At 40.3% G+C, this 72089-nt stretch overlaps 2 protein-coding genes across 2 annotated transcripts; both read left to right on the top strand.

Moving 5' to 3' along the window:
* The first annotated feature begins 9271 nt into the window (after window positions 1-9271).
* LOC134368589 (phosphatidylinositol-binding clathrin assembly protein-like) lies at window positions 9272-23509 on the top strand. The gene is made up of 11 exons (XM_063085015.1): window positions 9272-9464; window positions 10795-10937; window positions 13009-13084; window positions 14163-14265; window positions 14425-14518; window positions 14642-14753; window positions 15656-15762; window positions 16618-16659; window positions 22016-22092; window positions 23086-23198; window positions 23310-23509. The coding sequence occupies exons 1-11, from the start codon at window positions 9272-9274 to the stop codon at window positions 23507-23509; spliced, it is 1260 nt and encodes a 419-aa protein (XP_062941085.1).
* Window positions 23510-56390: 32881 nt separating this feature from the next.
* LOC134368590 (phosphatidylinositol-binding clathrin assembly protein-like) lies at window positions 56391-70932 on the top strand. The gene is made up of 10 exons (XM_063085017.1): window positions 56391-56583; window positions 57914-58056; window positions 60128-60203; window positions 61282-61384; window positions 61544-61637; window positions 61761-61872; window positions 62774-62880; window positions 63737-63778; window positions 69138-69214; window positions 70635-70932. Exons 1-10 carry the CDS (start codon window positions 56391-56393, stop codon window positions 70930-70932), a joined length of 1245 nt encoding a protein of 414 aa, XP_062941087.1.
* Window positions 70933-72089: the final 1157 nt, after the last annotated feature.

Below are 72089 nucleotides of genomic sequence, written 5' to 3' on the forward strand. Positions count from 1 at the left end.
ACTAGCAAACACAATTCAATAGCACATCAAAAAGATTATACACCATGATCAAGTAGAGATGCCGGGATGCTTCAACATGCACAAATCAATAAATGTGATAAACCACATCAACAAAATGAAGGACAAAAAGCATACAATCGGCTCAATAGACACAGAAAAAGCACTTGACAAGATTCAATATCCCTTCATGATAAAGACTCTCAATAAATTAGGTATAGAAGGAAACTATCTTAACACAATAAAAGCAATATATGACACACCCACAGCTAACATCATCCTGAAATTTCAGCCACAGCAATTAGGCAAGAGAAAGAACTAAATAAAAAGCTTCACAATTGAAAAAGAAGTCAAATGGTCCCTGTTTGCAGATGACAGGATCTTATATGTAGAAAAACCAAAAGACACCACAAAAAACTCTTAGAACTGATTCAGCACAGTTGCAGGAGACAAAATCAATATGCAAAAATCAGTAGTGTTTCTATACTCCAATAATGAACTAGCAGAAAAAGAAATCAAGAAAGCAGGTCCATTTACAATAACTACCAAAAGAATAAAATGCCTAGGAATAAATTTAACCAGAGAGGTCAAAGATCTCTACAATGAAGAACACATGACAATGATGAAAGAAATTAAAGAGGACACAAAAAAATGGAAAGACATTCCATGTTCATGGATTGTAAGAGTTAATGTTGTGAAAATGTCCATACTACCTTAAACAATTTACAGGTTCAATGCAGCCTCCATCAAAATACCAATGACTTTCTTCACATAAGTAGAAAAAACAATCCCAACATTCATATGGAACAACAAAAGACCCCGAATAGCCAAAGTAATCTTGAGCAAAAAGAAAAAGCTGGAGGCACTATACTACCTGACTTCAAAATATACTACGAAGCTATAGTAACCAAAACAGCATTGTACTGGCAGTAAAAACAGACACTGAGACCAATGGAACAGGATAGAGATCCTAGAAATCAACTAAAATACTTACAGCCAACTGATCTTTGATAAAGATAACAAGAACATACACTGGGGGAAAGAATGCCTCTTCAATAAATGGTTCTGGGAACACTAGAAATCCATATGTAGAAAAATGAAACTCTCCCCATACCTCATGCTATATACCAAAAGTCAACTCCAAATAGATTAAATATTTAAATATAAGACCTGAAATTATCAAACTCTTAAAAGAAAACATAATGGAAATACTTCAGGATATATGACTGAGCAAAGACTTTATGAATAAGACCCCAAAAGCACAGGCAACAAAAGAAAACATATACAAATAGGATTATATCAAATTAAAAAGCTTCTGCAGGGCCGACCCCGTGGTGTACTCGGGAGAATGCAGTGCTGGTAGTTCAGCGGCGCTGGGAGCTCAGCGGCACTCCCGCCGCGGGTTCTGATCCTATATGGGGATGGCCGGTGCGCTCACTGGCTGAGCGCAGTGCGGACAGTCATGGAAAAAAAAAAAGAAGACAAAAAAAAAAAACTTCTGCACAGCAAAAGAAAGAATTAACAGAGTAAAAAGAAAACCTACAGAATGGGAGAAAATATTTGATACTATGCATCTGAGAAGGGATTAATATCCAGAATATACAAAGAAGTCAAACAACTCAACAGTAAGAAAACAAGTAACCCAATTAAAAAATTGTCAAAGGAGATGCATAGACATTTCTCATATGAGGAGATACAAATGGTCAACAGACACATGAAAAAATGTTCAACACCACTCAGCATCAGGAAAATGCAAATCAAAACCACACTGACATATCATCTCACCCCAGATAGACTAGCTATTATCAAAAAGACAGAGAATAACAAATGCTAGCAAGGATGCAGAGGAAGGGGATCCCTCCTACACTGTTGGTGGAACTTTAAGAAATACCTGCACTCCCATGTTTATTGCAGCTCTATTTACAATAACCAAGATATGGAATCAATCTAAATGTCCATTGATAGATGGCTGGATAAGGAAAATGTGGTATATACATTCAAAGGAATACTACTAATGCATAAAATAGAATGAAATTCTGCCATTTGCAGCAACATGGCTGAACTTAGAGAAAATTATGTTAAGTGAAATAAGCCAGGCACAGAACACAGAAAGAGAAATACCACATGTCCTACTCATAAGTTGGAGTTAATATAATGAAAGAAAAGAAAGTAAGAAAGAAACAATCACAATAATACACTGAAATAAAAAGAGAGAACAGAACAGTGGTTATTAGAGTTGGGAAAGGGGGAGGGGTGGTGGGTTAGTAAGAAATTAGTTAAGAATCACAAAGATTAATTATGTTTGGTAAATATGAGTATACTAATTATTTGTTTTGATCACCACTTTTTGTACACATGGACTGATATTTAATTCTGTATCCCACATACATATATAAGTAATTATCTTTCAATTAAAAATAAATTAGTAAATAAATGTATAATTTAAAAAATGTAACTTGAAAACAACAAAATGTGAAAAAGTTGGAGGGAACAATGTCAAAGTGTAGAGTTTTTTTTTTTTTTCTTTTTTTCTTAAGTATTAAGGATTTTATTAGTTTAAAATAATCTTATAACAACGGCTTGTTTTTTGTAAGCTTTATGGTATCCATACACAGAAACCTATAATAGACATACTAAAAATAGTGAGAAATCAAAATATATCACTAGAGAAAAACACTTAAGTACAAGTAAAACAGTAAGACTGGAAAAAGTGAAAAAAGAATCTATAAAACAACGAGAAAAAAATATATAACCAAATGGCAGTAACAAGTCTCTATATATCAATAATAACTAAATGCAAGTGGGTTAAATTCCCCAATTAAAAGACACAGAGTGGCTGAACGAATTATAAAATAAAAGTCAACATATCCTGCCTCCAAAATCTCACCTTACCTATGAAGACACAGATCAACTGAAAGTGAATGGATGCAAAAGGTATTTCATGAGAATGAGATTTTAAAAAGAGGAGTAGCTAGCACAAACAAAATAAAATGAATATATCAATAAATAACTTGCATTCCTGTGTTCATTACAACACAATTCACAATAGCCAAGACGTGGAATCAACCTAAAAGTCCATCAGCTGATGAATGGGTTTATTTATTTATTCATTCATTCATTTTATTGACAGAGAGACAATGCCTTTATTTTCAAACAGAAAGTTTACAGAATACTAAGTGAGCCTGCAAGATGGATATGCATTCTCCAAAGGCTTGTCTGGCCAGATGGGAAGGAAAACCAGAGCAACATCAGGAACACAAAGGAGGCTGAAAGAGAGAGACAAACATATCGGATCACAACAGGTCTCACAGTCAAGATCCTGCAAACACAGATGGGAGATTTCCTGACTCAGAGCTATGTTCTTGGGCCTCAAAGGTGAGAAAAAAAAATCAAAGATGCTGTGTTTATTTATATACCTCGTTGGCATTATAAACTGTGACATGTACATTTCTCAGAGCATAAAGAACAGCCTATGTCAGCACAGGAGCACACACCTATGGGTTACTCTCAGACTTTTGTGATAGGAGACCACATAAGCTCCTGTGTCCTTTTCAATCTGTAGGTTTATTTGGAGGTAAACATGCCTGAGTTTGAGCCAGAGCTCCCTCCAACATGAGTAACCTTTCAACCTCAGTTTTTCTTGTCTATACAACGTGAGGAATATTAGTAAGTACTTCATAGGATTATTGTGGGGTAAGATAGGAGATGCCTGTTCAGTGATGAACTGAGTGCCCAGCCTGTAGTAGATGCTTAAGAAGTGGGAGCAATGATAATGTATTCCATAAACTGTAAGTGAAAAACAGAGCACAAATGCTATAGAAAGCTCTTCTCTCAAAGGGTTTATTAGGTGTATTTATGGATGTCTAGACCCAGAAGAAAGTCCAGCTGGGATTAAAGGTCCAGAATAAGTGAACTTCTCATGCCCATCAGGAACTTGTCCAATCTAACCCATCTTTCATGAGACTTGCCTCACTTTGAATTAACCAAGGCAGTGCTGTTCTGTTCAATTCCAGAAACAATCCTTAGCCCTTTGCCTTCCTCTCAAACCTCACCACTCTCTTCAATATGGAATACTGAAAAGGCCAGGCTGGGTCAGGTCCCTGCTAGTCAATATCTTGTCCTTTCTCCCAGCTCTGCAGCCAAAGCCCAGCCTCTGTGCTCAGGAGGATGCAGGGGGTGGGGAGAAGAAAAGAGGACTAATGTCTGTGGACCCTTTGAGGCTCAGAGAGAGAGAAGTGACATACTCAAGAGCACCGTGGATATCCTTTACACCAGGCTGTTCCCCAGAAAGAAGTGGCACCAGTAGAAACAGAGGCCAAGGAATTTCCTCTGAGAGATCTAGGCACAGACTTGAGTTCAAGAACTCAAGGGACAGTGAGGAAATTGGAAAGCCCAGAGTTTCCATTAGCTCCTGTGTAACTTCTATAAGTCCCTTACCCTCTCTGATCTTTAAATCGCACATATGAAAAGGTAGAATAACTAGGAAAAACGATCTCCCAGTCCTGAAATTCAATGATTCTATGGCATCAGCTTCCACATCCAAGAAAGGATGGGTTCCACTACAGGTGAGAATAAAAGCTAACATTGTTAAGCAGCTGCTCAGAGTTTCCCATTTGGTATTTCATTTAGTTCTCACAACTGCCCCAGGAGGTTAGCATTCTTTTGCCCCAAACTCCTACCCCAGCCTATGGGACCCTCCTGATCTGGCTCCACCTTCCCATTTGTCCTAATCTTGTCCCTTCCTTTACAAAGCTCCAGCTGCGTAGAATTCAGTCTCAGATCTGCCTGGGCCTTTCCTCGTGCCGTTCCCCTTCCTGGAAGGCATTTCCTCCTGATGTATAAACAGCTGGCTCTTTCTAATCCTTCCATGGTCAGACAGAATGGCACCTCCCTCGAGAGAATTTTCTTGGTTTTAAATCTTTCTTAGCACATATCTCTATCCAAAATTATCTTTCTTATTTATTTTTGTGTTTACAGGTATATTATTTGAATGGATTTTAAACACATGGAATATATATACACAATGGAATACTATTCAGCCTTTTAAAAAATGAAATCCTGTCATTTGAAGCAACATGAATGGAACAGGAGACCATCTTATTTAGTGAAGTAAGCCAGGCACACAGAAAGACAAATACCACATGATCTCACTCATATGAGAATTTATTTTTTAAAGTGGTTCTCATAGAACTAGAGTTGAATAATGGTTACCAGAGGCTGGGGAGAGCAGGGGAGGTTGGGGGGTCGGGGGAGAGGAAGTGGTGGGTTAACTGGTAAAAGCTACAGTTATATACAATAAGTTCTGGTGTTCTAGGCTGACTAGAGGTAATACTACTATACTGTGTATTTTTAAATAGCTAGAAAAGAGGATCTTGACCATAATCACCACAAAGAGAAGATAAATGTTCAGGGGATGGATATGTTATCTACCCTAAATGAATCATGGTACAATATATGTATGTACTGAAACAACACACTGTATCCCACAAATACGTACAATTAAATTTGAAAATAAAATATAAAAAGAGAAAAAAACCACAGGGGCCAGAAGGCAATGGAATCCCATATTCAAAGTGCTGAACAAAAAAGTGTCAATGAAGAATTCTATATCCAGGAAAATTATCCTTCCAAAATGAAGGTAAAATAAAGACTTTCCAAGAAAAAAAAAAAACAAAAAACAGAGAATTCACGATTGCAGACCTATCTTGCAAGAAATATTAAAGAGAGTTCTTCAGGCTGAAATTAAAGGACACTAGACAGTCACTCAAATCACATAAAGAAATAAAGATCAGTGTTAGAAATAACTACCTAGATAAATATAAAATGTAGTACTTTTGTTTGTGACAGACATTTTGCTCCTACCTAATTTAGAAGAAAGCTGAAAAAAGAAATAATTATAGAACATGTCGATGGGCTCAGAATGTAAAAATACATAATTCACATGACATTATTAGCCCCAAAGAGGGGGGAAGGGAATACAGCTATATTTGAACAACATTTTTGTATATGATTGAAATTAAGCGGGTATTAAAAGTAGATGATTTTAAGTTAAGATGTTAATTGTAATTTCCAGGGTAACCACTAAAGAAATAATTCAAATTATAGTAAAGAAAAAAAGAATTAAAATGGTACACTAGAAAATCTGTGACACAAAAGAATGCAGTGATGAAGGAATAGAAGATCAGAAAACACATAGCACATATAGAAAACAAAAAGCAAAATGGCAGACATAAATCCTAACTTATCAGTAATTATGTTAAATGCAAATGAATTGATCCAATGAGAAAGGGTTGTTAGAATGGATTTTAAAAAGTTCCAATAATATGCTGTTCATAGGATACATACTTCAGACTCCAAGATACAAATAAACTGAAAGTAAAAGAAGGATGGGAAAAGATATATCATGTAAACAGCAACCGTAAGAGCTGGAATGGCTAAACTAATATCAGACAAAATCTGTTTTTTAAAAATTGTTTGCAGAGATAATGATAAACATATATGCACCTAACTACAGAGCCCAAAATATATGAAGCAAAAACAGAATCAACGGAGAAATAGACAATTTGACAATAACTATTGGAGACATTAACAGTCACTTTCGATAGTGGATAGAATAACTAGGTAGAAGATTAACAAGCAAATAGAAGAATTAAGCAACACTAATAAACAACTAGACCTAATACACAACTTATGAGACACACATTCTTTTCAAATGCACATAAACATTACATAGGTTAAACCATATGTTAGGCCATAAAACAAGCCTCAATAAACTTAAAGGATTGAAATCATACAATGTGTGTTCTCTGACCAGAATAGAATAAAATGAGAAATCAGTGACAGAAGGAAATTTTGGAAATTCAAAAATTTGTGGAAATTAGACAACAAACTCCTAAAACCCCATGGGATCAAAGAAGAAATCACAAGGGAAAATAAAAAATGCTATGAGAAAACATAACACACGAAATCTTATGAGATGCAGTAAAAGAGGTGCTCAGAGGGACATTTATAGTTGTAAATGCCTAGATTAAACAAGAGAAAAGCTTTCAAATTAATAGCCCAACTTTCCACCTTAAGGAACTAGAAAAAGAAGAGCAAATTGAACCCAAAGCTAGCAGAGTGAAAGATATAATAAAGACTAGAGTGGCAATAAATAACATAAAGAACAGAAAAACAATAGAGAAAAATCAATAAAACCAAAGTTGATTCTCTGACAGGATCAACCAAATTGACAATCCTTTAGCTAGACTATGAAAAAAATTTTTAATTTTTAAAATTGGGAATGAAAAAGAAGAGAAAACTACCAACCTGACAAATAGAAAAAGGATTGTTAGGGAGAACTATTCCCATAAATTTAGATAAAATAGAAAAATTTTGGGCCGAGCCTGTGGCGCACTCGGGAGAGTGTGGCGCTGGGAGCACAGCGACGCTCCTGCCACGGGCTCGGATCCTATATAGGAATGGCCGGTGCACTCACTGGCTGAGTGCCGGTCACGAAAAAGACAAAAAAAAAAAAAAAAAAGAAAAAGAAAAAGAAAAAAAGAAATAATTTTATAAACACACAAATCACTGAAGCTGACCCATCAAGAAATAAAAAAATCTGAATAGACCTATGAGAAATAAAGAGACTAAGTTAGTAATTTTAAAATTTCCCACCAAGGAAAGCTCAGAACCAGATAGCTTCACTGGTGAATTCCACCAAATGATTAAATTAATATCAATTTAGAACTAACACCAATTCTTCACAGACTCTTCAGAAACAGAAGAGGAAACACTTCCCAGCTTATTCTATGAGGCCAATACCACCCTGATGCCAAAACCAGATGAAGACATCATAAGAAAAGTAGACACCCCAATATTATTTACGAATATAGATACAAAATTCCTAAACAAAATATTATCAAACGTAATCCAGCAGCATTTGAAAAGAATTATATCCATGACCAAGTGGGAATTATCCCGAGTGCAAGGTTAGTTCAACACACAAGAATCAATCGATGTAATACATTGTATTAAAAGAATAAAGGACAAAAACCACATGATCAACTCAACAGATGTAAATTGATCATGCTGATAGTTGTACAACTCTATGAATGTACTAAAAACTATTAAATTGTACATTAAATGGGGAGATGGTATGATATCTGAATTAGATATCAATAAAGCTATTTAAGAAAACGTGCCTTGGATGGATAAAACTGATTTGAAAGTCATGTATTTGTATGTCTAAACAAACTTCAGCATTCTTTAAAGGAATACATCAAAATACAAACCTCAGCCAAGCAAAATTAACACTATCTGGCATCCAATTAGAAATTACTTAGCACAGGAAGAAGCAGAAAAACGTGACCCACACAGAAGGCAAAAATAAGTCAATAGAAACAAACCTCAAAATGTCAAAGGTGGTGGAATTAGCAGAAAAGCCTTTTAAAATAACGATTATATCTATTATGAATAAACCCAAGGTTTAAAGGAAAACGTGAACATAATGAGGCGAGTAACAAAAGGTTACGAAAAGAACTAAATGGAACTTCTAGAGATGAAAAATACAATATTAGAAATGCAGCGTGTTCTGGGTGGGATTAACAACACATTAAACTCTGCGGAAGAAAAGATCAGTAAACTTGGAGACATAGCAAAAGAAACTCTCCAAACTTAAATATGGGGGGGGGGGGGGGGTTCTAAAAAATAAAAACCGTGTTAGTTATCTGTGACACAATATCAGGAAGTGTAATACCGATTTAATTAGAACACTCCACCCAGTAATAGTGAGATAGGAGGTGCTCAGTTTCCCTGGGCTCTAGTTACAGGACCCACCTCTAGGTCACAAGCCATTCCCCAGGGTTTCAGGCTTTCCTCTAGGCCCACCCCTAGAGAAAAGTTACCCTTGCTAGGTAGACCTAGACCTATTTTCAGCACGAACACCGGGAAAACGAGACCACAAGCGGCTGGTTTATGCAAATCCAGTGCTCGGGCATGCGCAGCAGAGAGGGGCTCTATAACCCTGGTAGCTGACTGACCTTCCACTGGGGGTGCTAAAGAGCACAGAACGTTCTTCAATATGTCTGGTGCGTGCCACTGGCCGTGGATTATGGAAATCGCCTCCTCTGGAGGTGCCCCGTCCCCAGCCCGAACCTTGCCCTCCGAATCTGAGCGTGTGCCTGGCACCACCCTCCTTTGCCCCTGCGCCACCTTTCCCATCATTCCGGCAGAATCCTGGCGCCTCGTGAGTTCTGGTCCCACCTCATAATGCCAGGGGTCTACGTCAGGCTGCATGAAGGAACCGTCGTGTGGTGAGCGCCACCTGCAGGACCAGGCCTTCACCTCGGCGTCCTCATCTAGGGGTGCCAGTCACGCTTACGTGGTAGAGGAGGGCAGCCCGCGCCACACTCATGGGGTCTTCTGCATCCAAGGCTGCCCTCCAGGCGACCCCCAAAGAGCCCAGGGAGCCCAAGCCGAAACACTTGGCCTGTGAGTAGCGTCCGGGCTGGGCAGCTCGCGCGGCTCCTGCCGTCCAGGGCTGGGGGACCCTCTAACGCAGGTGCCCGGCGTGCTCCCGCCAGCCTCCCCCTGGCGACACCCGCACGCGAGGCGTCGTGTGGATTCTCACTTCCAATCGTCTCGAAGCACGTGAAAGAACCACTGGCGGTTTTTATGTCCAATTCCGAAATATTTAGAAATTATTCAGGGAACTTAGGTAGGAGACAAGGGGGCAGCACCCACGCTTCTGCAAAGGTTCTCGCTTGCCAAGGCCACCCCGGCCCGTTTGTGTAGAAACCGTGACATCTGCGGAGTCAGTTCTCCCACGGGCACTGCTCAGCCAGGACCTGTGAGTTGAGTACACAGGCCTTAGAGTGTCCCCAGCAGCACCTTTGGGCTCCTGTGTGTGATGCGAAGGGGAGGGGTCTTCATTCTTGAGGGGACCTGTTAAAGATTCCCAGGCCAGGCCCACAGTCCATTGCTTGAGCTTGTAGTGAGCCCTGATTTCATAAGCAACACGTGCTGCTGGCAACGCGCATGAATCCTCCTGCTCTGAAGCCTTCGCAGCTGACTAACACTTTGATCACCACTTCACTTTGGTATTTTGCTTAAAAACTATCCATTGACTTAATCTGTACTTACCTGCTGACGTTTTACCTTCTCATCATCATCATAATGTGCATGTGTTATAGCAGCTCACTGTTTACTAAGTTAAACAGATTAAGTTCCATTATACATATGTTTTTGAAGTTTGCTAAGCACTATTCTGGGCAGCCTGTGTGCTAGATTCTGGGGAAATATCTATGACAAACCCTGGATGATGACGTCATGTTCCAGAAATGGCTTCTTGGGACCTAAGGGATGAGCAGTAGTTACACACTTCCCTTGAGAGAGTCGGTAATGACACTGGTAGAAGCTGACTCTCTGGACTCAAACAAATCTAATTACAAATCCCAGCTCTGCAATTTTACGTGTATGACCTTGGGTATGTTACTTCCCTTCTTGAGTACTATTCATTCATTTCACAAGTATTTACCATAACCTTTATGGGCCATCTACTGTGCTAGGTCTTGGTGACTGAAATGGACACAGTCCCTGCTCTCATCGAGTGTAGAGGATAAGAGGGTAAACAGGTGTTCATATCAGGTAACACATATCAGTACAGATGGTAATATATGTAATGAAGAAAATGTTTTTGATTATTCCTTTGTCATTTCTCTGAGATTTGACTGCATCTGTCTTTAAGTTAAAATGACCAATTTTCTTTTCAAAAACTTTCTGTCTGTATTTTAATGCTTGTCACTGTCTCTAATTTAGATCTAATACAGTACATCAATGAAACAAATATGAGCGTTCAACATCTGGCTGATGTTCTTCATAGGAAAACGAGGAGCAGTAACTGGGTGGTGGTGTTCAAAGCTCTGGTTACTGCGCATCATCTCATGGTCCACGGAAATGAGGTGAGTGTGCTGTGCGCTCCAGCGGGAGGCCTTCCCTTCCTTCTGGTACAATAGACTGCGTGCACGCAAGTGCGAAATGTTCCTGCTTTGTCAAGGGCGTATTACCTTTTGCTTTTGTTAGTGACAAGTGGGGGAAGTGAATAGCAGTATTAAAAATGTTTTTTTCTGTTTTTATTAATGAATGCATCTTTGTCATTAGTATTACTTGAGGTATGCCATTTTAGCCACTGGTAAAGTAGCCATTGGGTAATAAAGTGGATAATAGAGTGGGTATTTCTCTTAATCCTTTAGATGATTTAAACCCTCCCCCCCAAAAAAACTTTAAAATGTATTACTGCATAACTGCTTTACTTTGCCAAGGGAAACTGTACACCTGAGTGTGTGATATCATCACCTGTCCTCCTCTCCCCATAGGCACATACTTTTAGTGTTCCATAGAACACCTGAAATGCTCTATAGCATTAAATTACTTATCATTTTCTATTTTAAATTTACAATTTGTCTCAGTAAAATCGCATTAAAAATTAGGGTTTAGAAATTGGCTTTATTTTGAAATTTATAAAGCGATAGTAATTACACAGTAGGGTATTGGGAAAAACAGAACGTATATATAAATGGAACTTAATAGAGAGCTCAGAAATGAAACCCTACTTATATATGAGCTAGGTGGCACTAAAAACATGCAGGAGAAAGTAAGGGGGAAATAATTACAAGAAAGTCTGTTGGCACAAATGGCATCCCTACGGAAGAAATAGAATGAGATCCTTATCTTACTTTATATACAAAAATAAACTCCACATGGAGGAAATATCGAAAGGCAAAAAACTAAATTTTGAAACTGAAAAAAATGTAGAATGTGCTTATGACATTCAAGTCGGGAAGACACCATAAAGTTGAAAGAAGGTATTTGCGACATGTATATTACAGACCAAAGATTAATATTCAGAATACATCATTGTAAGAAAAAGGCAATACAACAGACTAATGAGCGAAAGAACCCAACAGTTCACAGAAAAGGAAACCAGAATGTCTGACAGCTAATTCATGTCCGATAGCATGTCTGAGAACATGTTCAGATTAGCACAATTTAAGATTTCTGACAGAATAAAGAGTTGGGAAGACACTGAGGAAATGGGAAATACCCTGCAGATGATGTGTAAATTACTAGCTGGTGTAGTTTATCAGTGTGGAGAGGAGAACACTGGGACGCATTCAACAAAATCACCCAGCTGGTGACCCAGCAAATCTATTTCTCACAGCATATTTATAATAACGAAAAACTGGAAATCACCTACATTTTCATCAGTAGGGAACAGGTAAAATGAGGTGTGGTTATACAGTGAAATACTATATGACACTAAATGGGATGTATACCAGCAAGGCTAGATCTCAAAACCAATGCTAATCGAGGAAGCAAGTTATAGAATGACATTTGGAGTACAATAACATTTATGTAAATTTTAAAACATACACACAATATTTGTCCATGGAACAAATACATATGAAACTATAAAGAAAATAGACTTTAAAGATAGCATGTTAAAAATTATGACATCAGTTACTTCTAGTAGTAGGAGAAAAAGGAAATTGGCCTTGGGAACAGGGCAAAGGGTACGTGAGCTTTTTCTGTAATACTTTATTCCTTTTATTTTAAAAATAGACTGGAAGCAGTTATGTCAAAAACTGAGCAGTTCTCATTTCTAGATAGTGGGGTACACAGATGTATCCTATTATTCTTTGTACTTCTCTGTAACTTACAATTATTCAAAATCAAAAGGGGGAAATGGCTAGAAAGAAAGTCTTGGAGGAAAGGTGTGTATTCACATGAACTTTCATGTTTAACCCCTTGTTAATTTGGGGACTAGGTAAACAGAGGGTAACTGACAGCACAGCGAATGCTTGTACTGGCCAGCCCAGAATGTGATCGTGACTAACTTAATCAGTACTCCTGAAATAGATAGAACCTGCATGGCAGAACTCTGTCAAATATACATTCATAAGGGCAAACTCATTCATAAACTAGCTTTGTGTCCAGAAACTAATTTTAGGATTCGGCCCATTTGTCTCACAGCGTTTCATCCAACATCTTGCATCTCGACCCTCTTTCTTCACGTTACACAGCTTCCTGGATATAAGCGTCATAGAAGGTAAGATGGGTCCTTGATGGAAATGTTTCCATGTGTCAAGGAGGGGAAAGTTCTGAAAACCATGGCTAGTTAAGAAAATTGGTCTCAATTATTTTAAGCCAACTTGGGTTGGGTTTCTGTCACTTGCAATCAAAAAAAGTCTCTATTTGTGTATGAAAGTACCTGTTCCATAAGTAAATAAATAAATCAACAAACAACCTAACTAGTGTGTGGTGCGGTGCACTTTTTATAAAGGTGAATAATCCCTAAGTTCATTGGTATAATGCATTTTTGACTGCGTACTAAGAATATGCTATGTGCTAGAGGAAAAAAGGTTAATGAAACCTCCAGGTCTTTATTCAGTGAGGCCTTGTCCAGCCTGCCTAAAACTGCAGCACACCTTTATGCCACCTCTCGGCCTGAGTTTTATTCTTGCCACTTCTTACCAACTAATTGCCTGTGTTCTGTGTTTTCCTTTTTATTTTATTTTATGTTATTTTTGCGTAATTGTCTGACAATCTCCATTGGAATGTAAGCGCTATGAGAGCAGGGATTTTTGTCTATTTAATTCACTGCTGAACTTCCAGCACCTAGCAGAGCCTCACCCATAGTGAGCACTCAACAATGGTGAAGGAATGAATAAACTGAGTAAATGAATCAAGGTAACCAGAAATTGGGTTTCTCCCATGGCCTTTCTTTCTCCATTTTCTCTATGAAGTTGGGGTCAGGGTCATTTGCTAATTGGAGGAAGGGTGGAGAAGGGGAGGTGGCGATGGGAAAGTGCCGAGAATTTACAGCCGTTTCTGTGGAAATGTGAGAGGAGCTGGGAAAGTTCAACTGTTCCCTCTGTTCAGGAATATCACTATCAACACCACATCATGGGGTGATATGAAGTCTTTCAGTAACTAAAAAATAATCTTTAACAGAAAATTTGAGGCAGGTGGGACTAGATGATGAATAAAGGCCGTTCTACCTTTTGTGCTTACAGAGACATTGCTGAGGCGTACGGGTAAATGTGGAATGATAAGTCTTTGCATATTGGTGTATTATAAATAGTTGTATTGGTTGAATTGGAAATAATCAAATATTTTATTTTTAGGTTATACGATGTCAGCCTTCATCAGACGGTACAGCAGGTATTTGAATGAAAAGTCACTCGCATACAGACTGATGGCATCTGACGTTACAAAAAGCAAGAGAGGGTCAGTAATTATCCTTAGTTTGTAAGCAAGAAATACTGACACATATGTGGTCTGCTTTGTAGTTTGTCAAAAACACAGCTCTGTGTTAAGATGCTGATGTCACAGTGCTTTTCAAATTCTTAATTTTTGATGTTTATAAATTTCTTTTATCTTTTATAGGAGAGACGGTGTGATAAGAGCTATGAGTACTGAACAGCTGCTAAAGACGCTTCCAGTTATTCAAACCCAGCTGGATGCTCTTCTTAATTTTAATGTAAGAACTTTAGAAATCCTTTTTTTTCCCCTTTAATATCAGTCAATATCATTGTTTAACTGTAGATGGGAGAAGGATTTTTTTAACTCTGGTGGTAATTGATGACTCTTATTTAATTTTCAGGCAAATCCTGATGAACTAACTAATGGTATAATACGTGCTGCTTTTATGCTTCTCTTTAGAGATGCTCTTCGTCTCTTTGCAGCCTATAATGAAGGGATCCTTAATCTGCTAGGTAGGATAAAGAATAAACAATATTTTTAAAAGATAAGATGGTAAAAATACTTTATTTGTGAAAATCTTTTACCTCTACATTCAGACTCATATTTGCTTTAGATTTAAAATAGAGAGTCCTTACAGGCTCATGTGTATTTTTAAACAATGAGATATTACATTGTTTTTTTGGTTAAAAATTATTTGTCGAATTAGCCACAAGGCTTTTCCATTTTTATACACATGTTAACTGATATTTCTGGGAAATTTACCAGGGAATCAACTAGGTTGCCATGTTTATGCAGTACACATTAAGGCCCATTTCCACCAAAGTCAAATAAGACAGCTCTGACTTTTATAAGAAGGTAAAGTCAATTACATAAGTTACTGTTATAGATTATATACAAGCATATTTTGTAGGCTTCTCAGGAAATTTCTGTCATCATTTAGACCTAATGAATGGTTCATTTCATTGCAAGCATTTTCCCAACTTTATTGATGGGAATTTAAGCTCTTTTCTTAAACTGAAGAAATGCCTAGTACATTTATAGGGTTATAAAAGAGTAGAAAACACAGCACCTTCCTCAGAGAGTTTCAGAGCTTGCTGTTAATCACAAAGACTATAGACCAGAAGTTGGAGACATTTAAATCTAAACTATCCGTGTATGCTGTTAAATTCCATGCATATTCCCAGCACTAGTGTTTGTTATACAGGACTTAATCTGTAAAAATCTGTTGATTCCAGGGATTGAACAGTGCTATTTGTGCTTGTTCAAGCAGAAAATAAGTGGATCAAAACTATGATTGTTTTGAACAGGTTAAAATCATATACAGAATCAGCTTAAAATAGAGTAGAATGGAGTGAAACTTGAAAATCGCTACAACATTGGCTGCTTCCTGCTAATTTTTTTTTTCTATTTTTAGACAAGTTTTTTGACATGAGGAAGAACCAGTACAAGGAGAGTTTGGGGATTTACATCAACTTCCTCGAAAAAACCACCAAATTGACACAGTTCCTGGAGGTTGCAGAGGTACAGAAATCCGTTTCTATCCAAGGCCTTTCTGCTGTTTTCTGCATTAGTTTAGTGTCAGGTGTAGCTATACCTCCTCCCCCAACCACATCACTACACAGAGACACAGAAATTGGTAGTAGTTTTAACTACTTTGTAAATAGTAAAACTAAAAGCTAAAATTAGGTCCTTCGCTTTTTTTTTTTTTTTTTTGAGCACGTTTACAATGCACTTGTGCTAAAAAGCAATCTTACAAGGACTTCTGTTTGTAGCCGTGAGGATAGGCAGTACCAAGTTTCCCCTCTCATCAGAAACTCTAGAACTGGACGAAAATATATATGATGGAAGTCTTTTTAGACAGTGGACAAGAGGTAGAACAGGACTGTGATCAGAGAGAGAAAGAAACATATAAGGTGATGACACTCTGGAGACCCCAAGCAGGATAAATACAAAGAGAACCACACATAGGCAAGTGACAGTCAAACTTCTGGAAACCAAGAGAACAAAGACATATTATCCACAGGAGAACAACAGCATGAATAGTGGCTGACTCCTGACTACTTGGAAAATTAGAACACATTTGCACCATATCCAAAATACAGCTTAGCTCTTCTCCAAACAGCAAAGACTCAGTATCTGGCAAGACTTTTCTTTCAGAGTCTACTGTTAGGACAAGTAGAAGTTTGTGCTTAAGTGTCCAATGCATCCTTCAGCCTGACATGTTTTTCTTGCACTAGATGGGCATCACCCGAGGAAGGCATCGTGCCCTGGGGGGTGTTTTCTCTTTTGTGTGCACAATAGTCTCTCAGTTAATTTTTTTGGTGCCATTCCCTGCTGTAATATATACTTTTCGCCCCCTTTTTTTTGTGAATTCAGCAAGTTGGAATTGACCAGAGCAACATTCCAAATCTTATTCAGGTATGTGTATCTGTCCTGTGCATTTAAGTGGACCTTTTTTCTCTATGTTCATTTGTTATTTATATTAATCATCATCTGAGACTCCATTCTTTGCCATATACTTATATGTGTGTGTATTTTAATTTCCCCGTCAATAACAAACATATACAAGGGAACTTCAAAAAGATTATGGAAAAATAGAATTAAAAGATAATACAAATCTTTCCATGCACGTCATATATATGGCAACGCTTGGTATAACGAATAGACCATGCTTTTAAAATGGACAGCACCGGTCAGTGGAAACAGTCAGGTATTTGGGATAATGAACTTAGGTTTGAGGGCTGTCTTGTCAACCTTTCAGTGTGTGAACTCAAGCAACTCATTTCCTTCGTCTATTCCTTGTTTCTGCAACTGCGAAATAGGTGTCATGCTCTCGCCTATCTCATAGCAATATTGTAAAATTCAAATGAACTCAAGCTTTTTCCTCCCCCAGCAACTGGTCATCAGGGGTCCCCCACATGGCCATGGGTGTGACCTGAGGTAGAGGTGGCAGTGCAGCAGGTGTGGATGGGGTTGTGCAGCCTGCTTACCCCTCTGGACCTGTCTGTGCTCCATCCCAGACGTACCCTGGGGCTTAAGCAGCAGGGCTTCTGGCCCATCCTCGACCTGCTACAGAGCCCTTGCCTACGTTGGGTCCCAAATTAAAGTGGTAGGCTTTTAGGTCACCTGGGATTTGGGCTAAAGCAATGTTTCCTGGTGTGGAGATATGCTGTCTCCAGAACCCAAAGATGCCTACTAGGTGTCACATTTTCTTTTTCACGGTGCGAGGTGCAAACTGAAATACTTCATCTTCTGTTTTGGATGGGACGTCCTGGTAGGCCTCTGACCACTGGAACCCTACAAATTTTACCACTGTGAAAGAAATGTGTATCTTTCCCAAGTCCACTCTGCTACCCACCTCCTGCTCATCTGATCCTGTTCTAATGACATCATGGATAGAGTGGATCAATTTGAGGTTCTGAGGGGTGACCAGAAGGTCTAGACTTCTTCCGACCATATTATGACAGCAGGTGGGAGAGTTCACCTAGCCCTGGGTCCGAACTATAAATGTAACCATTGTCCGTTCCATTCGCCTGTGACCTCTTTCTGATTCACACTGGAACGCAGCACATTCACCAAACCAATAACCACATAGCATGTACCGGAGGCTGTGTTAAGTCACCTCTACCAAAGAAACTATAGTGGCTGGCACAGTGGCTGCAATTGGGTTCCTACTTGATTTTGCTGTCGTTTGTCATTCTCCAGGGCCTGACTGGTTTTGATGGGGACGGGGACTATCACATCTGCATCATTTATGTCTGTAAGATTGGCACTAATTTCTGCCATCCTTGTGGGAGGCAACCTTGATTTTATTTACTATTCTGCTTGAAGGGTGGGTGGGGGCTGTTTCAGAGGCATGTCTCCAGCGTAGCTTTGCAGTGGTTTAACTCTAGTTCTAGGCCTAGAGTCCAGGAGGGGAGGTGGGGCAAATCTTGATGGGGCGTGTAACTTGTTGGATAGAAGCCTCCTTACCTCCCACAAAGGAGGCTGCAAGGTTTCTGAGGAACCTGGAGATTCAGGACTTTCACAGCCATCCCCTCAGCTGTCCCCATCTCATATATGAGGCCCTGGCATGACAGACCTGCCTTGGATGGGACTGGGATAACGAAGGACTCTCTGAGATAACACATGAGGAGTGCTCACACAGTGCCTGGTTCACATGGCAGTGATGTGTACGAGAAGGAGCCTGTGAAGAGAGAGGGTGGAGAAGTGGAAGGAGAGAGGGGCAGTAGATTGAACGTGATCTCTCAGGGAATGAGAGGGTATTGGATCCAGAGCACAAATGGAAGCAATGATCTCAAATAAGAAGAGAGAGGAGGCAAGGAAGGAAGGATAATTGCAGACGCAGACAAAGTGTTCGATTTGGTGGCAGAGAAGGGGCAGTTTCTGTTGGATGCTTCACAGTACAAACATTCCTTCATGTACAGATAAATCAAAAGGGACTTGTGCACAGACATCAAATCACACAGATCAGTCTATAATGAAAAGCACTTTTGGGTGAAATAACGCCCAGCTTCTCGAATGGGAAGTCAGATGAGCAGTGGTGGGGAGACACAGCGACAATGACAATGCCTGGGTTAGTAGTAGGGGAGAAGACGGAGTTTCATGGCCCCATGGCACCGTAACCAGCGGGTTTCACTCAGCATCGATTCACAAACAATAGGGCTTGACCCCTCCTCAGCTATAATGAATGAGACACAATCCCAGCCCCTGGGTTCCTGAAAAAGATGAAGCAGAGACTGCAGAAGCATGGCTAGATGTCCACAGAATGTAGTCCTCTGAGTTTTCTCTGCATCGAGCTTGCTTCCCTGAGGGATGTGCTGGAGGTAGGAAGAGGAACTTTACCGAGAACCACGGCCTCAGCCATTGCTGGGCACAGACGAGCATGAACTGACCAGCACCTGTGGCCTGAGCTCCAAGGGGACCTCTGCCAGGAGGAGTAACCTGAGTTGGAGGGTGACATTTTCCACTGGGCCACCCTCTCTCCTCCTTACCTCAGCTCCACTCCTCAGGATCCCTGAATCAAAAACAAACTAGATGGCTGCGGGAGAGTCTGCAAAAGGCAGCCAGGGGCCTTGTTAGCAAACTTCCATCCAGATCCCAATTCACTGCTCCGTAAATCAACTCTTTGTACTGGAAGGGCTTCCTTATCAGTACGCTGGCCCCTGGCCCTCAGCCAGTGCAGAAAGTCATTTGTCGTGGCCTTCAGCAGTCGGCAGAACTGCTCCTGTGAAGACGTGCTTCCCGGGCTGTCCTGGAAGCCCTGGAATGGAGTGACATGCAGGGCTACGTGGGACAGCAGGGAGGCAGGAACTGAGGCAGCCCCACTTTGCCCCCCTCAGTCAGTCTCCTCGAGAGAGGTCTGCTCAAAACCGTGCACAGTTTCAAGGGGCTTTCTCAGCCAACCTGCTGCTGGATCCCACGGAGGAGCGTGAAGGTCTTGCTCTGTGACTGCGGATTGGCCAGTTTCTCCTTGTGCTTCTGACACTTGTTACTTAACGTGAATCGAAGCTAACCTGCTAGGTTTAAACTGCTCACCAGTTTAGAGATCCCTTCTGCATCTGGTCTTTCTTAAGAGGAAATCTCCCTCATCTTCTTGATCCGTCAGTCCTTTCTGCTTTGACTTTGCCATCGTCTGGGAGTCACCGAGCCTCCTTCCGTGAGCAGCTGGCTGTGTGTCTGTCTGTGTGAGTCCTCTCCTTTCAGCCATTCCCTGCAGTTCCTGCTGGACGTGACTCCTGCAAATGTACATAGCAGGGTCTGCTCTGTCTGCAATCGGATGCATTTTCCTTTGTCATGAAAGTAGTTCAAACATACATTTCTGGGCCACACTCCACCTCAGAGCTCCAGGGGCATAAACGTGGGGACCTGCTGGACGGTTCCACCCCGACACATGCCCAGATGCATTTTCCTACAGTTACCCCAGCGTTTCTGTGCTATTGGTGGCTGGAGGGTGACTGTGCCTCACGAAGGAGGTATTACAGCCTCACATCTCCTCTTTTCATGTAAAGCACCTTGGTGCATTTTATCAGCACCATGCTCTCACCAGCTGAGCTAACCAGCCAGCACTTTGGTGCTTTTTACGTTTTTGGTATTTCTAAGCAGTTTTCTGCTAATCATGTTCACTAAGATTGCGTGGCACAGTTTCCACAGATTTACATCTGGCGGTGGATTGTCTGACAGCATATCAGCTGGAAAAAAAAAAAAAATGTTTCCAAACAACATCGTTCAAATACTGATAACTTTTGTTATTTATTTTTGTTATTTATTCCCTCAGAATTGGCCCTTAGCTCTGCCCCCACACACCTTTGTGAGTACTTCTTTGTTAAGCCTTCTTCCCACTGCCAGCACAGCAGTTTATATGATTCATCTTTTCCCCAAATCTGCTGGTCTTCCTCTGTCCCCATCCCCTCCTTGATACCCTCTACCTGGCCTCTCACTTACAATACTACACTGAGTGGGAAGGGGAGAGACGGTGACAGTCTGAGCTAGAACGATGGTGTAGTGGCAGGATGGAGAGACAGGGGTGCATTGAAGACACATCTAAAATTTGGTAGGACTCAGCCCTCTGCCGTTTGTTTTACATAATTCAGATCTGATAACGTCCAAAATACACATCTGATTATTTCACCCCTCACTTAAAAGCCCTCCAATGGCTGTGTCCCTAGTACCTAGTGTATAGTAAATTATTAATAATTATTTTCTTGAATAGAGAGTGAGTGGATCAGGAGGGAGATGGCGGGATATAGAACCCTGGTGGGGAATGGGCCTTATGTTTTAATGGAAATGGAGAACAAAAAGATACACCCACATTCACTCAGCAAATACATTTGAGCCTTGAACAACACTGGTTTGAACTGTGAGGGTCCACTTACATGCGGGTTCTGCAACAGTGGGTTTAACCAAAATGCAGGGCAAAGTGCAGTATTCCCAGGATTCAGAACCCATGTATAAGGTGGGCCAACTTTTCCTATGTGTGGGTTCCACAGTAATGACGCGTGAAAGTCATACACAGGGTTTCAACTGACTATGTGGGGTCAACACCCTTAACCTCCCGTGTTGTTTAAGGGTCAACTGTATTAATTAAGCATTTACTATGTGCCAAGCACTTAAGATTCATCAGTAAATGAAACAGACAAAATCCCTGCCTTCATGGAGCTTATATTCTATTGCAGGGACACAGACAATGAATATACAAAGAAATCTGTAATGTCACTAAAAATAAATGCTTTGAAAAAAAAAATTTAAAGAAACTGTTGGTAGTCAAGGAAATCCCTCTTGAAGAGGTGACATTTTAGCAGAGACCGAAGACCATGTCGACACCTGGATTTCTCTTCATATGCGTGATAATGAATTTGCTAATATGAGTGAGATTCTCCGTCCCTCTTTTTGTTGTTGTTTCTCTATCTCTCTGTTGCCTTCTCTCCCCGCTCTCCCTCTTCTCCACTAGGTTTTACCTACTGACCTGGTGACTTTTGAAGGAACCATGAATAATGAATGATTTCAAGCCTAATGTCTTCTTGAGGGATAGGTATTTTAGTTGTCCTTTGATAATTTTAAGAGACTGGGTTGTTGTTTTAAAATTTTTATTTCAAAGCATAGTTTGAGAATTTGACTTGATACCAAGATGTTACTTTTAATAATAAATTTACTTTTGGCTTTAATGCATTTGCTATAGAGGTATCTTAATTTTTGTTCAAAATATGTTTATCATGTAGGAGAGTATGATTTTTCTAAAAGTATCAGAAAATAAATCTTTCATAACTTTTTTTAGCCACCCCGGAGTTCCCTTGAAGCACTAAAACAGCATTTAGCTTCTTTGGAAGAGAAAAACATTTCACCACCTTGCAGGTGAGTTAATAACTATCTTTAATATAGGTTTATTTTGTCTCCCTCTAAATAAATTTTCTCATTCTAAATGTTTAAAAATATGAGATGAACTAAAACTATGGGTTATGAATGCTATATGATGGAATACTATTCAGCTATTGTAAATGATGGTATGGAATGGAGGTTTCAGTCTTTTGCGGGATTCCAGACTCTTCACAAGAGGGTATGTTTCCCAAAGAAACTAAGTCAAAAGTCTAGGGAACACATGTGGTGAAGATCTCTGGTGGAGAATTATAGCAATGCCGGGGTCTCACATGGCAGAAAATGGTGGAGCAGAGGGAGAGAGACTCTGTTATGTGATAATGCTTTCCGAACCATGCCTGTGACCACTATTATTAATCCATTCACTATGCTGTGGTCCTACAGTCCAATCACTTCTTCAAGACCCCACCTTTGAATTACCATAATAGGATTTCCCGCCCTCTTTTCACTGTCATGATGTGGACTCAGTTTTGGGGGACATCAGTCCACAGCACTCCTCTAGGGGCTCTTCTAGTGAGAACAACTGTTGTAGAAGATTGTTTAATGGCATGGCAAACTGTTCATTCACATAACCGTGTGCATAGTAACATATAAGACGTGCGTGTGTGTGTGCGTACACACATATACACACACATGTATACTGTATGTATGCGTTATACATGCAAATTGAATAACACAAAATGTTTACATTAGTTATTTCTGAATGTGACAATTATGGTTGATGTCAGTCTTCTTTTTTGTCCTTTTCTGTATTGTCTAGAATCCCTACAAAGTTTATGTATTATTCATTCATTCCACTTTTTTGAGGTTTTGTTGATTGTCATTGATTTAAATTATCCCTCTCTTTTTTATTTTTTCAATAACTTACATTTTGTTAATGTAGTTAGCACTTAAAATACATTATTCATTTCGGGTTACATTTTGCACAATAAGCATTGAACAGCAGTGTATCCTCTGCCCAATTGGCTACAGCATGTACCGATCAAAGCCAAGTGCACAAGGCAAACTCTTCCGCAGTGGTCCCTTTAAAGCTGCACATCACACTTGCTCCTGGCTTCCCAGCCTGTGGCACCGCTACGTGGACTGTACTAGAAAAATTCCCAGTTTGCACACTGCTAGATTAAAACCGCTGGCATTTTTAAATCACTGCCAAGCTCACTTCCAAGAGGACAGAGCAACTGCAGTGTGAACAGCAGGTGCTCGTGTGAAAAGCAAGACGACGGTCGCTGAGAGGGAGCGTGCGGGAGAAGCGCAGGCACAGCCGGGCTCTACTCAGTGCTGGACACTCGAGGCCAGGAAGCAGCCGCACGTCGTGCAGATAAAGCAGTTGCAGGAAGCGGGGCCGGATCTCGCCAGCACAAAACGGTTTGTTAAGGAGCCCGTGCTTGCAACCTGAAGCGTGTGGTTCAGCGCGCTTGCTCGGGGTCTGACCGTGTCGTGTGTGTCTGTGAACAAGCAGCCTATTGCCCCAGCGCGACCCTCACCTGTAGCAGCTGGAGGTGGCACTGCTCAGCCAAAGAAAACTTCTTGCCAGAAAGAATCATTATGGATCCAAGAAAAAGAGAGGAGATTTAGCCGAAACTGAAGCTTGAATTCAGAGGAAACTCGGAAGGCAAGTTTGCACCCCTGGAGGAAAAGCGCCCGACAGCGCGGTGCCGGCTGTGACTGGCGGGACCTTCGGGTCGCGCTGCACTGACCCCACTCTAATGTCCAACAGGGTGCGCCATCGGGAAAGGGAGTCACGCCGTGAGCTCGTCCTCAGACACCTGCCTGTGCCTCACGGTCCCGCTGCGGCTGGGAGGGCGCCTGTCGTCCGTGGAGTGCCCGGGCAGGTGAAAAGGGGGACAGATCCGCAACCGCCTTCAGGGTTTAGTGCTGGGGCAAAGCAGGGCAGGGAGGTCGCGGCCGCGTCCCACGTGTCTGCCGCCGCCACCGCGACCGTGAACCCCGGTCCGCGATCACGCGGTGCCCCCTCGGCCTCTGCTGCCAGCGCCGCCTCTGCTTCCGCTGCTTCCTCCTCTTGCCACCTTCTTGGGATCCTGCTGAGGACACGAAGGGATCCCAGCTGCCGGGGACCCCTGGGCCGTCCTGCTCGTCGTGCTCCTCGTGGCGACCTCAGGCCGCCTCCTTCCACTGCTGCTCTTTCTCGACCATTCTCGACAGTTCTCTCTGCAGTGACCTTTCTGCCATTCACTGTTTTAGGAGGACTTGATGGACGTCCCATGTTGCCCGTCCCCTCCCAGCGAGCGACATGGCAGCGAGTGCAGGCACCCCCGGTGACCCAGTGACCCGAATGCAGTCAGTCCTGTGTCCAAAGAAGAAAACCCCCTTCCAGAAGATGGAAATCCACTGGAGGCAGAAGAAACCACCCCGTGCCTCGACTTCTGCTTCCTCGGGGACCCCTTCCGGTCCCCAAAAAGCCCTCAAGTGAGTCTTCAAAGAAGTCCGAGCACAACGCGTCTCTTCCACCGCAAGCTTCCCTGAAGACGTCACCTGTACCACTCACGGACTGTGCGTTTTCCAGCAGGTCACTCAGCACCTCTCTGCCTCCGCGTCCTGATCCTCGTGAGGTTGCCATCAGGATTAGATGAGTTCACACGTGCAGAGGGCTTGGGACAGGGCCTGGGCCATAGTCCAGTGCTGTTCTTGTACTTCTGCCCTCCTGTCATGCTTCCCAAAGATTTACACGTCTCCTTTCCCTTATGCTCACCACACACTCCTGTGGCTGGTCTTCTCTCGCTTCACTTTCGACTTTTCCCATTCTCCCACCTTCCAGTTGCCCTTTCCAACTTGTGCCATGGTAAAACTGTGTCCTTGGTGATCTCGTTGAATGGTTTTTTTCTCTATGTCTGGCCTTGATTGCAGGTACTTCCCTTCTGGTTTTAAATACTGTCCATGTTCTAGAGATACAGTATAGATAGAGAAAGTTTATATCAGAGATCCAAACTTGTATATCAGCCTGTCTGCTGGACTTCTCCACTTGGATGTTTTGCAGTGATGTCAAACTCAGTTTATCCAAAATGACATTGCTTGCTTATCATCTCTTTTGCCTTTGGCTTGGTAAATGGCACCACCGTTCATCCAGGTGCTCATTTGCTACTTGGGAGTCATTTTCTCTTTCCTTTTTTTTTTTTTTTTTTTTCCACAAGAAACAGTAGTTTCTTTCATTTTTGCTCATGTTCTCATGCTAAAGATACCTGAAGGCAAACTCAAGGTAATCTGATTGTGATTATATTAAGAAAATTGATTAAGAAATTAAAGATGTTGTTGTATGTGTAGTGTGTGTTTCACTCATAGTAAGTCTTTCAACGGCTTTTAGAGATAGGCAGCAAATTTTGAGAAGTAGAAAATTGGCTCTCATATTGTTCTTAGACTCCTGGCACAGTTAGCATGCTTTACATTTTCCCCAATCTTGTGATAACTGATACTGGGACGCTAGGAATAAAAGTAAATTTTATTTTCATTTTTTAAGATGTCATTCAACGGACTAGAAACAGAGGTAGGCATATATAATATAACTCTGAATTTGGTACATTTTTCAAGAAGAGTACCTGGTATCAGCCTTAGCGACACTACTAAATATTTCCTAGATGTGGGATTCCAGTCCCTAAAACCTGTGCAGGGAATCAGAAAGCTCCATCCAATTCACAGCTATGGTTTTCCAGAAAATGTCTGTATTTTCCTTTAGAAGAACTGATAATGATAATAATGTGTTACAAACATTTTAGAGCTCTGTAGTGGATTTAATTATGTCCCCCCAAAACTCATTGAACCTTCAATTTGTACCACAAGTTTTATGTATTAGAAACTTAGCCCCCACCATGACTGTTAAAAGTGTGGGAAATCCTATTATGGTAACTGAAAGGTGGAGCCTTGAAGAGGTGATTGGACTGTAGGGCCGTGCAGTTGTGGGCGGATTAGTAATGGTGGTCAGGGCTGTGGTTCTGAAGGCTCTAAAAAGCAGGAGAGTCTGTCTTTCTCTCTCTCTGCTTCTACCACCTTGCAATGTGAGACCCCTGGGTCACTGTCACCACCACCAGATGGACTTTGAACTTCCCAGCCTCAGAAACTGTAAGCAATAAATTTTGTTTTCTTTATAAATCACCCAGTTGCAGGTATTTTGTTATAAGCAACATAAATGGACTAATACAAGCTCTCACTAGAATTCAAGGATGAAGCACATATATTAGGACATGAAAGAATTATCTGTTGACACTATAACCTCAACAGTTATATTCCAAATATTTGGTTTCTATAAGGTTTATTTATCACTTTTTAAAATGATTTTTATTGAATCGAAATTGATTATACAAATTTTGGGGTTTCAACACTGAGATACGTGGATCACATCAGTATTACTAGTCCATATATTGTCACAAATTGTAATTATTATGCCCCTTGTGCAATCCCTCCCCATCCCCCTTTTCCTCCCCCATCCCCCCTCTAATCACCCTAGAGCATAATGTTTTCTTTTTTTTTTATATTTTCTTTTATTTTGTCGATATACAATGTGGTTGATTATTGTGGCCCGTTATCGAAACCTCCCTCCCCCCTCCCTCTCCCCTCTCCCTCCCAACGATGTGTTAAATGTTGGCATTCCTCATAGTTCTTTGTATTCTTGGTTCTTTTATTACTTTATGATATAGACTGTATTAAATGAGTAACATATTATTATTTTATTAAACAAAGATAATAAAAATACTAGTTGGAGCTCCTGAGAATCATAAGATAACCAATGTTACTTCAGTGAGTTAACTCTGAAATTTTCAGCTCAAGTAATCACAGGCAAATGGAAACCAAAGGAAGGCAGAAATAATAATATTAAGAACAAATAATGTAGAATATGAGGTTAATGAAGGAGAAGGAAGTTAAAGAGGATAAGGAGACATATCATATAATGATAAAAGGTACTGTTTATGAAGATACAGCAGCATTAATATTGTATGCAGTAAGCTAAATAATTAAAGCAAAAATTATTAGAAATACAAGGAGAACTTGAGAAAAACACAATGATAATAGATGATTTCAAACCACGTCTTTCACTACTGGACATATCTAGTAGTTAAAACATAAGTAAAGACAGAGGAATTTTAATAATACATAATAAATAAATCAATAACAGTAATCAACCCGAGTACACACACACGCAGACACAGAATGTTCATTTTAGAAAAAATCTTAACAAAATTTTAAAGGACAGAATTTCACAAGCTACATTCTCTCATAAACTCATAAAATTAGAACTAATTAATAATAAGTTGACCATGAACATCTTAACCACTTAGAAATTTTAAAATATAATTCTTTTGCTCAAGAGGAAATCAAAGGGAAGTTATTAACTTTCTAAAGGTGATGAAGAATAAAACTTTATACCAAGGCTAATGGGGCACTGTGAGAGCTAAACTCAGAAGACAATTTGTAGTTTTAAATGTCATCATTATAAGGAAGAGAATTTTTTTAAATTTAGTTTTTCTCTTAAGAAAATGAGCAGAAAATAAAAAATTAGGAAGATAAAATGTATAAAGATAAAAGCTTATATTCATAAAACTGCAAATAAATACAAAAGTTGTTTCCTTGTAAAGTTCAATAAGATAAGCTCCTCTGGCTAAACAGAAAAGAGATTGTAAAAGTTTACATCATTAGGAATAAAAGAGCTGACATAACCATAGATGTAGAAGAGATTTAAATAATCGCAAGTGAGTACACTGTGTAACTGTTTGGCAACAACATATTTGAAAATCTAGAGGAAATGGATTATTTCCAAGCAAAATAAAAATCACTAAAATCCATCCAAGAAGCAGCGGAAACTTGAGTAGACCAATTACCACATAAGTCTTTGAAAAGGCAGCTGAAGACCTAGCAATGCATCATGGGTTAATAGTTGAGTTATCTAACCCTTAAAGAATAGGTAATTGCAATTCTTGGCCACAGAAAAAAGGGAAGGTCTTCAGTTCAGTGTAGACAAGGACATGTAAACTGCTTACCAATCTCACTTATTCATTATAGATGTCAGAATTTTCAATAAAATATAAACAAATAAAATCCAGAAATGTATTTTTTTTTAAATTTTATTTTGTCGATATACATTGTGGTTGATTATTGTTGCCCCTTACCAAAACCTCCCTCCCTCCTCCCTCTCCTCCCTCCCCCGCAACAATGTCCTTTCTGTTTGCTTGTCGTATCAACTTCAAGTAACTGTGGTTGTTACATCTTCTTCCCCGCCCCCCGGGTTTTTTCTTTTGTGTGTGTGTGTGTGTGTGTGAATTTATATATTAATTTTTAGCTCCCACCAATAAGTGAGAACATGTGGTATTTTTCTTTCTGTGCCTGACTCATTTCACTTAATATAATTCTCTCAAGGTCCATCCATGTTGTTGCAAATGGCAGTATTTCATTCCTTTTTATAGCTGAGTAGTATTCCACTGTGTAGATGTACCACATTTTCCGTATCCACTCATCCAATGATAGACATTTGGGCTGGTTCCAACTCTTGGCTATTGTAAAGAGTGCTGCAACAAACACAGGAGTACAGGTCACCCTTCGACTTGATGATTTCCATTCCTCTGGGTCTATTCCCAGCAGTGGGATAGCTGGGTCATATGGTAGATCTATCTGCAATTGTTTGAGGAACCTTCATACCATTTTCCATAGAGGCTGCACCATTTTGCAGTCCCACCAACAATGTATGAGAGTTCCTTTTTCTCCGCAGCCTCGCCAGCATTTATCGTTCAGAGTCTTTTGGATTTTAGCGATCCTAACTGGGGTGAGATGGTATCTCAGTGTAGTTTTGATTTGCATTTCCCGGATGCTGAGTGATGTTAAGCATTTTTTCATATGTCTGTTGGCCATTTGTATATCTTCCTTAGAGAAATGCCTGCTTAGCTCTTTTGCCCATTTTTTAATTGGGTTGCTTGTTTTTTTCTTGTAAAGTTGTTTGAGTTCCTTGTATATTCTGGATATTAATCCTTTGTCAGATGTATATTTTGCAAATATTTTCTCCCACTCTGTTGGTTGTCTTTTAACTCTGTTAATTGTTTCTTTTGCTGTGCAGAAGCTCTTTAGTTTGATATAATTCCATTTGTTTATTTTTCCTTTGGTTGCCCGTGCTTTTGGGGTCGTATTCATGAAGTCTCTGTCCAGTCCTATTTCCTGAAGTGTCTCTCCTATGTTTTCTTTAAGAAGTTTTATTGTTTCAGGGTTTATATTTAATTCTTTAATCCATTTTGAGTTGACTTTAGTGTATGGTGTAAGGTATGGGTCTAGTTTCATTCTCCTGCATACTGATATCCAGTTCTCCCTGCACCATTTGCTAAAGAGGCAGTCTCTTCCCCAGTGTATAGGCTTGGTGCCTTGGTCAAAGATAAGATAGCTGTAGGTGTGTGGGTTGATTTCTGGATTCTCTATTCTATTCCATTGGTCAGTGTGTCTGTTTTTATGCCAGTACCATACTGTTTTGGTTATTATAGCTTTGTAGTATAGTTTAAAGTCAGTTAGTGTTATGCCTCCAGCTTTATTTTTTTTGCTCAGCGTTGCTTTGGCTATGCGTGGTCTTTTGTTATTCCATATAAATGTCTGGATAGTTCTTTCCATTTCTGAGAAAAAGGTCTTTGGAATTTTGATGGGGATTGCATTGAATTTGTATATCACTTTGGGTAGTATGGACATTTTCACTATGTTGATTCTTCCAATCCAAGAGCATGGGATATCTTTCCATCTTCTTGTATCCTCTCTAATTTCTCTCAGCAGTGGTTTGTAGTTCTCATTATAGAGATTTTTCACATCCTTGGTTAACTCAATTCCTAAGTATTTTATTTTTTTGGTGGCTATTGTACATGGGCAGGCTTTCTTGGTTTCTCTTTCTGCATGTTCACTATTGGAGAATAGAAATGCTACTGATTTTTGTGTGTTGATTTTATATCATGCTACTATGCTGAAATCATTTATCACCTGCAAGAGTTTTTTTGTAGAGGCTTTAGGCTGTTCGATATATAGGATCATGTCATCTGCAGACAGGGACAGTTTGACTTCATCTTTTCCAATCTGGATGCCCTTTATTTCCTTCTCTTCTCTGATTGCTCTGGATAGAACTTCCAACACTATGTTGAATAGGAGTGGTGGGAGTGGGCCTCCTTCTCTAGTTCCTGTTCTTAAAGGAAAAGCTTTCAGCTTTTCCCCATTCAGGATGATATTGGCGGTGGGTTTATCATATATGGCTTTAATTATGTTGAGATACTTTCCGTCTATACCAGAAATGTATTTTAAAATTCCACTACCTGTACAGACTGCTGCTTTTCTATTCGAGTGTGCCGTAGCGGAGGTGATGCAGTGAATAGTACATGCATCTGGGACACATTTGGGAGGTAGAGTTGACAGCTGTTAGAAGTGACGAGAAAAGAGGGAAGCAAGGGATGGTATATTAGTCCATTTCTGTTGCTTATAACAAAATTCACGGAACTCGGTCATGTGTAAGAAAACAAAATTTATTGCTTACAGTTTCTGAGGCTGGGAAGTCCAAAGTCCAAGGAGCACATCTGGTGGTAGTGACACTGACCTAGGGGTCTCACACTGCAAGATGGTGGAAGCAGAGAGCAAAAGAGAGACCAACCTCTTCATTCACTCTCTTTTTGAAGCCCTCAGAAACATGCCCATGACCACCATTTTCAATCCGTTCACTCGGCATGTTCCTCAGAATCTAATCACCTCTTCAAGGCCCCACCTTTCAATTACCATGATAGGATTTCCCACAGTCACAGTGGGGATTAAGTTTTGGGGGACATTCAACCCAAGGCAGATGGTGCTTAGGTTTCTGGTTTGAGCTGCTACATGCATGGTGTTGTCAACAAATCACAATGAGAAAGGTTGGGGGAAAATAATTTGAGTAGGTAAATGGAACCAAGTATGTTGGAAATATGTACCAGAAATCCACAAGACAGGCTGACATATGAGTCTAGATATTAGGGCGAGAGATAAAAATTTGTGAGTCATCCACATGTACATGGTAGTTAAACCCCTAAGACATTTTTTTTGCAAGATAAAAAGCATACAAATTTATTTAATACAAGTTTTATATAACATGGGACCTTTTATAAGGAAATGAAAACCCAAAGTTAAACTTGTGTATTTTTACCCCTAGTTTGATGAAGAGTGGATAGTCATGGAGAAATATAATAGGGCAGAACGGGCATAATCTAACGGTAGGAAACTGGGGGAAGCTTAGCAAATCCTTCCTAGGTTTTCTGCCTATCTTCAGGGGGAGGGTCAGAGAGGCCTTCGTGCTTCTGGAGTTTCCTCAAACTCCTTCAGCTTAAAGTACAGTCAGATGTTCCATTGAATTTTCTGAGTAGCCCACACACCAGCAGGCATTAAAATTGTCAATACATGAGCTGTTGTGATTTCTCTGAAGTTTATATCAAGTCATCCAGCTTTATCTTGCAGGACTTCAGGAAAAGGACAGTTATTAATTCTTAGTGATTCCAGCTGAAGAGTGTGGGAGAAAAATAGGAAATGTTTGTTCGAAGAGTTGTAGCCGAATATTGGAGGAAACTAGAGGAATTCAGTATCCAGTCCAGTTTATAGGTCGATGACAAAACTTTAAGGACAATAAACAGGACTAGGATTTAATAACTACGAGTGTGCGCTATAGTTTTCTATTAAAATATATTGTTTTCTTTCTAGTCACCCGGATTTTTACCAAAGATACTCAAAGTATGATTAAGTCATTTGAAAATAAGTCTCATTAAACTTGGTTTTACGATTTACATAAATGCAACAGTAATAGCGATTGACCACATAGGCTCCTTTTAATTTTTCTTTGCTAGAACTTTTCATAAGGAATCTCAGATTGGAGTTTTAAAAGCCTCTTGTGGCTAGGAAGCCAAGCAAAGAACTTGCCATCAGCCTTGGCTTGCGATACCTACAGATTTGGTTGAATTCTTGTCTTTTCAAGGTTCCCAAAATATTCTGACGTTCCTGGGCCTGCCAGGAAGTAACGTTCCTTACTCAGCGGTAAGGCTGGGAATCCTTTTAAGCTGGGTACCAGGCCAGTTTTTTGTTTGTTTTGTTTTCACAAGGGGCTTTATTGGCTCCATATAGTCAACTTTAATTCCTTAAAGCTGTCTGGGCATATCTGATTCTATGCACATCATTCTCATATATGACATCCCAGTCAAAGCCTTGGTAATATAAATAATGTTTCCAGTTGTGTCCTGAGAGCAGATTTTAATTGAAGTCATACAAACAACCATATTGCCATGGAAATAAGAATACTCACTCATAGTTTTCGAATTCTGAAGGGCTCAGGTAGGGAGAAAAAGTAATTGTTTCATCTTTGTTCACAAAAGTATACTTTACAAAATTTCTGTAAGCTATAGATAACTTAAGAGAAAAGAGGGACAGGTTTTCTTAAACCTAGAAAACAAAACATTAAAGAACCAGCAAAGTTGGAAACAAAAATTCATAAAAGTTATAAATTATAATCATCCTTATCCATTTATTCAGTCCTATGTAATTAATTCTTATTCTGCATGATCTTGGGTTAGGAGTTTCATGGACCCATCAGATTCTTCATTAGTTCTGGAAATTCTTTTTTTAATTCATTTTTTAAATTGAAAAATAATTGCTTGCACATATTTACGGGGTACAGAGTTGACTCTCGTGATTTGTGTACAATATGTGACGATCAAATGAGTATTATTAGCATGTTCGTCATTACAAATTGTAATTATTCTTTGTGTCCCTTAACCTCTTTGTCCCTATTCTCTCTCCCGCTCCATCTCCCCCACCTCTAATGAGATCTTGTCTCCTTCTGGAAGTTCAACATATTATTATGGTCTTTCTTTCCTTCTTTCCCTCCCTCCCTCCCATTCCTTCCACTTATGAGACAGGATGTGCACTATTTCTCTTTCCTTTGTCTGGCTTATTTCACTTAACAGAATTTTCTCCAAGCTCAGCCATGTTTCTGCAAATGGCAGAATTTCATTCTTTTTTATGCCTGAGTAGTTCTGGAAATTATTATCCAGTGCAATGGTATGATCTTAAAGTTATCAGAAGTTGGTGTTTCAGGGTACCTGTCAGAGTCTTTTCCATGAATCTCTTTGAAGATGAAGCACTTGGCTTTTTGGTTGCAAAATGCCTTCAGAGAAGAATCGAAGTGAAACAATGACTGTGTGTGGATGACAAAAGACTTAAAAGGGCCATGGTTAAAGATCTGATGAGAGTTCATTTGATAAGGAAATTTAGTTATTTCTGTGCCGTGCAACATTTTAACATGATAACCTAAATTATGACTGACAACATGATGCAAACATATCACGTATTATGTGGACATATCATAAACAGTGAGGCAACGAATTTCTATGAACTTTATAGTTTCTGAAGCATTTATGTTAGTCAAGTACACCCATACAAATACAGTCTCAGGAAGGTTAAACCTCGCTTTTATTTGACAATTAGTTTAATATCTCTCTTCTTATGAGGTGAGAATCAAACTCTTTGAGATTTTTCTGGGGCCCTCTGGGAAATCTCAAAGTTAGTTCGAGGCCAAAGAGTTTTCATTTAGAATGTGATTTTCGGAAGTTTGTCAAAAATATCAAAAGATTTGAACACTTTAGTTTAATAGGATTATGGATCATTGAGAGACAATACTTAATTACCTATTTAACCAAAGTGACAATAAAAGAGTTTAAAGGCAAATACAGAAGGATACATAGTTGTAAACAAAACTTAGCTGTTTTAGTATTGAGAAGACTAAGTTTTTGTAAGTAATCAAAGACCTGATAAAGACAACATGAAACACGAGAAGTTATTTTTATATGATGTCGAATCTTTCTTCTCTAGGCAGATTACTTGAAAGGTCAAGAAAAACCTTTTTATGATTTCTTCACAAGAGCAGATCAATAATCCAAGAAATCTTTGTAATTTTAACAGAGAGAAAAACCAAATTCTAGTTTTGTATCAGTTTGCTTTTTATATTAAGGCTCATTTTGAAAGCCTTGTATTAAATTCATTCAGTTTTAGCCAGTTGAATCTTGATTCCAGATTCTCTCTTTAACCTAAACTCTCTTCCTAGACTTTTATATCCCTTGGGCTTTTGTCCCTCATTCTCATTCTGAAACAACCTTTAAATGACCTCCACACCAGCAAAAAAATCCCTCTTTTGCTTCAATGAAAATGCATTCTCAAACCTTATGTATATATATTTTACTAAAAACACAACTTACTTTCCTTGAAGACTTTGCATACTAGGTTGTTCCCATTATAATTTCTATTATCTTATTAGGATTTTGAACTTAGTTACCTTAATTTCCAATGAAAACTAGAAAGTAAGCAATTGCGAACTGTCATAAACCAACATCCTTTAGATAAACACCATTTCATAATTTCTCAAAACATATACTTCCTCACAGTACAATTTTTCAGTGTGACACAGGACATGTTTACTTACAGACTCAAATATCTTTAGTTCCTCTGCAATATGACACCTAAAGTGGATAAATTGAACTTCAGTTCAGCAATTCATGTTTCAGTGTTTTATCTTATTTGGAGATCATCTAGATATCCAATGAATATCTATCATTTAAGTTAGTAAAGCTGTAAGATTTTAAGTTACCAAAATGATTTTGGAAACTATTTTCAGGAAGGCATATTATAAAACACTATTATTGTTGAAAAGTTCATTCACAAACTTTTATCCCATTTACTTCTATTTAGTTCACATGTATTTAACAGTTATGCTTGAATTGATTGTGAAAATTTTAATTTTTTTATTTAAATTTTTATTGAATCAAAATTGATTTTACATATTTTAGGGGTTGAATATTGAGATATGTTGATTAAATCAATATTACTAGCATATATATTGTTAGAAATCGTACTTATTCTTTATGCCCCTTGTCCAGTCTCTCCCCTTCCCCCTCTCCCTCCCCCATCCCCCTCTAATTCCTCTAGATTTCTTCTGTCCCTCTCAAAGAGTAATGGTTACTCTGTTGATTGGTTGCCCAAATGATCTGTTCAATGCTGAGAGGTGTGATCATGTCCCCCAATATTATCATAGAGCAGATGCTTCTTCTGTCACTCTGGAATGGGTTTTGTGGAGAGAGACGTCCTCTTCTTTTATCTCTGCTGGTGACTTTCCTTGTGTCATTGCACTCCAGTGGCTGGCGGGTCATCCGTGTCATGGCTGTGACTTCCAGCCACTTTCACGGCAGCCGTGGTTACTGTGGTGGCTGTGGTGGGCCACCCACATGGAGGTGATGTGTTTGGCATGCTCCTTGGCACTGGTCGTGTGCCTGGTCATAGGCAGGGGGTCTGGTCTCTGACTCCATACCTCATGTTCCCTCGCAGGCCGGAGGTGCTGTGGTGTGCCTGGGCCAGAACTAATGTTTTGTCCTTTGCTTACTTCTAACATGGGAGAACTTCCTGTGGGAACCAGTACTTGAGCTCTGTGGTTGAGCTAAACTGCTGCTTTGCTGCTGTTTCCCTAGGCAAGGCTTTTTGTGCAGCTCAGGGTTTAATGGTTGACCTGATAGGTAGACCTGGTGCACTTGGGTTGTGTAGAAACTCTGATGTGGGCCTGAGTTTTTTCATCAAACCCCATGCAATTCTATATTCCTGACCAGTCTCCTCTGACAGGTCCTGCGCTGATGTAGGGGCAGATCGGCTGTCCTTGCTGTGCCCCAGTGTTCCCCTGGTGGGCCAGGCTCCCCCACCACTCATGCTGCAAACACTTCCCATGGGTGGGGCCGTGTGCTGGTCCCTTGTGATGAATCACCGGCCTCTGAATGGCTCTTTTTTTTCAGTTGTTGTGGCTCCTCATTCCTATGTGGGTCCACAGGAACCCTATTAGTGGTCTTGCTGTCCTGGGGGCCACCAAGACCCTCTTCTCCCCTGCTGCCTCCAAGCAACTTCATCTGAAGGACACAGCTGCGTCTTCTGCCGGCTCCTGCTCCATGTGCTCAGCAGCTCCATTTCCTTCCTGTGGCAGGAAATGCTCCAAATCGTTTTGCTTTCTCTCATCTTGGCTTCTCCAGCTTTCATGAGCTCTGTAGGTCTCTCCTCCTCTTCCCCTGAGCTCTAGTGGACCCAGCTTGGCTGTTGTTGCTTTTTTATAGTTGAAACTTGGTTGATTGTGGGAGAGAGTGACACTGGGGACTGTCTATCCTGCCGTCTTGACTGGAACCCTGATCGTGAAAGTTTTATGACAGTGAACAAAGCCAGTCATCATCTTAAGTTTTTTTGTTGTTGTTGACAAATCAGGCAAAAAATAAAAAATATCACAGAAGCAAAGAAACTAAAAAGTTAAACGTATGGTTCTTCCCTCCTTTTTTTAGTGCCAAGCTTAACATGAATTAAGCAATTTATTTTTATTGTACCTTTTGTTCTTAGGTTGGATGTATAGTTTTATATACTTAAATATCTAATAGAGATAATATAAGCTTGATTGACTAGTAAACCTAAGTATAAAAAATTGTATGTCTGCATTATATGTAATGCTGCCAACTCTGGACATGTCTATTTTTATTTTAGCAACCATCTTTTGAAAAATATATCGTGAACATTTATTTATTTATTTTTAATTGATAACAATCGTTTATATTTATGGTACACGCAGGATGTTTTCATGTATGCATACATTGTGGAATGAGTAAATCAAGTTAGTTAAGATATGCATTGCCTCACATATTTATGGTTTTTTTGTTTTTTTGTGGTGAGAACATTTAACATCTACTCTCTTAGTAGTTTTCAGCAATACAATACGTTGTTATCCACTGGAGTCACCATGTTGTACAACAGATCTCCTAAACTTGTTCTTCCTGTCTACCTGAAGTTTTGTGTCCTTTGACCATTTCCTCAATCTACGTTCCCCGTCCCCTAGCCCCTGGTAACCACCATTCTACTCTGCTTCTATGAGTTTGACTTTTTTTCTGTTTCCACATGTAAGTGAGATCTTCTGTGCCTGGCTTACTTCACTTAGCATAATGCCCTACCGGTTCATCTGTGTTGTCAAAAGTGACAGTATTTCATTCTATTTTAAGGCTGAATAGTATTCCATTGTGTATATGTACCACCGTTTCCTTATCCATCCATCTGTTGATGGACGCTTAGATTGACTCTATACCTTGGCTATTGTGAATACTGCTGCAATAACATGGGAGTGCACATATATCTTTGACACACTGATTTCACTTACTTTATAGATATATATGCAAATGTAGGATTCCTGGATTATATGCTAATTCTATTTTTTAGTTTTGTTCAGAACTACCATACAGTTTTCCATAATGGAAGCTGTGTACAAAGTTTCCCTTTTCTCCACGTCCTCGCCAACACTTACCTTTCATCTTCTTGATAACAGCCATTCTGACAGGTGTGAGCTAATATCTCATTGTGTTCTTAATTTGCATTTCTCTAATGATAAGTGATGTTGAGCATTTTTTCATATATCTGTTGGCCATTTGTATGTCTTCTTTTGAGAAGTGTCTGTTTAGGTCTTTTGCCCATTTTTTTAACCAGGTTATTTGTTTTCTTGCTGTTGAGTTGCTTGAGTCCCTTATATATTTTGGATATTAACCCCTTTTCAGATGGATGGCTTATAAATATTGTCTCCTAATTCATAGGTTGTTTCTTCACTGTGTTAATTATTTCCTCTGTTGTGCAGAAGCTTTTCAGTTTGATGTCATCCCATATATCTATCTTCATTTGTGTTGCTGAGCATTTGGGGGTAAATCCAAAAAAATCACTGCCCAAACCAATGTCATGGAGCTTTTCCTCTATGTATTCTTCTAGTAGTTTTACAGTTCCAGGTCTTATGTTTAAGTCTTTAATCCGTTTTCAGTGGACTTTTGAGTATGGTGTGAGATGAGGACCCAATTCCACTCCTCTGCACATGGATACCCAGTCCCCCAATAACCTTTATTAAAGAGACTGTTCTTTTCCCATTAGATCTGACGCCAAGTTGTGTCAACCTTCAAAAATGGAAATTAGCGGTGAAATGAGCAGGAAGCTTGATACCTGCACCTGTGCATCCGCCACCTGGAATTCCAATTTTACTCCTTGCATTCTCCACATGGTAACATTTGTGCTGTATTACTACTTTAATTTTTTTAACATTCCACTAATATTTATTGACTGCCTGTGGTGTACAGGTGTTTTCAAATGTATTATTTCCTTTCAGAATTTGTTTAGTCGTCCTCAGAACCAGAGAAAAATGTCAGCCCCATTTAAAACTTGAAGAAACTGAGATTCAGAGAGGTTGCTCAGCTTGCCTCAGGTCAAACAGCACAGCCAAGATTTTCTGACCTCAAATGCCCTGCTCCTTCCTGCCTTTTCTCTGGAGTGTTCCTGTGAAAGCACTCATGAGAACAATCCCAACACTCACAGCAGCAAGCCAGCAATTTTTGTTTAGTCAAAAGCAGAGGTGGAATGCAACAGTTTTGTAGAACCTGGCTAAGTGTCTTCATAAATTAATTTCAATGGCTGAAGAAATTTGGGTTCCAACCTATTACCTTTTATGGAAAGGGACTTAGTATTAGCTACATTTCCCTTAAATATTTCCGGAGCGAATTCGTATGTTTTCAAAAAAAAAATCAAAACAATTAATTATTAAATGTTAGGAGTTAAAAGAGAGAGAAAGAAAATTATGAGGTCAAAACAGATGTTAGAAATGAAGGCTATTGAAATCTCTTGGGAGTTATCAATTATTTAAGAATGATGTGCTGTTGTTGCCACACATAATAAGTTAATCTTTTTTTTTTTGATATACTTGTAGATACCTACATTAAAAATAAGAAAAATCTCAAATCAGTAATGTAAGCTTCTACCTTAAGAAAACAGAAAAAAAAAGAGCAAACTAGACCAAAAGCAAAGATAAGTTGGAAATGACAAAGATTACAAAAGAAATATATGAAATAGGGAATTTAAAAACAATAGAGAATATCAACAAAACCAAAAGTTGATTCTTTAAAAAGATCAACAAAATTTGCAAACCTTTATTTAGATTGACCAAGAATAAAGAGAGAAGACCGAAATTACTATAATCAGAAAGAAAGCAGGGACATTATTCAATTGTCACTATGGTGTTTTGTGGGGGTAAATTTTAGTTTCTTTCTCTTGCTTGTTTGCATTTCTCTTCTACCAGTGGGTTTTGTTCACTTGGGACCCTATCTCAGCTACCCCCTTGACCTGGCAAATTCCTACATGTACTTTACATTTAACCTTTAAATGGCCACAGCAAGTCACAAACTTGCACTAAAGGATTCCATCAAAGAAACATACACAACAGTATACATTGGCCTTGAAATGTGGGAACTCTGTTTCTAGTAGAGTACATTGTAGCCTTACTTTGCAGTTAATTCATCTCTGCTTTTCAAGAACTATTCTTTAGGTCTTCCCCCATTCACACTTTCTCAGTAGCAGTTCCTTCACGGATCTATTTTTCTCTCTGTCTTTCTGTTTGGCAGTTAGCATTCCTTTCAGATGACCTTTATTAAATGTATTTATTCTAGAGGGGCTACTTGTCCTCTTGGTATTAGGAGAGCAATTCAATGCTCATTAAGTTTTCACGTTTTGTTTTCTTTTCCATTCAAATTCATAGGTTCCGACTGTAATGGGAGCTCAACCCATGACTTCTACCCAAGGAGACTTAAAGACTAGCAGTCCTTCTGCTCCATTCCCAGAACATCAGGTATGTTTCAGCTGTGGTTGCTGAGGGCCTTGGTAGATGGGCGGTCACTGGAGGCACGATCAGTGTTAGCATGGAGTTTTAAATCTTATCCATCTTTTGTGAACTGTTGGTCTCTCATAGAAGCAAAACGAATCCTAACATTTTCAGCATCGTAAAAAGACACAAGTAGAGTTAGATAGGAGGAATAAGTTTTAGTGTTCTCTAGCACTGTAGGGTGACTATGGTGAACAACAATTTATTGTATATTTTCAAGTAACTACAGAGAGGATTTTGAGTATTCACAACAGAAAGAAATGATAAACGTTTTCTTGTGATGGATATGCTAATTACACTCATTTAATCATCACACGCTGTATACATGTGTCAATATATCACTTGTACACCATAAATATGTACAATTATTATGTCAATTAAAAATAAGAAGAAAAATGTTAAACTTCCATTCTCACATCACAAAATAAGTAAAAAAAAAAAAAAAAAAAAACAAGACACAGAACTGTGCAGACCTGGTGCAGACCTCTACAAACCTGTGCTGTTAACCTCAACTGGGTTCTTTATATCGATTCAGCAATCCTGTTATTCATTCATTTATTTATTCATTCAACAAACCCAACCGCGATTAGGACTGGAGAGGCAGGTAACCCAGCCTGGGGGTTTGAGGGATGACTTCCCAGAGAACTGATACCTCAGTTGAGTGGTAAGATTTTAAAACAGCCATCAACGGAGTGGGGGAAGGATGCTCGAGACAAACATATAAACAGACAATTAGAGAGGCAAGCACAAAGCACCATGGGAAGTCAAAGGAGGGAACAATGACTTCAGTTATGGAAGGTTTTTGGGCAATGAGTATTGACTGGAGAGGATTTCAACTAGTGGACGTCTAGAGGACAGGAGTTTGGCATTACAGGAGAGAAAACAGGTTGAGCGAAGTGAGGCAGGCACTGGCAACGTGGGTGGGAGTAACCGAAGCGTATGTGAGTGTCACCATCCAGGCGTCCATTGCCTTAAAGTATTGTTTTCTAGAAGACTTTACAAGGTTTCTGTCTCCAGTGTTCAAGCGATGTGTTGTGCCCCATGCTTCCTGATGTCTGTTTTAGGAGGCCTGACAAAGCTTCAAGGACTAGATAATAAGAAAAATGACCAGAGTTTTATATAAAAATATTGGTAATTTCTTTTATAACCACAAGGACAAATATGCAGAAATGATTAAAGGTTTACTTCTCTGTCTTTCTCTCACTCAGATGCAGCCCATGTAGAGGTGCCAAAGCAAAAAGATTCATTTTTTTCAGCAATGAGAAAAATGGTGATCTTCCTACAGGCTGAATAGAATCATCCTCTCCTTCCATGTAAAATAAACATTCGTTAGGACACTCACTGCTCTTAAGATTCTTCAATGCAATGTTTCCGAGGTCGTGTACTCTATTTCTCTTGTTTTAATAGTTATTCTTGAAACTTAATCCTGCAAAACTAAAGTTAATATCTTAATTTCCCCTCCCAAATAATACAACAGCCTTCGAACACCTTTTAAGTCTAAGGTGCCCTCTTTTCTTACCTACTATGGTGGCCCGATATTTAGACTCACCCCCTTTTTTAGGCCCCCCCATTAAAATTATAAGTATTAATATTAAAGAAACAGTTTTTGTTTCTATTTAGCTCTGTGTTTACAAATTCTTCCATTGGGATCACTTCCCTCTTCCTGAAGTCCATCTTTTAGAAGTTTATTTAGTGTAGTTGTGCCGGCGATAAACTCAGTTTTTGCTTAACTGAAAATATATTTCTTCACAGTCATGTTTAAACTAAGTTGATGCACAAATACAAGCTGTTATAAACATTCTTGTACAAGTCTTTTTGTAGACAAATGTAGACATATCTTTCGGGTAAATTCTGGGAGCAAGATGGCTGAGTGGTAGAGTCGGTGTCTGTATAAATCTGAAACTGCCCTTCCCTCCATTCTTCCAGCCACGCCCCTCCCCTAAAGGGCTGGTAAGGGTGCTCAGAGGTGCAGTGACACACATGCACCTTCTCCAACTGGACTGACTTGCTTTTAGTCTCAGACTCAGGCTGTCCCACACCCTCACCTCCTACTCCCCTCTCCCCAGTCCTCCAGCTCCGCCCCCTAACCCTAAGCAGGTTCCTGAGGGTGGACAGAGGGTCCAGCACTGACACATGTGGCCCCTTGAACGGGCCTTACTATCCTGGCAGATGTAGTAGCTGCCTTTTCTCAGCGTGAGAGTTACTTTGTCCCATGCCCCCACTTGCTAGCACTCTCCTCTAGCCTCCAGTCCCACATCGCCTCCTGCCCTGCCCCAGGCCTCTCCCCCCAACCCCCTCATCAGTCTTCCAGCCCCCTCTACCCAGCCTTCTAGCTTTGCTCTCTGCCTGTACATATTTTGAGCACGATCAGAGGGTCCAGGACTGATACACATGTCCTCAGAGGTACTAGGCTTACTGCTCTAGTATGAGCAGTGGCTTTGTCTCAATTTGTGTGACTGTGCTCCACACTCTTTCCTCCTAACACCCTCTCCCAGTCCTGCATTCTCTTCCCAGTTTCCTGCCCCACCCAGGCCTTTGTTCCCACCCTCTCTCCTCCAGTCATCCAGCTCTGTCCCTTTCAGTATCTGCTTTCGATGGGCGCTCTCAGGTCCAAGAATGGACAGTAAGTCTACCTTGTCTTAGGCCTACTAGTCTGGCAGCAGCGCTGTTGCAAAAAATACTTCATCTCCTTTTAACTCCTCAAATCCTTTCATCACTTTTGTAAAGGCGTCCTATTGAAATCTCCTGGCTTTGCAATATTTAACAAGGATTTAGTTTTACCTACTAGACATGAAGACATCTGTTTTTAGCTTGCTGAGATTTTTAACAGTCAGTCATTGGTGTTGAATTTTATAAAATATGTGTTTGGAATCTAATAAGATCATTTTCTCCTTTTAAATCTTTTAAAACAATAAATAGCAACATTGGACTTCCTAAAGATAAATCATTCTTGCATTTTGAGGTAAATCCTACTTACTTGGATATGGGTTTCATTTAAGGCATTTCTTGTTTCAATTAGTTGGCTAAAATTAAAAGAAGATTTTTTTGTCATTTATAAGTGAAATCAGTGTGTATCAGGGGTTGTCGAGCTTTTTCTGTAAAGGTTCATATGGTGAATATTTTAGACATTCTGCACAAAACAGTCTTTTTCACAACTATTCCCCTTGTGTTTCGTGCTACTTGTCGCACAAAAGCAATTACGATCAGTACATAAATGAATGGATGTTGGTGGTGTTCCCATAAAACTTGATTTATGGACACTGAAATTTGAGTTTTATGTAATTTTCACATCATAAACTATTCTTCTTCTGTAGGTTTTTTACCAACCTTTTTAAAAATTTCAGAAACCGTTCTTGACCCGTGGGCCATACAAAAACAGGTGGCAGCCAGATCTGGGACACAGGCCTCAGTTTGCCTAACCAGGGCCTGTATTTTGGAAGTCAGTTTTCCATGATAGTGCTGAGTGACTTGGGGAGCTCTCTGCCATTTTCTGGGTTTTGTAGCAGTTAAAATTACATGGGAAGTATATGCTCACTAAAGGTGGTAGAATTAGTTCATAAAACTGTCTAGACTTGGAAAATTTGGGAGGATTCGGTCATTGATTACCTTTGTTATTTTTCTTCACTGTTTAAACTGTTTCTACTTATAAGTTGTATCAGTTCATTTCTGTTGCTTATAGCAAAGATACTTGAAACTGGGTAATTTGTAAAGAAATGATATTTATTGCTCATGGTTTTGGAGGCTGGGAAGTCAGAATCCCAAAGTCCAGGGAACACATCTGGTGAGGGTCTTCTTTCGTGGTGATGCAGGGTACCACATTGCAAGAAAGGCAGGAGCAAGAGAGATAGCTCCTTAGGTGCTGTCCTTGTAAAGCCCTCAGAACCACACACATGACCACCATTAAACCGTCAGTGGATTCACCCATTTACTAGGGCATGGACCTCACAATATAATCACCTGTTCAAGGCCCCACCTTTCAATTACCATTAAAGGATTTCCCACCCTCTTAACACCGTCACAGAGAGGATTAAGTTTCTAATATATGGACTTTGGGGGATACAATTAAATTCATAATATAAGCTTTGAATTTATGAACTATTTAACTTTTAACTTATGACCTATTATAGATACATAGACATACCCTAGTTGCTATTCTTTGAATGTGTCCCCTAAATTTCATGTGTTGGGAACTTGATCCCAAATGCAACAGTGCTGGGAGGTGATGCCTAATGAGAGGTGATTGGGCCATGAGGGCGAAGTGAATGGGTCAATGCTGTTATTACGGGAGTGTGTTCCTTCAAAGGATGAGTTTGGCCCCCTCCCACTTGCTCTTCCTCTTGCCCTTGTGCACATGCACTCTCTCTTACCCTCTCACCTGCCGCTATGGAATAACATAGCAAAAAGGCCCTCATCAGATGCTGAGCAGATGCTGGTGTCATGCCCTTGAACTCCTCAGCCTCCAAAATTGTGAGCCAAATAAACTTCTACTGTTTATAAATTAGCCGGTCTGTGGTATTGTTATAGCAACACAAAACGGACTAAGATACCAAAGTAATCCATTGGCTCTTCCTGTCCCCTGAAGATAGCATAGACAATGTAACCATATTTGTATTTAGAAAGATCACTCTGGCTCTGGTGTGGAGATCAGATTGGTCTGGAGCAAATGTGACTATTGGATGCTTCTCTGAGGGGCACAAACCCTCACCTGCAGTACAGTGAGCCCCCCAGCAGGGGGGCTGCAGAGAAACCCAGCACCTCTCTTGGAGGCACAGCAGCCAGCCCACAGCCCCAGTGACTTTATGCAGGGCAGCCCACCCCAGCTGAAGAGCTTTAGAGTGACCCAGTACCTCTCTTGGGGTCACAGGAGCCTGTCCGTGACCATGGCAGCCTACCCCAGAGTGTCCCACTTCACCAGAGCAACTTCAGAGAACCAAACCATCCCTCTTGGTGGTGCAGGGTCCTAGCCACAACTACAGCAACCTTACCCACTCCGGCTGAGGAGCTGCAGAGATACCCAACATATCTTCTGGGCACAGGGTCCTGCCCACAACCAAAGAGATCTTAACCCATAGTTGACCCACTCCAACTGAGGAGTTTCAGAGTGACCCAGCATTCCTCCTGGGGATGAAGGGTCCTACCCCAAACTTCTATGAGTGTTCCACTCTGATAATAGTGCTACAGAGCAAATCAGTGTCCCTCTTGAAGGTGCAGGCCTCACCTAGGAACCTAGCACCCTTACCCAGAGCAGCACACTTCAATGTTAAATCTGCAGAACACCCCAGCATCTCTCTTGGGGGCACAGAGTCACACCCACAGCCCCAGTGATATTTCTCAGTGTCACCCACTTCGTCTGTGGAGCTGCAGAGTGCCCCAATGCCTCCTTTGGGGGTACAAGGCCCAGCCCAAAGACACAGTGACTCCACTCAATCTCCCTATCTAGCTGAGGAGCTGCTGAGCACCTTATTATCCCTCAAAGTCCAAGGTCCTAATATCAACCCCCAGAAATCCCACCCAGGGTCACCCCATTTAAGCTGAGGAGCTGCACAGCACCCCAATGCATTTATCAGGGACACAGGATCCTGACCAGGGCACCAGCAAAACTGCACAGGGCCACCTACTTCAGCTAAGGGGCAGCAGGGCACCCTGTTGCTTCTCCCAAGAGCTCCAGACCTCATCCATGACCCTGGCAACACAGCCAAGTATCATTCACTTAAGCAAGGAAGTGCCGAGTGCCCTGGCATCTAGACCACAGAAGCACCCACAGACAACTCTGGTGTTGAATACAAAGAAATCACACAAAGCCTACATTATTTCATCTACCTGAAACCAAACCTTAAACACCCTACCCAACTGTCACTGTAGAGTACATCTACAAGAGAGAGTCTCTCCCCTCAAAAGCTACTCCAGAATATTAGAAGAAGCAATTGCTCCACGAGATGATCGGACATCAACATAGAGATGCTAGAGATGTTTAAAAAACAAGGAAATATGACACCCCTAAAGGAATACAATAATTCTCTAATACCAGATCCCAAAGAAAGAGAAACTTATGAAATGTGTGCAAAGGAATTCCAAACAATAATCTTAAGGAAACTCAATGAGATGCAAGAAAATTCAGACAGATAAAACAAGATGAGAAAAACAGTCCAGGATATGAAGAAGGAATTCAGCAAAGAGACAGATATCTTAAAAAAAAACAAGCAAAAACTCAAAATGGAGAATGGTAAAAACAGCAAGAGAAAAGCATCAAGTCACCTGTAAGGGAATCGTCATCAGACAAACAGCAGATTTCTTGACAGAAACCTTACAAGCCGGGAGAGAATGGGATGATATCTTGAAAAGTACTAAAAGAAAAAAACTGACAGACAAGAAAACTATATGCCGCAAAGCTATCCTTCAGAAATGAAAGAGAAATAGTGTCTTTCTCAGAGAAACAAGTTAATTAATCACTACAGGAATTAATCACTACAAAAATGGCCCTCTATAAAATTCTTAAGGAAGTACTCCATCTGCAATCAAAAGAATGATAATCACCATCATGAATACATGAGAAAGAATAAAACCCACTGGTAGAGCAGATAACAAATGAGAAGAAAAAAAAAATATTTATACATATATCCTGTCACTACAAAAAACCAACAAACAGCAAAGACAAACAATAAAATGAAGAGAAAGGAAAAAGAAAAAGATATATAAAACGACCATAAAAAATCAATAATATGCCAGGAGCAAGGCAATGACTTTCAATAACAGCCTTGAATGTAAATGGATTGAATTCCCCACTTAAAAGATAGACCAGCTGAATGGATTGGAAAACTAGACCTTTTCATAACAACCCTAAATGTAAATGGATTGAATTCCACTTAAGAGATAAAGACTGACTGAATGGATTAAAATACTGGACCCAACTGTCAGCTCCCTATGAGAAACTCACTTTTCCTGTAAAGACACACACAGACTAATAGTGAGGAATGGAAAAAATATACCACATAAATGGAAACCAAAAATCAGCATGAATAGCTATACTTATGGTTAAAATAGACTTTTTCTTCCCAACAAAGAAAAGCCCAGGACCAGATGGCTTCACTGCTGAATTCTACCAAACCTTTGAAGAATTAATAACAATCCTTTTTCAAACTATTGCAAAAAATCAAAACAGAGGCCATCCTTTCAAACACATTCTATGAGGCCAGCACCACCCTGATACCAAAACTAGACAAAGACACAACAAAAAAGAGAAAACTACAGGCCAATGTCCTTGATGAACATAGATGGAAAAATTCTCAACAAAGTACTAGCAAACACAATTCAATAGCACATCAAAAAGATTATACACCATGATCAAGTAGAGATGCCGGGATGCTTCAACATGCACAAATCAATAAATGTGATAAACCACATCAACAAAATGAAGGACAAAAAGCATACAATCGGCTCAATAGACACAGAAAAAGCACTTGACAAGATTCAATATCCCTTCATGATAAAGACTCTCAATAAATTAGGTATAGAAGGAAACTATCTTAACACAATAAAAGCAATATATGACACACCCACAGCTAACATCATCCTGAAATTTCAGCCACAGCAATTAGGCAAGAGAAAGAACTAAATAAAAAGCTTCACAATTGAAAAAGAAGTCAAATGGTCCCTGTTTGCAGATGACAGGATCTTATATGTAGAAAAACCAAAAGACACCACAAAAAACTCTTAGAACTGATTCAGCACAGTTGCAGGAGACAAAATCAATATGCAAAAATCAGTAGTGTTTCTATACTCCAATAATGAACTAGCAGAAAAAGAAATCAAGAAAGCAGGTCCATTTACAATAACTACCAAAAGAATAAAATGCCTAGGAATAAATTTAACCAGAGAGGTCAAAGATCTCTACAATGAAGAACACATGACAATGATGAAAGAAATTAAAGAGGACACAAAAAAATGGAAAGACATTCCATGTTCATGGATTGTAAGAGTTAATGTTGTGAAAATGTCCATACTACCTTAAACAATTTACAGGTTCAATGCAGCCTCCATCAAAATACCAATGACTTTCTTCACATAAGTAGAAAAAACAATCCCAACATTCATATGGAACAACAAAAGACCCCGAATAGCCAAAGTAATCTTGAGCAAAAAGAAAAAGCTGGAGGCACTATACTACCTGACTTCAAAATATACTACGAAGCTATAGTAACCAAAACAGCATTGTACTGGCAGTAAAAACAGACACTGAGACCAATGGAACAGGATAGAGATCCTAGAAATCAACTAAAATACTTACAGCCAACTGATCTTTGATAAAGATAACAAGAACATACACTGGGGGAAAGAATGCCTCTTCAATAAATGGTTCTGGGAACACTAGAAATCCATATGTAGAAAAATGAAACTCTCCCCATACCTCATGCTATATACCAAAAGTCAACTCCAAATAGATTAAATATTTAAATATAAGACCTGAAATTATCAAACTCTTAAAAGAAAACATAATGGAAATACTTCAGGATATATGACTGAGCAAAGACTTTATGAATAAGACCCCAAAAGCACAGGCAACAAAAGAAAACATATACAAATAGGATTATATCAAATTAAAAAGCTTCTGCAGGGCCGACCCCGTGGTGTACTCGGGAGAATGCAGTGCTGGTAGTTCAGCGGCGCTGGGAGCTCAGCGGCACTCCCGCCGCGGGTTCTGATCCTATATGGGGATGGCCGGTGCGCTCACTGGCTGAGCGCAGTGCGGACAGTCATGGAAAAAAAAAAAGAAGACAAAAAAAAAAAACTTCTGCACAGCAAAAGAAAGAATTAACAGAGTAAAAAGAAAACCTACAGAATGGGAGAAAATATTTGATACTATGCATCTGAGAAGGGATTAATATCCAGAATATACAAAGAAGTCAAACAACTCAACAGTAAGAAAACAAGTAACCCAATTAAAAAATTGTCAAAGGAGATGCATAGACATTTCTCATATGAGGAGATACAAATGGTCAACAGACACATGAAAAAATGTTCAACACCACTCAGCATCAGGAAAATGCAAATCAAAACCACACTGACATATCATCTCACCCCAGATAGACTAGCTATTATCAAAAAGACAGAGAATAACAAATGCTAGCAAGGATGCAGAGGAAGGGGATCCCTCCTACACTGTTGGTGGAACTTTAAGAAATACCTGCACTCCCATGTTTATTGCAGCTCTATTTACAATAACCAAGATATGGAATCAATCTAAATGTCCATTGATAGATGGCTGGATAAGGAAAATGTGGTATATACATTCAAAGGAATACTACTAATGCATAAAATAGAATGAAATTCTGCCATTTGCAGCAACATGGCTGAACTTAGAGAAAATTATGTTAAGTGAAATAAGCCAGGCACAGAACACAGAAAGAGAAATACCACATGTCCTACTCATAAGTTGGAGTTAATATAATGAAAGAAAAGAAAGTAAGAAAGAAACAATCACAATAATACACTGAAATAAAAAGAGAGAACAGAACAGTGGTTATTAGAGTTGGGAAAGGGGGAGGGGTGGTGGGTTAGTAAGAAATTAGTTAAGAATCACAAAGATTAATTATGTTTGGTAAATATGAGTATACTAATTATTTGTTTTGATCACCACTTTTTGTACACATGGACTGATATTTAATTCTGTATCCCACATACATATATAAGTAATTATCTTTCAATTAAAAATAAATTAGTAAATAAATGTATAATTTAAAAAATGTAACTTGAAAACAACAAAATGTGAAAAAGTTGGAGGGAACAATGTCAAAGTGTAGAGTTTTTTTTTTTTTTCTTTTTTTCTTAAGTATTAAGGATTTTATTAGTTTAAAATAATCTTATAACAACGGCTTGTTTTTTGTAAGCTTTATGGTATCCATACACAGAAACCTATAATAGACATACTAAAAATAGTGAGAAATCAAAATATATCACTAGAGAAAAACACTTAAGTACAAGTAAAACAGTAAGACTGGAAAAAGTGAAAAAAGAATCTATAAAACAACGAGAAAAAAATATATAACCAAATGGCAGTAACAAGTCTCTATATATCAATAATAACTAAATGCAAGTGGGTTAAATTCCCCAATTAAAAGACACAGAGTGGCTGAACGAATTATAAAATAAAAGTCAACATATCCTGCCTCCAAAATCTCACCTTACCTATGAAGACACAGATCAACTGAAAGTGAATGGATGCAAAAGGTATTTCATGAGAATGAGATTTTAAAAAGAGGAGTAGCTAGCACAAACAAAATAAAATGAATATATCAATAAATAACTTGCATTCCTGTGTTCATTACAACACAATTCACAATAGCCAAGACGTGGAATCAACCTAAAAGTCCATCAGCTGATGAATGGGTTTATTTATTTATTCATTCATTCATTTTATTGACAGAGAGACAATGCCTTTATTTTCAAACAGAAAGTTTACAGAATACTAAGTGAGCCTGCAAGATGGATATGCATTCTCCAAAGGCTTGTCTGGCCAGATGGGAAGGAAAACCAGAGCAACATCAGGAACACAAAGGAGGCTGAAAGAGAGAGACAAACATATCGGATCACAACAGGTCTCACAGTCAAGATCCTGCAAACACAGATGGGAGATTTCCTGACTCAGAGCTATGTTCTTGGGCCTCAAAGGTGAGAAAAAAAAATCAAAGATGCTGTGTTTATTTATATACCTCGTTGGCATTATAAACTGTGACATGTACATTTCTCAGAGCATAAAGAACAGCCTATGTCAGCACAGGAGCACACACCTATGGGTTACTCTCAGACTTTTGTGATAGGAGACCACATAAGCTCCTGTGTCCTTTTCAATCTGTAGGTTTATTTGGAGGTAAACATGCCTGAGTTTGAGCCAGAGCTCCCTCCAACATGAGTAACCTTTCAACCTCAGTTTTTCTTGTCTATACAACGTGAGGAATATTAGTAAGTACTTCATAGGATTATTGTGGGGTAAGATAGGAGATGCCTGTTCAGTGATGAACTGAGTGCCCAGCCTGTAGTAGATGCTTAAGAAGTGGGAGCAATGATAATGTATTCCATAAACTGTAAGTGAAAAACAGAGCACAAATGCTATAGAAAGCTCTTCTCTCAAAGGGTTTATTAGGTGTATTTATGGATGTCTAGACCCAGAAGAAAGTCCAGCTGGGATTAAAGGTCCAGAATAAGTGAACTTCTCATGCCCATCAGGAACTTGGCCAATCTAACCCATCTTTCATGAGACTTGCCTCACTTTGAATTAACCAAGGCAGTGCTGTTCTGTTCAATTCCAGAAACAATCCTTAGCCCTTTGCCTTCCTCTCAAACCTCACCACTCTCTTCAATATGGAATACTGAAAAGGCCAGGCTGGGTCAGGTCCCTGCTAGTCAATATCTTGTCCTTTCTCCCAGCTCTGCAGCCAAAGCCCAGCCTCTGTGCTCAGGAGGATGCAGGGGGTGGGGAGAAGAAAAGAGGACTAATGTCTGTGGACCCTTTGAGGCTCAGAGAGAGAGAAGTGACATACTCAAGAGCACCGTGGATATCCTTTACACCAGGCTGTTCCCCAGAAAGAAGTGGCACCAGTAGAAACAGAGGCCAAGGAATTTCCTCTGAGAGATCTAGGCACAGACTTGAGTTCAAGAACTCAAGGGACAGTGAGGAAATTGGAAAGCCCAGAGTTTCCATTAGCTCCTGTGTAACTTCTATAAGTCCCTTACCCTCTCTGATCTTTAAATCGCACATATGAAAAGGTAGAATAACTAGGAAAAACGATCTCCCAGTCCTGAAATTCAATGATTCTATGGCATCAGCTTCCACATCCAAGAAAGGATGGGTTCCACTACAGGTGAGAATAAAAGCTAACATTGTTAAGCAGCTGCTCAGAGTTTCCCATTTGGTATTTCATTTAGTTCTCACAACTGCCCCAGGAGGTTAGCATTCTTTTGCCCCAAACTCCTACCCCAGCCTATGGGACCCTCCTGATCTGGCTCCACCTTCCCATTTGTCCTAATCTTGTCCCTTCCTTTACAAAGCTCCAGCTGCGTAGAATTCAGTCTCAGATCTGCCTGGGCCTTTCCTCGTGCCGTTCCCCTTCCTGGAAGGCATTTCCTCCTGATGTATAAACAGCTGGCTCTTTCTAATCCTTCCATGGTCAGACAGAATGGCACCTCCCTCGAGAGAATTTTCTTGGTTTTAAATCTTTCTTAGCACATATCTCTATCCAAAATTATCTTTCTTATTTATTTTTGTGTTTACAGGTATATTATTTGAATGGATTTTAAACACATGGAATATATATACACAATGGAATACTATTCAGCCTTTTAAAAAATGAAATCCTGTCATTTGAAGCAACATGAATGGAACAGGAGACCATCTTATTTAGTGAAGTAAGCCAGGCACACAGAAAGACAAATACCACATGATCTCACTCATATGAGAATTTATTTTTTAAAGTGGTTCTCATAGAACTAGAGTTGAATAATGGTTACCAGAGGCTGGGGAGAGCAGGGGAGGTTGGGGGGTCGGGGGAGAGGAAGTGGTGGGTTAACTGGTAAAAGCTACAGTTATATACAATAAGTTCTGGTGTTCTAGGCTGACTAGAGGTAATACTACTATACTGTGTATTTTTAAATAGCTAGAAAAGAGGATCTTGACCATAATCACCACAAAGAGAAGATAAATGTTCAGGGGATGGATATGTTATCTACCCTAAATGAATCATGGTACAATATATGTATGTACTGAAACAACACACTGTATCCCACAAATACGTACAATTAAATTTGAAAATAAAATATAAAAAGAGAAAAAAACCACAGGGGCCAGAAGGCAATGGAATCCCATATTCAAAGTGCTGAACAAAAAAGTGTCAATGAAGAATTCTATATCCAGGAAAATTATCCTTCCAAAATGAAGGTAAAATAAAGACTTTCCAAGAAAAAAAAAAAACAAAAAACAGAGAATTCACGATTGCAGACCTATCTTGCAAGAAATATTAAAGAGAGTTCTTCAGGCTGAAATTAAAGGACACTAGACAGTCACTCAAATCACATAAAGAAATAAAGATCAGTGTTAGAAATAACTACCTAGATAAATATAAAATGTAGTACTTTTGTTTGTGACAGACATTTTGCTCCTACCTAATTTAGAAGAAAGCTGAAAAAAGAAATAATTATAGAACATGTCGATGGGCTCAGAATGTAAAAATACATAATTCACATGACATTATTAGCCCCAAAGAGGGGGGAAGGGAATACAGCTATATTTGAACAACATTTTTGTATATGATTGAAATTAAGCGGGTATTAAAAGTAGATGATTTTAAGTTAAGATGTTAATTGTAATTTCCAGGGTAACCACTAAAGAAATAATTCAAATTATAGTAAAGAAACAAAGAATTAAAATGGTACACTAGAAAATCTGTAACACAAAAGAATGCAGTGATGAAGGAATAGAAGATCAGAAAACACATAGCACATATAGAAAACAAAAAGCAAAATGGCAGACATAAATCCTAACTTATCAGTAATTATGTTAAATGCAAATGAATTGATCCAATGAGAAAGGGTTGTTAGAATGGATTTTAAAAAGTTCCAATAATATGCTGTTCATAGGATACATACTTCAGACTCCAAGATACAAATAAACTGAAAGTAAAAGAAGGATGGGAAAAGATATATCATGTAAACAGCAACCGTAAGAGCTGGAATGGCTAAACTAATATCAGACAAAATCTGTTTTTTAAAAATTGTTTGCAGAGATAATGATAAACATATATGCACCTAACTACAGAGCCCAAAATATATGAAGCAAAAACAGAATCAACGGAGAAATAGACAATTTGACAATAACTATTGGAGACATTAACAGTCACTTTCGATAGTGGATAGAATAACTAGGTAGAAGATTAACAAGCAAATAGAAGAATTAAGCAACACTAATAAACAACTAGACCTAATACACAACTTATGAGACACACATTCTTTTCAAATGCACATAAACATTACATAGGTTAAACCATATGTTAGGCCATAAAACAAGCCTCAATAAACTTAAAGGATTGAAATCATACAATGTGTGTTCTCTGACCAGAATAGAATAAAATGAGAAATCAGTGACAGAAGGAAATTTTGGAAATTCAAAAATTTGTGGAAATTAGACAACAAACTCCTAAAACCCCATGGGATCAAAGAAGAAATCACAAGGGAAAATAAAAAATGCTATGAGAAAACATAACACACGAAATCTTATGAGATGCAGTAAAAGAGGTGCTCAGAGGGACATTTATAGTTGTAAATGCCTAGATTAAACAAGAGAAAAGCTTTCAAATTAATAGCCCAACTTTCCACCTTAAGGAACTAGAAAAAGAAGAGCAAATTGAACCCAAAGCTAGCAGAGTGAAAGATATAATAAAGACTAGAGTGGCAATAAATAACATAAAGAACAGAAAAACAATAGAGAAAAATCAATAAAACCAAAGTTGATTCTCTGACAGGATCAACCAAATTGACAATCCTTTAGCTAGACTATGAAAAAAATTTTTAATTTTTAAAATTGGGAATGAAAAAGAAGAGAAAACTACCAACCTGACAAATAGAAAAAGGATTGTTAGGGAGAACTATTCCCATAAATTTAGATAAAATAGAAAAATTTTGGGCCGAGCCTGTGGCGCACTCGGGAGAGTGTGGCGCTGGGAGCACAGCGACGCTCCTGCCACGGGCTCGGATCCTATATAGGAATGGCCGGTGCACTCACTGGCTGAGTGCCGGTCACGAAAAAGACAAAAAAAAAAAAAAAAAAGAAAAAGAAAAAGAAAAAAAGAAATAATTTTATAAACACACAAATCACTGAAGCTGACCCATCAAGAAATAAAAAAATCTGAATAGACCTATGAGAAATAAAGAGACTAAGTTAGTAATTTTAAAATTTCCCACCAAGGAAAGCTCAGAACCAGATAGCTTCACTGGTGAATTCCACCAAATGATTAAATTAATATCAATTTAGAACTAACACCAATTCTTCACAGACTCTTCAGAAACAGAAGAGGAAACACTTCCCAGCTTATTCTATGAGGCCAATACCACCCTGATGCCAAAACCAGATGAAGACATCATAAGAAAAGTAGACACCCCAATATTATTTACGAATATAGATACAAAATTCCTAAACAAAATATTATCAAACGTAATCCAGCAGCATTTGAAAAGAATTATATCCATGACCAAGTGGGAATTATCCCGAGTGCAAGGTTAGTTCAACACACAAGAATCAATCGATGTAATACATTGTATTAAAAGAATAAAGGACAAAAACCACATGATCAACTCAACAGATGTAAATTGATCATGCTGATAGTTGTACAACTCTATGAATGTACTAAAAACTATTAAATTGTACATTAAATGGGGAGATGGTATGATATCTGAATTAGATATCAATAAAGCTATTTAAGAAAACGTGCCTTGGATGGATAAAACTGATTTGAAAGTCATGTATTTGTATGTCTAAACAAACTTCAGCATTCTTTAAAGGAATACATCAAAATACAAACCTCAGCCAAGCAAAATTAACACTATCTGGCATCCAATTAGAAATTACTTAGCACAGGAAGAAGCAGAAAAACGTGACCCACACAGAAGGCAAAAATAAGTCAATAGAAACAAACCTCAAAATGTCAAAGGTGGTGGAATTAGCAGAAAAGCCTTTTAAAATAACGATTATATCTATTATGAATAAACCCAAGGTTTAAAGGAAAACGTGAACATAATGAGGCGAGTAACAAAAGGTTACGAAAAGAACTAAATGGAACTTCTAGAGATGAAAAATACAATATTAGAAATGCAGCGTGTTCTGGGTGGGATTAACAACACATTAAACTCTGCGGAAGAAAAGATCAGTAAACTTGGAGACATAGCAAAAGAAACTCTCCAAACTTAAATATGGGGGGGGGGGGGGGGTTCTAAAAAATAAAAACCGTGTTAGTTATCTGTGACACAATATCAGGAAGTGTAATACCGATTTAATTAGAACACTCCACCCAGTAATAGTGAGATAGGAGGTGCTCAGTTTCCCTGGGCTCTAGTTACAGGACCCACCTCTAGGTCACAAGCCATTCCCCAGGGTTTCAGGCTTTCCTCTAGGCCCACCCCTAGAGAAAAGTTACCCTTGCTAGGTAGACCTAGACCTATTTTCAGCACGAACACCGGGAAAACGAGACCACAAGCGGCTGGTTTATGCAAATCCAGTGCTCGGGCATGCGCAGCAGAGAGGGGCTCTATAACCCTGGTAGCTGACTGACCTTCCACTGGGGGTGCTAAAGAGCACAGAACGTTCTTCAATATGTCTGGTGCGTGCCACTGGCCGTGGATTATGGAAATCGCCTCCTCTGGAGGTGCCCCGTCCCCAGCCCGAACCTTGCCCTCCGAATCTGAGCGTGTGCCTGGCACCACCCTCCTTTGCCCCTGCGCCACCTTTCCCATCATTCCGGCAGAATCCTGGCGCCTCGTGAGTTCTGGTCCCACCTCATAATGCCAGGGGTCTACGTCAGGCTGCATGAAGGAACCGTCGTGTGGTGAGCGCCACCTGCAGGACCAGGCCTTCACCTCGGCGTCCTCATCTAGGGGTGCCAGTCACGCTTACGTGGTAGAGGAGGGCAGCCCGCGCCACACTCATGGGGTCTTCTGCATCCAAGGCTGCCCTCCAGGCGACCCCCAAAGAGCCCAGGGAGCCCAAGCCGAAACACTTGGCCTGTGAGTAGCGTCCGGGCTGGGCAGCTCGCGCGGCTCCTGCCGTCCAGGGCTGGGGGACCCTCTAACGCAGGTGCCCGGCGTGCTCCCGCCAGCCTCCCCCTGGCGACACCCGCACGCGAGGCGTCGTGTGGATTCTCACTTCCAATCGTCTCGAAGCACGTGAAAGAACCACTGGCGGTTTTTATGTCCAATTCCGAAATATTTAGAAATTATTCAGGGAACTTAGGTAGGAGACAAGGGGGCAGCACCCACGCTTCTGCAAAGGTTCTCGCTTGCCAAGGCCACCCCGGCCCGTTTGTGTAGAAACCGTGACATCTGCGGAGTCAGTTCTCCCACGGGCACTGCTCAGCCAGGACCTGTGAGTTGAGTACACAGGCCTTAGAGTGTCCCCAGCAGCACCTTTGGGCTCCTGTGTGTGATGCGAAGGGGAGGGGTCTTCATTCTTGAGGGGACCTGTTAAAGATTCCCAGGCCAGGCCCACAGTCCATTGCTTGAGCTTGTAGTGAGCCCTGATTTCATAAGCAACACGTGCTGCTGGCAACGCGCATGAATCCTCCTGCTCTGAAGCCTTCGCAGCTGACTAACACTTTGATCACCACTTCACTTTGGTATTTTGCTTAAAAACTATCCATTGACTTAATCTGTACTTACCTGCTGACGTTTTACCTTCTCATCATCATCATAATGTGCATGTGTTATAGCAGCTCACTGTTTACTAAGTTAAACAGATTAAGTTCCATTATACATATGTTTTTGAAGTTTGCTAAGCACTATTCTGGGCAGCCTGTGTGCTAGATTCTGGGGAAATATCTATGACAAACCCTGGATGATGACGTCATGTTCCAGAAATGGCTTCTTGGGACCTAAGGGATGAGCAGTAGTTACACACTTCCCTTGAGAGAGTCGGTAATGACACTGGTAGAAGCTGACTCTCTGGACTCAAACAAATCTAATTACAAATCCCAGCTCTGCAATTTTACGTGTATGACCTTGGGTATGTTACTTCCCTTCTTGAGTACTATTCATTCATTTCACAAGTATTTACCATAACCTTTATGGGCCATCTACTGTGCTAGGTCTTGGTGACTGAAATGGACACAGTCCCTGCTCTCATCGAGTGTAGAGGATAAGAGGGTAAACAGGTGTTCATATCAGGTAACACATATCAGTACAGATGGTAATATATGTAATGAAGAAAATGTTTTTGATTATTCCTTTGTCATTTCTCTGAGATTTGACTGCATCTGTCTTTAAGTTAAAATGACCAATTTTCTTTTCAAAAACTTTCTGTCTGTATTTTAATGCTTGTCACTGTCTCTAATTTAGATCTAATACAGTACATCAATGAAACAAATATGAGCGTTCAACATCTGGCTGATGTTCTTCATAGGAAAACGAGGAGCAGTAACTGGGTGGTGGTGTTCAAAGCTCTGGTTACTGCGCATCATCTCATGGTCCACGGAAATGAGGTGAGTGTGCTGTGCGCTCCAGCGGGAGGCCTTCCCTTCCTTCTGGTACAATAGACTGCGTGCACGCAAGTGCGAAATGTTCCTGCTTTGTCAAGGGCGTATTACCTTTTGCTTTTGTTAGTGACAAGTGGGGGAAGTGAATAGCAGTATTAAAAATGTTTTTTTCTGTTTTTATTAATGAATGCATCTTTGTCATTAGTATTACTTGAGGTATGCCATTTTAGCCACTGGTAAAGTAGCCATTGGGTAATAAAGTGGATAATAGAGTGGGTATTTCTCTTAATCCTTTAGATGATTTAAACCCTCCCCCCCAAAAAAACTTTAAAATGTATTACTGCATAACTGCTTTACTTTGCCAAGGGAAACTGTACACCTGAGTGTGTGATATCATCACCTGTCCTCCTCTCCCCATAGGCACATACTTTTAGTGTTCCATAGAACACCTGAAATGCTCTATAGCATTAAATTACTTATCATTTTCTATTTTAAATTTACAATTTGTCTCAGTAAAATCGCATTAAAAATTAGGGTTTAGAAATTGGCTTTATTTTGAAATTTATAAAGCGATAGTAATTACACAGTAGGGTATTGGGAAAAACAGAACGTATATATAAATGGAACTTAATAGAGAGCTCAGAAATGAAACCCTACTTATATATGAGCTAGGTGGCACTAAAAACATGCAGGAGAAAGTAAGGGGGAAATAATTACAAGAAAGTCTGTTGGCACAAATGGCATCCCTACGGAAGAAATAGAATGAGATCCTTATCTTACTTTATATACAAAAATAAACTCCACATGGAGGAAATATCGAAAGGCAAAAAACTAAATTTTGAAACTGAAAAAAATGTAGAATGTGCTTATGACATTCAAGTCGGGAAGACACCATAAAGTTGAAAGAAGGTATTTGCGACATGTATATTACAGACCAAAGATTAATATTCAGAATACATCATTGTAAGAAAAAGGCAATACAACAGACTAATGAGCGAAAGAACCCAACAGTTCACAGAAAAGGAAACCAGAATGTCTGACAGCTAATTCATGTCCGATAGCATGTCTGAGAACATGTTCAGATTAGCACAATTTAAGATTTCTGACAGAATAAAGAGTTGGGAAGACACTGAGGAAATGGGAAATACCCTGCAGATGATGTGTAAATTACTAGCTGGTGTAGTTTATCAGTGTGGAGAGGAGAACACTGGGACGCATTCAACAAAATCACCCAGCTGGTGACCCAGCAAATCTATTTCTCACAGCATATTTATAATAACGAAAAACTGGAAATCACCTACATTTTCATCAGTAGGGAACAGGTAAAATGAGGTGTGGTTATACAGTGAAATACTATATGACACTAAATGGGATGTATACCAGCAAGGCTAGATCTCAAAACCAATGCTAATCGAGGAAGCAAGTTATAGAATGACATTTGGAGTACAATAACATTTATGTAAATTTTAAAACATACACACAATATTTGTCCATGGAACAAATACATATGAAACTATAAAGAAAATAGACTTTAAAGATAGCATGTTAAAAATTATGACATCAGTTACTTCTAGTAGTAGGAGAAAAAGGAAATTGGCCTTGGGAACAGGGCAAAGGGTACGTGAGCTTTTTCTGTAATACTTTATTCCTTTTATTTTAAAAATAGACTGGAAGCAGTTATGTCAAAAACTGAGCAGTTCTCATTTCTAGATAGTGGGGTACACAGATGTATCCTATTATTCTTTGTACTTCTCTGTAACTTACAATTATTCAAAATCAAAAGGGGGAAATGGCTAGAAAGAAAGTCTTGGAGGAAAGGTGTGTATTCACATGAACTTTCATGTTTAACCCCTTGTTAATTTGGGGACTAGGTAAACAGAGGGTAACTGACAGCACAGCGAATGCTTGTACTGGCCAGCCCAGAATGTGATCGTGACTAACTTAATCAGTACTCCTGAAATAGATAGAACCTGCATGGCAGAACTCTGTCAAATATACATTCATAAGGGCAAACTCATTCATAAACTAGCTTTGTGTCCAGAAACTAATTTTAGGATTCGGCCCATTTGTCTCACAGCGTTTCATCCAACATCTTGCATCTCGACCCTCTTTCTTCACGTTACACAGCTTCCTGGATATAAGCGTCATAGAAGGTAAGATGGGTCCTTGATGGAAATGTTTCCATGTGTCAAGGAGGGGAAAGTTCTGAAAACCCTGGCTAGTTAAGAAAATTGGTCTCAATTATTTTAAGCCAACTTGGGTTGGGTTTCTGTCACTTGCAATCAAAAAAAGTCTCTATTTGTGTATGAAAGTACCTGTTCCATAAGTAAATAAATAAATCAACAAACAACCTAACTAGTGTGTGGTGCGGTGCACTTTTTATAAAGGTGAATAATCCCTAAGTTCATTGGTATAATGCATTTTTGACTGCGTACTAAGAATATGCTATGTGCTAGAGGAAAAAAGGTTAATGAAACCTCCAGGTCTTTATTCAGTGAGGCCTTGTCCAGCCTGCCTAAAACTGCAGCACACCTTTATGCCACCTCTCGGCCTGAGTTTTATTCTTGCCACTTCTTACCAACTAATTGCCTGTGTTCTGTGTTTTCCTTTTTATTTTATTTTATGTTATTTTTGCGTAATTGTCTGACAATCTCCATTGGAATGTAAGCGCTATGAGAGCAGGGATTTTTGTCTATTTAATTCACTGCTGAACTTCCAGCACCTAGCAGAGCCTCACCCATAGTGAGCACTCAACAATGGTGAAGGAATGAATAAACTGAGTAAATGAATCAAGGTAACCAGAAATTGGGTTTCTCCCATGGCCTTTCTTTCTCCATTTTCTCTATGAAGTTGGGGTCAGGGTCATTTGCTAATTGGAGGAAGGGTGGAGAAGGGGAGGTGGCGATGGGAAAGTGCCGAGAATTTACAGCCGTTTCTGTGGAAATGTGAGAGGAGCTGGGAAAGTTCAACTGTTCCCTCTGTTCAGGAATATCACTATCAACACCACATCATGGGGTGATATGAAGTCTTTCAGTAACTAAAAAATAATCTTTAACAGAAAATTTGAGGCAGGTGGGACTAGATGATGAATAAAGGCCGTTCTACCTTTTGTGCTTACAGAGACATTGCTGAGGCGTACGGGTAAATGTGGAATGATAAGTCTTTGCATATTGGTGTATTATAAATAGTTGTATTGGTTGAATTGGAAATAATCAAATATTTTATTTTTAGGTTATACGATGTCAGCCTTCATCAGACGGTACAGCAGGTATTTGAATGAAAAGTCACTCGCATACAGACTGATGGCATCTGACGTTACAAAAAGCAAGAGAGGGTCAGTAATTATCCTTAGTTTGTAAGCAAGAAATACTGACACATATGTGGTCTGCTTTGTAGTTTGTCAAAAACACAGCTCTGTGTTAAGATGCTGATGTCACAGTGCTTTTCAAATTCTTAATTTTTGATGTTTATAAATTTCTTTTATCTTTTATAGGAGAGACGGTGTGATAAGAGCTATGAGTACTGAACAGCTGCTAAAGACGCTTCCAGTTATTCAAACCCAGCTGGATGCTCTTCTTAATTTTAATGTAAGAACTTTAGAAATCCTTTTTTTTCCCCTTTAATATCAGTCAATATCATTGTTTAACTGTAGATGGGAGAAGGATTTTTTTAACTCTGGTGGTAATTGATGACTCTTATTTAATTTTCAGGCAAATCCTGATGAACTAACTAATGGTATAATACGTGCTGCTTTTATGCTTCTCTTTAGAGATGCTCTTCGTCTCTTTGCAGCCTATAATGAAGGGATCCTTAATCTGCTAGGTAGGATAAAGAATAAACAATATTTTTAAAAGATAAGATGGTAAAAATACTTTATTTGTGAAAATCTTTTACCTCTACATTCAGACTCATATTTGCTTTAGATTTAAAATAGAGAGTCCTTACAGGCTCATGTGTATTTTTAAACAATGAGATATTACATTGTTTTTTTGGTTAAAAATTATTTGTCGAATTAGCCACAAGGCTTTTCCATTTTTATACACATGTTAACTGATATTTCTGGGAAATTTACCAGGGAATCAACTAGGTTGCCATGTTTATGCAGTACACATTAAGGCCCATTTCCACCAAAGTCAAATAAGACAGCTCTGACTTTTATAAGAAGGTAAAGTCAATTACATAAGTTACTGTTATAGATTATATACAAGCATATTTTGTAGGCTTCTCAGGAAATTTCTGTCATCATTTAGACCTAATGAATGGTTCATTTCATTGCAAGCATTTTCCCAACTTTATTGATGGGAATTTAAGCTCTTTTCTTAAACTGAAGAAATGCCTAGTACATTTATAGGGTTATAAAAGAGTAGAAAACACAGCACCTTCCTCAGAGAGTTTCAGAGCTTGCTGTTAATCACAAAGACTATAGACCAGAAGTTGGAGACATTTAAATCTAAACTATCCGTGTATGCTGTTAAATTCCATGCATATTCCCAGCACTAGTGTTTGTTATACAGGACTTAATCTGTAAAAATCTGTTGATTCCAGGGATTGAACAGTGCTATTTGTGCTTGTTCAAGCAGAAAATAAGTGGATCAAAACTATGATTGTTTTGAACAGGTTAAAATCATATACAGAATCAGCTTAAAATAGAGTAGAATGGAGTGAAACTTGAAAATCGCTACAACATTGGCTGCTTCCTGCTATTTTTTTTTTCTATTTTTAGACAAGTTTTTTGACATGAGGAAGAACCAGTACAAGGAGAGTTTGGGGATTTACATCAACTTCCTCGAAAAAACCACCAAATTGACACAGTTCCTGGAGGTTGCAGAGGTACAGAAATCCGTTTCTATCCAAGGCCTTTCTGCTGTTTTCTGCATTAGTTTAGTGTCAGGTGTAGCTATACCTCCTCCCCCAACCACATCACTACACAGAGACACAGAAATTGGTAGTAGTTTTAACTACTTTGTAAATAGTAAAACTAAAAGCTAAAATTAGGTCCTTCGCTTTTTTTTTTTTTTTTTTTGAGCACGTTTACAATGCACTTGTGCTAAAAAGCAATCTTACAAGGACTTCTGTTTGTAGCCGTGAGGATAGGCAGTACCAAGTTTCCCCTCTCATCAGAAACTCTAGAACTGGACGAAAATATATATGATGGAAGTCTTTTTAGACAGTGGACAAGAGGTAGAACAGGACTGTGATCAGAGAGAGAAAGAAACATATAAGGTGATGACACTCTGGAGACCCCAAGCAGGATAAATACAAAGAGAACCACACATAGGCAAGTGACAGTCAAACTTCTGGAAACCAAGAGAACAAAGACATATTATCCACAGGAGAACAACAGCATGAATAGTGGCTGACTCCTGACTACTTGGAAAATTAGAACACATTTGCACCATATCCAAAATACAGCTTAGCTCTTCTCCAAACAGCAAAGACTCAGTATCTGGCAAGACTTTTCTTTCAGAGTCTACTGTTAGGACAAGTAGAAGTTTGTGCTTAAGTGTCCAATGCATCCTTCAGCCTGACATGTTTTTCTTGCACTAGATGGGCATCACCCGAGGAAGGCATCGTGCCCTGGGGGGTGTTTTCTCTTTTGTGTGCACAATAGTCTCTCAGTTAATTTTTTTGGTGCCATTCCCTGCTGTAATATATACTTTTCGCCCCCTTTTTTTTGTGAATTCAGCAAGTTGGAATTGACCAGAGCAACATTCCAAATCTTATTCAGGTATGTGTATCTGTCCTGTGCATTTAAGTGGACCTTTTTTCTCTATGTTCATTTGTTATTTATATTAATCATCATCTGAGACTCCATTCTTTGCCATATACTTATATGTGTGTGTATTTTAATTTCCCCGTCAATAACAAACATATACAAGGGAACTTCAAAAAGATTATGGAAAAATAGAATTAAAAGATAATACAAATCTTTCCATGCACGTCATATATATGGCAACGCTTGGTATAACGAATAGACCATGCTTTTAAAATGGACAGCACCGGTCAGTGGAAACAGTCAGGTATTTGGGATAATGAACTTAGGTTTGAGGGCTGTCTTGTCAACCTTTCAGTGTGTGAACTCAAGCAACTCATTTCCTTCGTCTATTCCTTGTTTCTGCAACTGCGAAATAGGTGTCATGCTCTCGCCTATCTCATAGCAATATTGTAAAATTCAAATGAACTCAAGCTTTTTCCTCCCCCAGCAACTGGTCATCAGGGGTCCCCCACATGGCCATGGGTGTGACCTGAGGTAGAGGTGGCAGTGCAGCAGGTGTGGATGGGGTTGTGCAGCCTGCTTACCCCTCTGGACCTGTCTGTGCTCCATCCCAGACGTACCCTGGGGCTTAAGCAGCAGGGCTTCTGGCCCATCCTCGACCTGCTACAGAGCCCTTGCCTACGTTGGGTCCCAAATTAAAGTGGTAGGCTTTTAGGTCACCTGGGATTTGGGCTAAAGCAATGTTTCCTGGTGTGGAGATATGCTGTCTCCAGAACCCAAAGATGCCTACTAGGTGTCACATTTTCTTTTTCACGGTGCGAGGTGCAAACTGAAATACTTCATCTTCTGTTTTGGATGGGACGTCCTGGTAGGCCTCTGACCACTGGAACCCTACAAATTTTACCACTGTGAAAGAAATGTGTATCTTTCCCAAGTCCACTCTGCTACCCACCTCCTGCTCATCTGATCCTGTTCTAATGACATCATGGATAGAGTGGATCAATTTGAGGTTCTGAGGGGTGACCAGAAGGTCTAGACTTCTTCCGACCATATTATGACAGCAGGTGGGAGAGTTCACCTAGCCCTGGGTCCGAACTATAAATGTAACCATTGTCCGTTCCATTCGCCTGTGACCTCTTTCTGATTCACACTGGAACGCAGCACATTCACCAAACCAATAACCACATAGCATGTACCGGAGGCTGTGTTAAGTCACCTCTACCAAAGAAACTATAGTGGCTGGCACAGTGGCTGCAATTGGGTTCCTACTTGATTTTGCTGTCGTTTGTCATTCTCCAGGGCCTGACTGGTTTTGATGGGGACGGGGACTATCACATCTGCATCATTTATGTCTGTAAGATTGGCACTAATTTCTGCCATCCTTGTGGGAGGCAACCTTGATTTTATTTACTATTCTGCTTGAAGGGTGGGTGGGGGCTGTTTCAGAGGCATGTCTCCAGCGTAGCTTTGCAGTGGTTTAACTCTAGTTCTAGGCCTAGAGTCCAGGAGGGGAGGTGGGGCAAATCTTGATGGGGCGTGTAACTTGTTGGATAGAAGCCTCCTTACCTCCCACAAAGGAGGCTGCAAGGTTTCTGAGGAACCTGGAGATTCAGGACTTTCACAGCCATCCCCTCAGCTGTCCCCATCTCATATATGAGGCCCTGGCATGACAGACCTGCCTTGGATGGGACTGGGATAACGAAGGACTCTCTGAGATAACACATGAGGAGTGCTCACACAGTGCCTGGTTCACATGGCAGTGATGTGTACGAGAAGGAGCCTGTGAAGAGAGAGGGTGGAGAAGTGGAAGGAGAGAGGGGCAGTAGATTGAACGTGATCTCTCAGGGAATGAGAGGGTATTGGATCCAGAGCACAAATGGAAGCAATGATCTCAAATAAGAAGAGAGAGGAGGCAAGGAAGGAAGGATAATTGCAGACGCAGACAAAGTGTTCGATTTGGTGGCAGAGAAGGGGCAGTTTCTGTTGGATGCTTCACAGTACAAACATTCCTTCATGTACAGATAAATCAAAAGGGACTTGTGCACAGACATCAAATCACACAGATCAGTCTATAATGAAAAGCACTTTTGGGTGAAATAACGCCCAGCTTCTCGAATGGGAAGTCAGATGAGCAGTGGTGGGGAGACACAGCGACAATGACAATGCCTGGGTTAGTAGTAGGGGAGAAGACGGAGTTTCATGGCCCCATGGCACCGTAACCAGCGGGTTTCACTCAGCATCGATTCACAAACAATAGGGCTTGACCCCTCCTCAGCTATAATGAATGAGACACAATCCCAGCCCCTGGGTTCCTGAAAAAGATGAAGCAGAGACTGCAGAAGCATGGCTAGATGTCCACAGAATGTAGTCCTCTGAGTTTTCTCTGCATCGAGCTTGCTTCCCTGAGGGATGTGCTGGAGGTAGGAAGAGGAACTTTACCGAGAACCACGGCCTCAGCCATTGCTGGGCACAGACGAGCATGAACTGACCAGCACCTGTGGCCTGAGCTCCAAGGGGACCTCTGCCAGGAGGAGTAACCTGAGTTGGAGGGTGACATTTTCCACTGGGCCACCCTCTCTCCTCCTTACCTCAGCTCCACTCCTCAGGATCCCTGAATCAAAAACAAACTAGATGGCTGCGGGAGAGTCTGCAAAAGGCAGCCAGGGGCCTTGTTAGCAAACTTCCATCCAGATCCCAATTCACTGCTCCGTAAATCAACTCTTTGTACTGGAAGGGCTTCCTTATCAGTACGCTGGCCCCTGGCCCTCAGCCAGTGCAGAAAGTCATTTGTCGTGGCCTTCAGCAGTCGGCAGAACTGCTCCTGTGAAGACGTGCTTCCCGGGCTGTCCTGGAAGCCCTGGAATGGAGTGACATGCAGGGCTACGTGGGACAGCAGGGAGGCAGGAACTGAGGCAGCCCCACTTTGCCCCCCTCAGTCAGTCTCCTCGAGAGAGGTCTGCTCAAAACCGTGCACAGTTTCAAGGGGCTTTCTCAGCCAACCTGCTGCTGGATCCCACGGAGGAGCGTGAAGGTCTTGCTCTGTGACTGCGGATTGGCCAGTTTCTCCTTGTGCTTCTGACACTTGTTACTTAACGTGAATCGAAGCTAACCTGCTAGGTTTAAACTGCTCACCAGTTTAGAGATCCCTTCTGCATCTGGTCTTTCTTAAGAGGAAATCTCCCTCATCTTCTTGATCCGTCAGTCCTTTCTGCTTTGACTTTGCCATCGTCTGGGAGTCACCGAGCCTCCTTCCGTGAGCAGCTGGCTGTGTGTCTGTCTGTGTGAGTCCTCTCCTTTCAGCCATTCCCTGCAGTTCCTGCTGGACGTGACTCCTGCAAATGTACATAGCAGGGTCTGCTCTGTCTGCAATCGGATGCATTTTCCTTTGTCATGAAAGTAGTTCAAACATACATTTCTGGGCCACACTCCACCTCAGAGCTCCAGGGGCATAAACGTGGGGACCTGCTGGACGGTTCCACCCCGACACATGCCCAGATGCATTTTCCTACAGTTACCCCAGCGTTTCTGTGCTATTGGTGGCTGGAGGGTGACTGTGCCTCACGAAGGAGGTATTACAGCCTCACATCTCCTCTTTTCATGTAAAGCACCTTGGTGCATTTTATCAGCACCATGCTCTCACCAGCTGAGCTAACCAGCCAGCACTTTGGTGCTTTTTATGTTTTTGGTATTTCTAAGCAGTTTTCTGCTAATCATGTTCACTAAGATTGCGTGGCACAGTTTCCACAGATTTACATCTGGCGGTGGATTGTCTGACAGCATATCAGCTGGAAAAAAAAAAAAAAAAATGTTTCCAAACAACATCGTTCAAATACTGATAACTTTTGTTATTTATTTTTGTTATTTATTCCCTCAGAATTGGCCCTTAGCTCTGCCCCCACACACCTTTGTGAGTACTTCTTTGTTAAGCCTTCTTCCCACTGCCAGCACAGCAGTTTATATGATTCATCTTTTCCCCAAATCTGCTGGTCTTCCTCTGTCCCCATCCCCTCCTTGATACCCTCTACCTGGCCTCTCACTTACAATACTACACTGAGTGGGAAGGGGAGAGACGGTGACAGTCTGAGCTAGAACGATGGTGTAGTGGCAGGATGGAGAGACAGGGGTGCATTGAAGACACATCTAAAATTTGGTAGGACTCAGCCCTCTGCCGTTTGTTTTACATAATTCAGATCTGATAACGTCCAAAATACACATCTGATTATTTCACCCCTCACTTAAAAGCCCTCCAATGGCTGTGTCCCTAGTACCTAGTGTATAGTAAATTATTAATAATTATTTTCTTGAATAGAGAGTGAGTGGATCAGGAGGGAGATGGCGGGATATAGAACCCTGGTGGGGAATGGGCCTTATGTTTTAATGGAAATGGAGAACAAAAAGATACACCCACATTCACTCAGCAAATACATTTGAGCCTTGAACAACACTGCTTTGAACTGTGAGGGTCCACTTACATGCGGGTTCTGCAACAGTGGGTTTAACCAAAATGCAGGGCAAAGTGCAGTATTCCCAGGATTCAGAACCCATGTATAAGGTGGGCCAACTTTTCCTATGTGTGGGTTCCACAGTAATGACGCGTGAAAGTCATACACAGGGTTTCAACTGACTATGTGGGGTCAACACCCTTAACCTCCCGTGTTGTTTAAGGGTCAACTGTATTAATTAAGCATTTACTATGTGCCAAGCACTTAAGATTCATCAGTAAATGAAACAGACAAAATCCCTGCCTTCATGGAGCTTATATTCTATTGCAGGGACACAGACAATGAATATACAAAGAAATCTGTAATGTCACTAAAAATAAATGCTTTGAAAAAAAAAATTTAAAGAAACTGTTGGTAGTCAAGGAAATCCCTCTTGAAGAGGTGACATTTTAGCAGAGACCGAAGACCATGTCGACACCTGGATTTCTCTTCATATGCGTGATAATGAATTTGCTAATATGAGTGAGATTCTCCGTCCCTCTTTTTGTTGTTGTTTCTCTATCTCTCTGTTGCCTTCTCTCCCCGCTCTCCCTCTTCTCCACTAGGTTTTACCTACTGACCTGGTGACTTTTGAAGGAACCATGAATAATGAATGATTTCAAGCCTAATGTCTTCTTGAGGGATAGGTATTTTAGTTGTCCTTTGATAATTTTAAGAGACTGGGTTGTTGTTTTAAAATTTTTATTTCAAAGCATAGTTTGAGAATTTGACTTGATACCAAGATGTTACTTTTAATAATAAATTTACTTTTGGCTTTAATGCATTTGCTATAGAGGTATCTTAATTTTTGTTCAAAATATGTTTATCATGTAGGAGAGTATGATTTTTCTAAAAGTATCAGAAAATAAATCTTTCATAACTTTTTTTAGCCACCCCGGAGTTTACTTGAAGCACTAAAACAGCATTTAGCTTCTTTGGAAGAGAAAAACATTTCACCACCTTGCAGGTGAGTTAATAACTATCTTTAATATAGGTTTATTTTGTCTCCCTCTAAATAAATTTTCTCATTCTAAATGTTTAAAAATATGAGATCAACTAAAACTATGGGTTATGAATGCTATATGATGGAATACTATTCAGCTATTGTAAATGATGGTATGGAATGGAGGTTTCAGTCTTTTGCGGGATTCCAGACTCTTCACAAGAGGGTATGTTTCCCAAAGAAACTAAGTCAAAAGTCTAGGGAACACATGTGGTGAAGATCTCTGGTGGAGAATTTATAGCAATGCCGGGGTCTCACATGGCAGAAAATGGTGGAGCAGAGGGAGAGAGACTCTGTTATGTGATAATGCTTTCCGAACCATGCCTGTGACCACTATTATTAATCCATTCACTATGCTGTGGTCCTACAGTCCAATCACTTCTTCAAGAACCCACCTTTGAATTACCATAATAGGATTTCCTGCCCTCTTTTCACTGTCATGATGTGGACTCGGTTTTGGGGGACGTCAGTCCACAGCACTCCTCTAGGGGCTCTTCTAGTGAGAACAACTGTTGTAGAAGATTGTTTAATGGCATGGAAAACTGTTCATTCACATAACCGTGTGCATAGTAACATATAAGACGTGCGCGTGTGTGTGCGTACACACATATACACACACATGTATACTGTATGTATGCGTTATACATGCAAATTGAATAACACAAAATGTTTACATTAGTTATTTCTGAATGTGACAATTATGGTTGATGTCAGTCTTCTTTTTTGTCCTTTTCTGTATTGTCTAGAATCCCTACAAAGTTTATGTATTATTCATTCATTCCACTTTTTTGAGGTTTTGTTGATTGTCATTGATTTAAATTATCCCTCTCTTTTTTATTTTTTCAATAACTTACATTTTGTTAATGTAGTTAGCACTTAAAATACATTATTCATTTCGGGTTACATTTTGCACAATAAGCATTGAACAGCAGTGTATCCTCTGCCCAATTGGCTACAGCATGTACCGATCAAAGCCAAGTGCACAAGGCAAACTCTTCCGCAGTGGTCCCTTTAAAGCTGCACATCACACTTGCTCCTGGCTTCCCAGCCTGTGGCACCGCTACGTGGACTGTACTAGAAAAATTCCCAGTTTGCACACTGCTAGATTAAAACCACTGGCATTTTTAAATCACTGCCAAGCTCACTTCCAAGAGGACAGAGCAACTGCAGTGTGAACAGCAGGTGCTCGTGTGAAAAGCAAGACGACGGTCGCTGAGAGGGAGCGTGCGGGAGAAGCGCAGGCACAGCCGGGCTCTACTCAGTGCTGGACACTCGAGGCCAGGAAGCAGCCGCACGTCGTGCAGATAAAGCAGTTGCAGGAAGCGGGGCCGGATCTCGCCAGCACAAAACGGTTTGTTAAGGAGCCCGTGCTTGCAACCTGAAGCGTGTGGTTCAGCGCGCTTGCTCGGGGTCTGACCGTGTCGTGTGTGTCTGTGAACAAGCAGCCTATTGCCCCAGCGCGACCCTCACCTGTAGCAGCTGGAGGTGGCACTGCTCAGCCAAAGAAAACTTCTTGCCAGAAAGAATCATTATGGATCCAAGAAAAAGAGCGGAGATTTAGCCAAAACTGGAGCTTGAATTCAGAGGAAACTCGGAAGGCAAGTTTGCACCCCTGGAGGAAAAGCGCCCGACAGCGCGGCGCCGGCTGTGACTGGCGGGACCTTCGGGTCGCGCTGCACTGACCCCACTCTAATGTCCAACAGGGTGCGCCATCGGGAAAGGGAGTCACGCCGTGAGCTCGTCCTCAGACACCTGCCTGTGCCTCACGGTCCCGCTGCGGCTGGGAGGGCGCCTGTCGTCCGTGGAGTGCCCGGGCAGGTGAAAAGGGGGACAGATCCGCAACTGCCTTCAGGGTTTAGTGCTGGGGCAAAGCAGGGCAGGGAGGTCGCGGCCGCGTCCCACGTGTCTGCCGCCGCCACCGCGACCGTGAACCCCGGTCCGCGACCACGCGGTGCCCCCTCGGCCTCTGCTGCCAGCGCCGCCTCTGCTTCCGCTGCTTCCTCCTCTTGCCACCTTCTTGGGATCCTGCTGAGGACACGAAGGGATCCCAGCTGCCGGGGACCCCTGGGCCGTCCTGCTCCTCGTGCTCCTCGTGGCGACCTCAGGCCGCCTCCTTCCACTGCTGCTCTTTCTCGACCATTCTCGACAGTTCTCTCTGCAGTGACCTTTCTGCCATTCACTGTTTTAGGAGGACTTGATGGACGTGCCATGTTGCCCGTCCCCTCCCAGCGAGCGACATGGCAGCGAGTGCAGGCACCCCCGGTGACCCAGTGACCCGAATGCAGTCAGTCCTGTGTCCAAAGAAGAAAACCCCCTTCCAGAAGATGGAAATCCACTGGAGGCAGAAGAAACCACCCCGTGCCTCGACTTCTGCTTCCTCGGGGACCCCTTCCGGTCCCCAAAAAGCCCTCAAGTGAGTCTTCAAAGAAGTCCGAGCACAACGCGTCTCTTCCACCGCAAGCTTCCCTGAAGACGTCACCTGTACCACTCACGGACTGTGCGTTTTCCAGCAGGTCACTCAGCACCTCTCTGCCTCCGCGTCCTGATCCTCGTGAGGTTGCCATCAGGATTAGATGAGTTCACACGTGCAGAGGGCTTGGGACAGGGCCTGGGCCATAGTCCAGTGCTGTTCTTGTACTTCTGCCCTCCTGTCATGCTTCCCAAAGATTTACACGTCTCCTTTCCCTTATGCTCACCACACACTCCTGTGGCTGGTCTTCTCTCGCTTCACTTTCGACTTTTCCCATTCTCCCACCTTCCAGTTGCCCTTTCCAACTTGTGCCATGGTAAAACTGTGTCCTTGGTGATCTCGTTGAATGGTTTTTTTCTCTATGTCTGG

Source organism: Cynocephalus volans, chromosome X, assembly GCF_027409185.1.
Source record: "Cynocephalus volans isolate mCynVol1 chromosome X, mCynVol1.pri, whole genome shotgun sequence".
In the NCBI taxonomy this organism is placed as follows: Eukaryota; Metazoa; Chordata; class Mammalia; order Dermoptera; family Cynocephalidae; genus Cynocephalus; species Cynocephalus volans.

Coding starts and splice junctions, on each gene's coding strand:
- LOC134368589 (XM_063085015.1), top strand. CDS start 9,272: ATGAAGGAACCGTCGTGTGGTGAGCGCCACCTGCAGGACCAGGCCTTC. Junction 14,519..14,641: donor ATGCTCTTCTTAATTTTAAT/GTAAGAACTTTA, acceptor TTTAATTTTCAG/GCAAATCCTGATGAACTAAC. Junction 22,093..23,085: donor AACATTTCACCACCTTGCAG/GTGAGTTAATAA, acceptor AATTGGCTACAG/CATGTACCGATCAAAGCCAA.
- LOC134368590 (XM_063085017.1), top strand. CDS start 56,391: ATGAAGGAACCGTCGTGTGGTGAGCGCCACCTGCAGGACCAGGCCTTC. Junction 61,873..62,773: donor AGGGATCCTTAATCTGCTAG/GTAGGATAAAGA, acceptor TTCTATTTTTAG/ACAAGTTTTTTGACATGAGG. Junction 69,215..70,634: donor AACATTTCACCACCTTGCAG/GTGAGTTAATAA, acceptor TGCAACCTGAAG/CGTGTGGTTCAGCGCGCTTG.